Source organism: Coregonus lavaretus (genome assembly GCF_964263955.1).
Source record: "Coregonus lavaretus genome assembly, chromosome: 15".
Lineage (NCBI taxonomy): Eukaryota > Metazoa > Chordata > Actinopteri > Salmoniformes > Salmonidae > Coregonus > Coregonus lavaretus.
Genome location: NC_140002.1, coordinates 3,545,433 through 3,609,785, shown reverse-complemented (window position 1 = coordinate 3,609,785; position 64,353 = coordinate 3,545,433). Strand labels below are relative to the sequence as shown.

Here is a 64,353-nt window from a genome sequence, read left to right as displayed (position 1 = left end):
AATAATTAATGGTTGCAAAATAAATGCTCATAAAATATTAATGGTTACTTTGATACCGACATTATCGAAAGCTCTGGAGGTCACCATTTTAACACCCTTTCTCTCTCTCACACACACACACACAGCATAACTTACATAACTCATTGTGACCTTATTTGCTTGTATGTAGTAAAGATATCGGAATTAATTTGGAGGTTTTATCAGCCAGGGCCCAGCAATGGCTGCTGCCTAGCTTTATGAAAGCAGCAACTGATATAAACCGCTACACACTGTTACAGTCCACACAGAAATAAACACACAGTGGGCCTTATCTTATCACAGTTAAGTTTTATTCATTCAACATTTCACATTACAAATATTTAAAAATGATGCACACTGTTATAAATAGTTGGCTGCAAACAATTAAATAACAGAATTTTATTTTTCGTTTCACTAGCACTTCTACAGACCAACTCCTCGAAATATGGACATTTTGTATTACATAACTTAATTAGAAAGGAAAATACAAAAATAGGAACTTATAAAGTGAAATGACAATAGAAATTAAGATGATATCTTAAGTAAAAAATGCTATTAATAAATACAACCTTCCCATACACAGTTAAAAACTATTGAAATTTTGCCATTAAGTAACATCATTAACAGACAAATATTTAAATATTTATTTTCCTTCAGAAAATGTTAATCATATATTGTGGAGCACAATATAGCAATTAGTAAAAACTAGACACTTTAACATATTAAAAGCTTCACCTCAAAAATATAACAAAAATCTGATCAAAATTATAAAAATTAATTATACATTCCAATTAAAAATATACCAATAAACAGCTAAATACATTATTGACCTAATAATTACAATGCAATCACAGTAGCTTGAAATAAACAAATGAGCACAAAACCTTTAATGGTTTAAAAATAACTTCAATTATTTATATTAGTACAAATAGTTTGATTTATTTTTCTTTTCTACAAACACCAGCATGAAAAGGATTACAATAACAGTAGAAAATGACTGTGAAAAACATATTAACGTCTTCTTTAAATGTCTGCAATTAAAAATGGCATTAAAGAATTACATTGCAAAGAGTCTTTATCTGGAAAAAAGTTCAAAAAAAATGTATTGCACATAACAACTCGAAGTTAACTTGCAACATTTACCACATTCAAGTCTTAAAGTTCCCCTTCCTCCAACACGGTTGAATTATCTCAACAGACAGTGGAGAGGAGTTATCAAGTCTTTTCAACAGTGTCCTATAAGATGCTCAAGTCCTGCACTGCTAAAATTGATTTTAGAGTTAGTTTTTTTTTCTTCTTATTTTCTCATATTTTTTCTTTGCATCCTGCAGAGGTCTGAGTATGGGGAAGGTAAAGAGATTAACACATGGGAGGGGAGTGAGGTGTGGGGGTGTCCTTAACAAATTAAAGTTGAGAAACATCTGGTGCACAACCACAACAATCAAATTCAGTAGCTAATTCATGTACTTATCTTTTTTTCGTCATGCATGCTAAGGATTACAATAGGAGCTAGTTGGCAAGTTCAAGAATATATATTTTCAAATGTTAAAATATCTAAACACCAAACATCCATTCTTGTGATACGAGATTCTGCCGAAGCATGAACCATAAATTTGCATTATCCTTATAATAGTTATATTCCAGCTATGGAGAGGAAAGCAAAAAGAGAGAAGTTACCATTTTTCAACTAGGGTAGCCATTTTTTAAACAATAACATTCAATTTTAAATGACAACTTTTTCCTCGCCATGCTGTTAAGATCAGATTTTTTGTGAAACATCTAGTGAATAAGATCTAAGACCTTAAGCAATACACTGATCGTTCCTCTGTCGTTTCGAAGTCGCATCAACACACGTGCGCACTTAGTCGTGAAGATTCCTCAGCACTGAAACATATAAAAAGCATATTTGAAAATAATATAAATCGAAATCACTCAAATTTTTTCTTTAAATGAAAATTTCCATATATGCAGATCTCTCAGTAACAAAAGTACAAAAGCTACCTTTCACAATGTGAAAAATTGAGGTATTGCAAAAAGGAGTTTTCCCATTTGTGAAAAATGTGCCTAAAATGACTGTTGAAAAAAAAAATATTTAGAAAAGTAGTGCATAAATGTTTATATGTGCATGACAAAATAATTTAGCTAGAAAACACTGTACCAAAAATCAGCAGGCCATGTATAAAATAATCATTTTTTTTTTTATCTCATTAACAGCAAATTCTTCAAAAAGTGTTTTTAACTTCTAAAATGTTTATCCACCACACCCACAAGCTAAAGCCATGGTGCAGAACTGGTGCAGTAGAACACCATCAAGCCAACACAAGGATACGGTTTTCACTAGTGTGTTTAGTTCTATTTCAGCACTCACTCCCTGACATATTTAACGCTAGTAGATTCAGACACTGTACGACTATAATAACCAAACGTGAGCCTTTGTTTAGCTTTTTGTGTTCATTTCCCAAACCTGTTGCAGACCTATCCACGTTACACAACTGCCTAGCAACAAATGTCTCCATTTTGACCTTTGAAAATGAGGGGATTGACTGGTGAAAAAGCCTTGGTGTCTGTAAACTGAATAAGTCCAGTTGTTTTCACTAGTGTTTTCCTGGATTTTCACTGCACTATTATCTATTCAAGGTCAATCTTTGGTTTGCTGGAGTCCATCTGGTCTTCGTAAGGAAAATTATAAGAAAACAATAATGAAAACTCTGTGAAGAACTGAAATGAGATAGTGTTACTCACTACTGCACAGCCGTCTTTGGTTCCCTAAAGCATCTAGGTATAACCTCTTTATTGCAGTCGTTTGAGTGAGTGAACTGCATTGTGGGACGCATGTAGTAGAGCACATCGCATGGACTATCTTCATTTATGCTTAGAACACTGGCTGAGTTAGCTGGGCTGGCACAGGAAGAGAGGTCTGCAGGTCTAGTTACAGCATCTCCTCTAGATGTAAATGTGTTGATGACATGCCTGACTTTTCTAATTCATTTCTCTTTTTTGAGTGGGATTAAAAACAGGTTGAATAAAGGCTCGGGAGATTTGCACCAATGCTATAATAATAATAATAATAATAATAATAATAATAATACACGAGAAACAGGGCTTTCTGCTCACGTGCAGCCCTGATGAGAACTAGCCCCTAGCCTCTCTTCTCCTAGCTAGCAGGACCTCAGACACAGAGGGGGGTCACTTTTCATCTCTATACCGGCCAGCGCTGAGGGCCTCTGGTACCTCCAACGCCATACATTCCCCAATAAAATGCTCTGTTCATTCTTACTACAACCTTGGTCGGATTACAAAAATAAAGAAGTGACAAAGCAGCGTCTATAAAACTGTGCCTTTTTTTCTGACGCCGTTTCCCTTTGATTATGGTCTTAAGGGAAGAGGAATACCAGCTTACTTTCTTTAACTTATTCAGCACATTAGCAGCTAAGCTTGAGGTATTAGTTTTTGCATGTCAAAATGGAGATCAAACCAGAACGCCTGTTGTGAAATCGATCTTGTCAAGTAACATCAAATATTAGCATGGTCTTTAAAAATAAAATAAAATATTCAAACATCTGATCTGGGAAAGAACCCACGTTTCTGTAGTTGTTTCTTTTTTTAAACCAATTGAGATTAAGCTTTGGTTAACTACTGAGACTTTATCATCTGCACTCTAAAATAAAGAAATAAGTGCACTCTTCTTTAGCAACACCTTTTCTATTCACATCTGCTCTGGAGCCTATTGGATCAACATTTAAACTGAACATACTGCTTTGAAGTTGATGGTCAATGACAAGCCAATTGGATAGTAGGGTGACAATTGAAAGCCCAATCTTTTCAAATGTCTATGTGCTCTAATAAAATATAAAAGCAACTGGAGAAAGTCAAGAGAATGGGATTTCACATTTTCTTTTCCTTTCTTGACATTTTCTCATCTTTAAAATAAATATTAATTTAAAAATGAAACATATATTTTTTTTCCAAATTAGAGCTACAAGGAACCAGCAACAGAAAAGTGCATTTATTTGTACAATGATTTTGCGACTCCTACTCCCCCCGTCCCCACTGCCTCTCTCTCGCTCTCTCAGTTCCAGCGGAAGGAGATGTGCCTAGGCCGGTCACCTCCCTCCTTGACCAGTGGCTTGTGGAACTCCCGACCGGCGCGCGAGTGGATGGCTGCCCAGCAGTATTCACAGTAATACTGGAGACAGGTGACGTTGGCGCAGAAGAAAGGGGCAAACTTGCCACCGCACCGGGTTCCCTGACACTCATCACACAACTGGTCGTCCAGGACGTATGGCTTCACTTCCACCTGGGGGGGGGGGGGGGGGAGAGAAAGGGAGAGAGAGAGAGAGCAGACAGAGGGGGACAGAGAAAGGTAGGAAGAATACCATCTGTCAGACACCCACTAGAGAATAGTGATAGGATTAATACATCTTACATTAACGTACTGTATCTTCAAAGATTTAACACAACACATAACTGCATTGGCAATTACATTCCAGTTAGGAGAATGGTCATCTATAAACATTCTAAAGTCAGTACCAAAGTAGAGACACGTTGGGTTGGTACGTTCATTTGTGAACAATTATTCCAGTTTGACTGATTTCAGTTGAGTGAATTAGCATAATTATTCTGCAGGTGGCAGCTGGTTAAATGTACAAGGCATTGAATGTCTGCTTGACAGTAATTTGTTTTCTGTCCTCGTATGCCCCTGTCAAAATACCCCAAAATGTTTTACTTTCATCTATAAAACCATTACAATAAAGAACAAATTGTCCTTTTAAAATGTACAAGACAGGAGATAAGAGCCTTTTATCTGTTTTGTAAAACATTTCTGTATATTTGTGCAACGCTGTATTAGCAGGGCCTTCACTAACCCGTTTATCGATTTCTCCGTGCTGCAGTTGGACAAAACGAGCGCTGATAGCAGCAATGTAGCTCTGTTGATTAGAGAAGGCCACCCGCCCTGCTCCCTTGGGGTACTTGAGCTCCGGGTCTGTGTCGATACCTGCGTAGCACACCCCTCCATACAGCCTGTCCATGATCATAGCCAGCTCCACTGTGGAAGGAGGGAAACACAGGTTGCAGATGGCACAATTCCAAGGGTGCAGCCTCAGATTTCATGTAACATTCCGAGCTCGGCCGTAATGTTTCAAATAGCTTCCATTTTCATTACGAGTTGCTACAAATTCCCTTCTCCCCCATGACATACTGTGCATGCTGATGTGATAAAATGCAGCACTAATCAAACAGGTTAATACACCATAGAGGGTACATGGTTGTGTCACATATTTCCCATGGGCCCTGGTCAAAAGTAGTGCACTATATAAGGAATAGAACGCCACCTGGGACACATCCTAAGTGCCAATGGAAGCGGGGCTTTAGCTGACTAGGGTCAATAGGTTACCTGCACGAAGAGGGCGTGGCACCCCACCCACAAAGATGGTCTTCCTGGGGTCCAGAGGCTGGGAGCCGTCCATCACAAAGTCACTGTCGTTCAGGTTCCAGGGGCGGATCTGAACCTGTCACACACAGAGAGACATGTTACACGTCATGATATGTCTCTATGTTGGCCATGGCTGCCATGTTATGCCTGTGCTGATGCAAAGCCATTTCTATAGGGAGAGCGGCTGCTTGCTCATTTACTTGGTCTGCCACTAAATCGAATGGGCTCACTAAATCAAACATGAAGCAGTAAAATTCTAGGGTGTATTAATTACGGAAACAGCTTACCGTTTAAGAACCAAACGGAATCAAATGTAACGAAACGGGGACTGACCTACCTGAATTTGTCCAATAGAAACTCTCGTTTGCGTTTTCCGTTCGGAGTAAACAGTTTGTTTCAAAACTTTTTGCAACAGACAAAACGTTTTCGCAAACAGAATCGCCATAATGAATGTTACACCCCTGCTGCATCTTGAGATCTTTCATAATAGTATTAAAGAAGGGAGCAGATGGATGATGGCACAATCTGCTCACCGGCTTGTCTTTGATGGTGGGGCTGGAAACGCACAGGTAAAGCTTGCCGTCCTCTTCAATACAGGCTTCAATCAGGGCCTGTACAGAGCTCTCATCCTGGAACAGCAGGAAGGCATAACCTACAGGACAAACAGACACCACTTAAACCACTTGCACAGAACAATGTCACAGAGATCACTAGAGGACTTAACTCTGACCTCTACCATTTCATTCTCCGTCTGTTGCTGGAAATGACTGCCAATGGTATGACTGATCTGCTCACAAGTTTGTTTTAAACATTTCAAATTATTTAGGCATCAATAGTCAATCTTGAAAACCCATTTTGATGATGACAACGCTGCATGTGGCTGACGTTAAGGGCGGTAGCAGTAGGCTGACTTGTCACATGACTCACCTTTCGGGGGAAAGTAAGATTTGCTCTCTGCCTTGTGAGGCCAGTCCACAAAGAGGTGTCCGAAGCGACGGAAACTTGCAGTTATTTCATCTAAAAGTGAAAAAGAAAACAAAAACATACTTCAACAATTGCCTCACAGTGGTTGTACTGTGATATGGTGCAGGTCATCAGATGGCTGTTCTTAGTGGGCTCTACTTGAGGGAGTCCCTGGTAACATTAAACAGGGAGATTAAAGCAGAGCAGATGGTGGCATCCACAAAACAAGCAGTGCCTCAGCTGTTCTCTTGTCTTCTGCCAGCAACACTGCTCAGACCTGAGAGATGTCCTCCACTCCTTATAACAGAGAATGTACTAGAACTACACCTATTCGCGAGCCAAAGCCCTCAGGAAGCTGGTAGAAACTAAACAACACAAGACTTGCTATGCAGTGAGAAACGGTAGAGCAGCGCTGCTTGGTGAAAATCTATGGCCAAAATTGGTCACAGAGTGACTGGTCTTCAACATCAGTCATGTGACCCTATGACTACTGGCCATGAAGATAGACACTTTGTAGACCTCCACCCCATCAACCAGGTGTTCAGCCCAGTCAATGAATCATCAGTGTATTCCAGGCTCACTGCCTCCACTGTGGTCTGCAGTGTTGTAAAGGTTACCTTCATCAATATCAGGGGGAAGGCCACCGACAAAGACCTTGCGGGAGTAGCGCTCCACACGCTCCCCATTCTGGTGGGGGAAGCAGTGGGGCGAGCCAAGGCCAGGCAGGCTCTGCTCGCAACGCTCGTCGTCAGGGAAACCATCCTCCATGGGGAACAGGGAAGAGTGACCTGAGGGGGAGAGGGGAGGGGAGGGACGAGGAGAGGAGAGGAGACAACACAGTCAGTCAATGACAGATTGTGTGAAGACGTAACACAACGGATACAAAAACATGATCAATACTCATGGGGTTTATTTCCTAGGTTTATCAACATGTGTTGCGTGAATATTATTACATGGCTAGGTATTGTATTGTCAAGCAATACTAGCTACGACAATATGTGCCAATTTTCCAGGAATTCACCTGACATGATTAATTGAGTGCCAGAGACAGTGCTACAGTAAGGCCCTCTACAAGCCGCCCTGCTGAGCCGTTTGAGAGGGACTGAGCCAGGGATACCTCTCTCCCTCCCTCCTCTCTCCCTCCCTCCTCTTCCCCTCCCTCCGCTCTCCCTCCCTCCTCTTCCCTCCGCTCTCCCTCCCTCCTCTTCCCCTCCCTCCGTTCTCCCTCCCTCCTCTTCCCTCTGCTCTCCCTCCCTCCTCTTCCCTCCCCTCTCCTCCACACCAGCCATCCCCATATCAGCTCATTTGGCTACTCGCTCAGCTGCGCACAGACACACACACACACACACACGACTGCCTGCATATTGTTCCGGCCCCGTGTCCTGGAGGTTAAGCCACCCCAGACTTATTCCTAACCAAGCGACAGAAAAACAGAGATGAGCAGCTTTATGACCAATTATGTAGGAGAGTTAGCCCTGAGTCTGTTCACTGTGTGTCTCTCTCTGTAAAGAAAAGCTCTTGGGAGCTGAAAACACAAAACAACATGCCAGATCAAACACAAAGACCAACAATAAATCACAACATCTACATGCTAACACATACTGTCCCCCTTCATAAATACTGGAAATGGATGCAAAAACACAGGGGTTTTCTATGCCAGTTAAAATTACACACACACACACACACACACATATATATATACACATTTTTTTGTCCATTAAAACAACATCAAATTGATCAGAAATACAGTGTAGACATTGTTAACGTTGTAAATGGCTATTGTAGCTAGAAACGGCTGATTTCCAATGGAATATCTACATAGGCGTACAGAGGCCCATTATCAGCAACCATCAGTCCTGTGTTCCAATGGCATGTTGTATTTGCTAATCCAAGTTCATCATTTTAAAAAGGCTAATTAAATCCTTAGAAAACCCTTTTGCAATTATGTTAGCACAGCTGAAAAACTGTTGTGCTGATTAAAGAAGCAATTCTTCAGACTAGTTGAGTATCTGGAGCATCAGCAATTGTGGGTTCGATTACAGGCTCAAAATGGCCAGAAACAAAGAACTTTCTTCTGAAACTCGTCAGTCTATTCTTGTTCTGTGAAATCAAGGCTATTTCATGCGAGAGGTGGCAGGTAGCTTAGTGGTTAAGAGCGTTGTGCCAGTAACCGTAAGGTCGCTGGTTCTAATCCCAGAGCAGACTTTATGAAAAATCTGTCGATGTGCCCCTTGAGCAAGGCACTTAACTCTAATTGCTCCTGTAAGTCGCTCTGGATAAGAGCATCTGCTAAATGAGTAAAATGTAGTCTCAAGAAGGCCAGTTTTATTGCTTCTTTAATCAGCACAACAGTTTTTCAGCTGTGCTAACATAATTGCAAAAGGGTTTTCTAATGATCAATTAGCCTTTTAAAATGATAAACTTGGATTAGCAAACACAACGTGCCATTGGAACACAGGACTGATGGTTGCTGATAAATGGGCCTCTGTACGCCTATGTAGATATTCCATTAAAAATCAGCCGTTTCCAGCTACAATAGCCATTTACAACATTAACAATATCTACACTGTATTTCTGCTAAATTTAATGTTATTTTAATGGAGAAAAAAAAAAAACGTTTCTTTCGAAAACAAGGACATTTCTAAGTGACCCCAAACCTTTGAACGGTAGTGTATGTATGTACACACACATACATATATACACACATACAATAAAATGTATACACACACACACACACACATACATACACACACACACACACACACACACAATAAATAAATAAATATACACACACACACTCAAAAGTTTGGACACACCTACTCATTCAAGAGTTTCTTTATTTTTACTATTTTCTACATTGTAGAATAATAGTGAAGACATCAAAACGATGAAACAACACATATGGAATCATGTAGTAACCAAAAAGTGTTAAACAAATGAAAATATATTTTATATTTGAGATTCTTCAAATAGTCATCCTTCGCCTTGATGACAGCTTTGCACACTCTTGGCATTCTCTCAACCAGCTTCATGAGGTAGTCACCTGGAATGCATTTCAATTAACAGGTGTGCCTTCTTAAAAGTTAATTTGTGGAATCTCTTTCCTTCTTAATGCGTTTAAGCCAATCAGTTGTGTTGTGAAAGGGTAGGGGGGGTATACTGAAGATAGCCCTATTTGGTAAAAGACCAAGTCCATATTATGGCAAGAACAGCTCAAATAAGCAAAGAGAAACGACAATCCATCATTACTTTAAGACATGAAGATCAGTCAATACGGAACATTTCAAGAACTTTGAAAGTTTCTTCAAGTGCAGTCACAAAAACCAAGCGCTATGATGAAACTGGCTCTCATGAGGACCGCCACAGGAATGGAAGACCCAGAGTTACCTCTGCTGCAGAGGATAAGTTCATTAGAGTTACCAGCCTCAGAAATTGCAGCCCAAATAAATGATTCACAGAATTCAAGTCACAGACACATCTCAACATCAACTAATCAGAGGGGACTGAGTGAATCAGGCCTTCATGGTCGAATTGCTGCAAAGAAAACACTACTAAAAAGGACACCAATAAGAAGAAAAGACCTGCTTGGACCAAGAAACACGAGCAATGGACATTAGATCGGTGGAAATTTGTCCTTTGGTCTGGAGTTCAAATCAAAGATTCTGGGTTCCAACCACCATGTCTTTGTGAGACGCGGTGTGGGTGAACGGATGATATCCACATGTGTATTTCCCACCGTAAAGCATGGAGGAGGAGGTGTTATGGTGTGGGGGTGCTTTGCTAGTGGCACTGTGATTTATTTAGAATTCAAGGCACACTTAACCAGCATGGCTACCACAGCATTCTGCAGCGATACGCCATCCTATCTGGTTTGGGCTTAGTGGGACTATCATTTGTTTTTCAACAAGACAATGACCCAACACACCTCCAGGCTGTGTAAGGGCTATTTTACCAAGAAGGAGAGTGCTGCATCAGATGACCTGGCCTCCACAATCCCCCGACTTCAACCCAATTGAGATGGTTTGAGATGAGTCGGAATGCAGAGTGAAGGAAAAGCTGCCAACAAGTGCTCAGCATATGTGGGAACGCCTTCAAGAATGTTGGAAAAGCATTCCAGGTGAAGCTGGTTGAGAGAATGCCAAGAGTGTGTGTGCAGAGCTGTCATCAAGGCAAAGGGTGGCTATTTGAAGAATCTCAAATATAAAATATATTTTGATTTGTTTAACACTTGTTTGGTTACTACATGAGCCATATGTGTTATTTCATAGTATTGACGCCTTCACTTTTATTCTACAATGTAGAAAATAGTAAAAAATATAGAAAAAGCCTTGAATGAGTAGGTGTCCAAACTTTTGACTGATATATATATATACATATATACACATACACATATTCCACTTTAATAACCCAAGATAATCAGTTTACCTCGTCTCCTCCCATAATTCCTTGCTGCATGTAAAATAACATAGAACACCAACAGTGACCAGGAATGACAGTTTCACTGATATATCCATTCTTTCATTGACTACACATGCCCTCTCCATCTCAGTCACATCCTCCATGTGATTGGTACTGTGTTGCCTCCTCAGTGCTCCAAGTTACGTGGCAGACTGATGATTTAGTACTGTGTTGCCTTCTCAGTGCTCCAAGTTACGTGGCAGACTGATGATTTGGTCCTGTGTTGCCTCCTCAGTGCTCCAGGTCACGTGGCAGACAGATGATGATTTGGTACTGTGTTGCCTCCTCAGTGCTCCAGGTTATGTGGCAGACAGATGATGGAGCATGTGATTGGTACTGTGTTGCCTCCTCAGTGCTCCAGATTATATGGCAGACAGATGAGCTTGTATTGAACATTCACCCCTGATTTCTTAGTTTTTTTTGTTCTACATTGTTATTGATTACGCCATTGGTGAGCTGGCAAGAAAGGCATTTCACTGTACTTGTGCATGTGACATTAAAACTTGGTTGCCTGTGCGGTCACGTCTATACACGTCTACTGGCATACTCATGAGGATCTCAGACACACACACACACACACACACACACACACTTCCTGGGCCAGATAAAGAGAAGCTCTTTAGGCGGTCGGAGGTCAGTGGAGGGTGGATACACCCGCTCTCTGATACGTGTGTTTGTTCTACAGAGTAACTATCAGCTGGTGTGAGTGCCTCTAAGACTAGTAGTACCCTCTGAACAGCATCTATGCAGCACCACCATCTGTCCTGTTTGATCACCGTGTTTCACCAATATAACACTATGAGGCTCAAGGAGCGCGTCCATGTTGGATCACTGAGCTTTCAGTTGCATTTCGGCTTTTGCATATCAAAACTGCAGTTGAGGAAGCAGTAGCTAAAGAGATTAGCTTTAGTCTACCTCTGTAGCTACAGCTAGCCCACGGTATTCGTGTCCGCATATAGGAAAGAAGTGAATCATGCACTGATTCAATATAAAGAACTATAACAGGAAATGTCACATCATGTGGAAGGAAACATGCAACAACCTATTGAGAAATGGTTAGAGACTTTAACATCTCTAGGCAATAGGTTTTATACTAAAAAAGAACAAATTCCAATGCTTAGTTCCTTCATTGCATAAGCAAAAGAGAAGTCTGACTGAATGCAAATGGTTTAGATACACTGCCTTAGGTGAGGGATTACACAACATTAAAACGTGTTTAGTTATGCAATTTAAAATGAAATAATTAATCTATATTACTAATTCCCTATTTAACAAATCCACATCAACCATTAAAGAACTAATGGAATAGGAAAAGTGGAACACAGAGAAGGAAATCCACACTGGTGCCTCAAGAGCATGCTAAGTACAAACATGGTGCTGCTAATATTGTTGACTATGTTAACATATGGCTTGTTTCACCTTCCATCCATCCATCCATTAGCATGGGTTGAGCCATCAGAGCACTAGTGTTATAAAACCCATTTACGTACCATTTATGGGCAGAGGACTATCTCCTCCTGGATGGGTGAATCCTAGGCGACCTAGAGAGGGGAGTGTACATCATTAAGAGATTCAGTCACAACCAAACACAAAACGAGCCCTGGTTACATTAGCCCACGACGTCCATCTCTCAGCCGCCTGCTCGCTGGCACATTCCCTGTTCCTCCCCTGACCTCCTGCGGAATGTACTTGAGAGTTGAACTGTGCCATGCCGGGGTGCCTTGGTGGAAGGATAATGGGAGGGATAACTAATAGTAAACCCATTGTAACTGGTGTGGACTAGTGTAGGGTTTCCCAAACCTCTCCCCTCCCCCACAGACCTTTCACATTTTTGTTTTAAAAATAAAAATTGGCACACCCAATTCAATTAGTCAACTAATCATCAAGCCTTTGACTAATTGAATCAGGTGTACCAGTTTAGGGGGGGGGGGGGGCAGAGGAGAGGATTGGAAATCCTGGACTTGTAGAGTGTTCAGTGATTGGTGTGCTCCGTTCCGTCACGTCACACATATTCTCCAAGCCCCTCCCCTGCATCCATCTATTCAAATCAGAGAGAGCGAGCAGGCAGGCTGGTGGACCGGCTCAGTAGTCAGTGGTGACACAGAGCCAACTTTTCAGGGAACAGAGTGCTCTTTTCAGTCACAGAGGACAATGCTGGAATCGATTCAAAGCCACTTCTACAGTCGATTTCCTCCTCCTTCCTTTTAATCTGTTCTGCAGAGCAGCGGGGTCATTCTTTTCAATTAGGGGTAGGGGCGCTGCTTTGGTACCCTTGGAGCTCACCCCAGTAGGGACAGCACAGAGTGAGAGCAGTAAACCCTTCATCTGTGTGGATCCTTGTAATGTAGAAACACGTTGCCCTGGAGACAGTGGCGAGGAACTGCTGCTCACAACGAGATGGAATGATGCATCATAATTATGTTTTTCCTCTGCATCTCTAACCCTCTGTAGTTGGCACGTAGCACTGGGAGCGTCATGGCAATAATCAGCTCAAACTAGACTGAGAGCACAACAACTCATCACTTCAGGCTCGTCGCCTCTCAGATGTTCGCCAAAGTTGTTGTGTTTCACTGTGGTTTAACAGCTGAATACAGAGGTGTAAAAAGAATAAAATGCATACACAAGCTATGGGGGTAGTTAAACAGAAACCCCACCCAGGCTACTCCCTCTAATCGTGAGCCAGTCTGTCCAGTAGGAGTAGCAGTACAGTAGGTCATCCTGACTGACAACAGGAACTTTCTGGTTTGGAATGTTTGCATCACAAACCAGATGGACAACCTATAGAGACTGCTACGAGCGCTGCATTTACATGCACCATAATACCATCCAATCAACAAACCCTTCACTAACTGCAGCTATGACAACTCTAAAAAGGGACAAGCAACACCTCCCACGCCACCTCCATAAGGTAGATTTTCCTCCATCTTTGACATTTTTGAAAACCTTTGAAACACTTCTTATGAACCATAAGTCCAAATAAAACCCATATGTAGACCCAGGGTACATCTCCTAACTTAGTTTGAGTTATTGATAAATCAGAAATCAGATTTTTCGTGTCCTTTTCAAATCCACTTCACAATGGCCTATCAACTTAACTTTTTAAGGTCATCAAAGACATTACCATGATGAACCATGTTAAGTTTGGCATTGATATCTTAAAAAATAAGGAAACTATCACTTTGACTATGTACTGCTAATGCTTCAAATAATCATAAGAAATCTTCTCATGGACTAAAAGTAAGATTCACTGCAAATTTGGTCTTTGGACTAAGTAAATGCATATTAGCACATGCACTAATATGCTAAAATATGCCAAAAATACTTTTAAAATCTTCTTCTCATGAACCATAAGTCAGATTGACTCCAGATTTGGTATGCACACAATGAATTAGCCTCTAATGAATTTGACAATGATTAGTTGCTGCATTGAAAGTCGGCCACACTACCAACAGCACTACATTTTACATTTTGTCATTTAGCAGACGCTCTTATCCAGAGTGACTTACAAGAGCAATTACGGTTAAGTGCCTTGCTCAAGGGCACCTCGGCAGATTCTTCACCTAGTCGTCTCGGGGATTCAAACCAGCAATCTTTCGGTTACTGGCCCAACGCTCTTAAAATCGCTAGGCTACCCACAACCCACTAGACTAAACTCCACTTGCGTCATCCTTGTGGTATTGAGAGATAAACATGGTAATGATTTCACTGATAGTTCCTACATGACAGAGTGCTTGCTTTGTTATCCAACTGATCTTCTGTCCTTTCTGTCATCCTGTGAACCCCATTCATTGCTGCTCACAGCTATATTTCCATTTGCACACTCTGTAGAACAGCCTACATAAGCCTCCACTCTTCACTTTTGTATTTTATTTACCCCCCTTTTTTCCCTCCCAATTTAAATTACAGCCGGGAATGAACCTGGGTCTGTAGTAACGCCTCTAGCACTGCGATGCAGTGCCTTAGACCGCAGCGCCACTCGGGAGGCCCTTCACTCTTCACTTTCTAGTCTACTCTAGTGCCACTGAAAGGAAAGCTCAGATCAGCAGTCGTCTGACATGGCTGTGGGGCAGCAGACAGACACCAGTCCTAGATGACCTTGCAGCAGATTTGAAGGACAAAGGTTTTTAGATATAGCCGCTAGCATCAATATTGTGACCGGACATGTGATCCTGTGTAGCTCAGTTGGTAGAGCATGGCGTTTGCAACGCCAGGGTTGTGAGTTCGATTCCCACGGGGGGCCAGTATGAAAATGTATGCACTCACTAAAAAACTCTAAGTCGCTCTGGATAAGAGCGTCTGCTAAATGACGTAAAATGTAAATGTAAAAAAAATGGTTCTGTGATAGTTATCTTACCTTTCAGGGTATCTTGCTCGGCCCTCATGATGTCGATGAGAGAGTTCTCCAGGGAGTGCATGTTGAAGCCATCAAAGGATCTGGTGCGCTCCTGTGTAAAAGAGAGATGAGAGGTCTGCTTTAGAGGGATCGAGCACAAAATACTGTGAATGTGGAGTAAATGCAACAGCAAGGAACACAAAATACTGTGAATGTGGAGTAAATGCAACAGTAACGCTGCAGCAAAAAGTACGTTACTCTGAATAAGAGCGTCTGCTAAACGACGTAAATGTTAAAATGATGCGTTTAAATTATTTTATAGATGCATCTATTTAAATATGTAAATCTGTATCGCGCGATTCCATGCCAGCGTAGACCAAAGTATTTTAGGCATTTCAGGTTGTTCTGGCAATTCTCACAAACTTAATTGGGAGGAAGGATGTTTGACGTGCTTTTTACATTTGTAGAAAGCCTTTAAATTGTTTAACTTGGGTCAAACGTTTCAGGTAGCCTTCCACAAGCTTCCCACAATAAGTTGGGTGAATTTTGGACCATTCCTCCTGACAGAGCTGGTGTAACTGAGTCAGGTTTCTAGGCCTCCTTGCTCGCACACGCTTTTTCAGTTCTGCCCACAAATGTTCTATAGGATTGAGGTCAGGGCTTTGTGATGGCCACTCCAATACCTTGACTTTGTTGTCCTTAAGCCAATTGGCCACAACTTTGGAAGTATGCTTGGGGTCATTGTCCATTTGGAAGACCCATTTGCGACCAAGCTTTAACTTCTTGACTGATGTCTTGAGATGTTGCTTCAATATAGCCACAATTTTCCTTCCTCATGATGCCATCTATTTTGTGAAGTGCACCAGTCCCTCCTGCAGCAATGCACCCCCACAGCATGATGCTGCCACCCCAGTGCTTCACGGTTGGGATGGTGTTCTTCGGCTTGCAAGTTTCCCCCCCTTTTCCTCCAAACATAACGATGGTCATTATGTCCAAACAGTTCTATTTTTGTTTCATCAGACCAGAGGACATTTCTCAAAAAAGTACGATCTTTGTCCCCATGTGCAGTTGCAAACCGTAGTCTGGCTTTTTAATGGTGGTTTTGGAGCAGTTGCTTCTTCATTGCTGAGCGGTCTTTCAGGTTATGTCGATATAGGACTAGTATTACTGTGGATATAGATACTTTTGTACCGGTTTCCTCCAGCATCTTCACAAGGTCCTTTGCTGTTGTTCTGGGATTGATTTGCACTTTTCGCACCAAAGTACGTTCATCTCTAGGAGACAGAAAGAGTCTCTTTCCTGAGTGGTATGACGGCTACGTGGTCCCATGGTGTTTATACTTGCGTACTATTGTTTGTACAGATGAATGTGGTACCTTCAGACGTTTGGAAATTGCTCCCAAGGATGAACCAGACTTGTGGAGGTCTACAACTTGGCTGATTTCTTTTGATTTTCCCATGATGTCAAGCAAAGAGGCACTGAGTTTGAAGGTAGGCCTTGAAATACATCCACAGGTACACCTCCGATTGACTCAAACTATGTCAATTAGCCTATCAGAAGCTTCTAAAGCCATGACATCATTTTCTGGAATTTTGAAGCCGTTTAAAGGCACAGTCAACTTAGTGTATGTAAACTTCTGACCCCACTGGTGAATTATAAGTGAAATAATCTGTCTGTAAACAATTGTTGGAAAAATTACTTGTGTCATGCACAAAGTAGATGTCCTAACCGACTTGCCAAAACTATAGTTTGTTAACAAGGAATTTGTGGAGTGGTTGAAAAACGAGTTTTAATGACTCCAACCTAAGCGTATGTAAACTTCCGACTTCAACTGTAAATAATCAAAAGTACACTTCACTAAGCAAGCAGCCCTGTCCTCATCACATTCTCACTTAGTTCATGTTAGCTGGCTAGCTAGCAATGTAGTTACTAAGCTCTTTCTAGCTAGCAAGGTAGTTAACAAGCAAACAATCTGTGGTACTTCTGTGCGAACACTGGACTGGCGCCAAAGTAAACTAATCCGTTATACAAAAATAACACGATTACTGTCTGGGCCCTATTTAGTTAGTGTTTTCGAAATACGCAAAATGCAAGATGGCGCAGATCTATCATTCAGTCGATGTATTGCATGCATGATAAAATAAGATTGTTAGCTAGCTAGCTAAATTAGAACGTGTGTGACTAAAACCAGTGTGGCAATTCTTTTCCTGAACAAATGTTTTCAGTCATCAGCGCATGCCATTTTTATTTTATTTATTTAACCTTTATTCATTTGCAGGTGAAATATATTGAATACATTTTATATTGAATAACAGTGTAACATTGTCGTAATAACAAGCTCTCATTGAGAGGTTGCCATAAGGTGTTTGTTTACATGACCTTTGACAGTGGTAAAGCACTGTAGTGAATCGACCCAATACAAATGCTGACACCTAGTCGTAACATTACAAACTGCATGTTACTGTACAGGTTGTGAACTTGTGAAAAGTGCAGTTTCAGATTTACTTTGAGACTAAGTTTAATTCGTTCAGCCCTTCTTGTTTATTAGTGTGCTTGTGGTGTCTCGGCAAACACTTCTGCATTCATAGATATCTACAACAAAGATTTGTCTAAGAAGGTAAACTGAACAAGTGTTTTGTATTTTCACTGAACAAAAATATAAAACGCAACATGTAAAGTGTTGGTCCCATGTTTCATGAGCTGAAATAAAAGATCCCAGAAATTTTCCATATGCACAAAAAGCTTATTTATCTCTCTTTTGTGCACTAATTTGCTTAAGTTGCTTTTAGGGAGAATTTCTCCTTTGCCAAGATAATCCATCCACCTGACAGGTGTGGCATATCAAGAAGCAGATTAAACAGCATGATCATTACACAGGTGCACATTGTGCTGGGGACAATAAAAGCCCACTCTAAAACGTGCAGCTTTGTCATATAACACAATTCCACAGATATCTCAAGTTGAGGGAGCGTGCAATTGGCATGCTGACTGCAGGAATGTCCACCAGAGCTGTTGCCAGAGAACTGAATGTTCATTTCTCTACCATAAGCTGCCTCCAATGTCGTTTTAAAGAATTTGGCAGTACATCCAACCGGCCTCACAACCGCAGACCACGTGTTTGGTGTTGTGTGGGCGAGCGGTTTGCTGATGTCAACGTTGTGAACAGAATGCTCCATGGTGGCGGTGGGGTTATGGTATGGGCAGGCATAAGTTACGGACAACGAACAAAATTGCATTTTATCGATGGCAATTTGAATGCACAAAAATACCATGACGAGATCCTGAGGTCCATTGTGAAGCCCTTTTTTTTTTGTAAAGGTATCCATGACAAACAGATGCATATCTATATTCCCAGTCATGTGAAAACCATACAGTAGGGCCTAATGAATTTATTTCAACTGACTGATTTCCTCATACGAACTGTAACTCAGTAAAATCAATGAAATTGTTGCGTTCATATTTTTGTTCCGTATACTTTCGTACTGTATTTATAGAGGATATAGTTGCTTTTTAGTGGTTACGTAAACCACAAATAAAATGTTAATAAATAATTGTAACTTTAATATTTAGTTAAGAAATCATCATTTAGAGTATATGTTAATCCTTTGGAGCATAATGTGTAAAAAAAACTATATCGGCAGATACAGTGCATTCGGAAAATACTCAGACCCCTTGACTTTCTCCACATTTTGTTACGTTACAGCCTTATTCTAAAATGGATGAAAAGGTTTTTTTTTTTTTTTTTTTCTCTCATCAATCTACACACAATACCCATACAAAAAGTACATAAGTATTCAGACCCTTTGCTATGAGACTCGAAATTGAGCTTAGGTGCATCCCGCTTGGAGTTTGCCAAAAGGCACCTAAAGACTCTCAGACCATGAGAAACAAGATGCTCTGGTCTGATAAAACCAAGATTGAAATCTTTCGCCTGAATGCCAAGCGTCAAGTCTGGAGGAAATCTGGCACCATCCCTACAGTGAAGCATGGTTGTGGCAGCATCATGCTGTGGGGATGATTTTCAGCGGCAGGGACTGGGAGACTAGTCAGGATCGAGGGAAAGATGAACGGAGCAAAGTAGAGAGATCCTTGATGAAATCCTGCTCCAGAGCGCTCAGGACCTCAAACTGGGGCGAAGGTTCACCTTCCAACTGGACAACGACCCTAAGCAAACAGCCAAGACAACGCAGGAGTAGCTTCGAGACAAGTCTCTGAATGTCCTTGAGTGGCCCGATCGAACATCTTTGGAGAGACCTGAAAATAGCTGTGCAGCGACGCTCCCCATCCAACCTGACAGAAGCTTGAGAGGATCTGCAGAGAAGAATGGGAGAAACTCCCAAAATATAGGTGTGCCAAGCTTGTAGCATCATACCCAAGAAGACTCGAGGCTGTAATCGCTGCCAAAGGTGCTTCAACAAAGTACTGAGTAAAGGGTCTGAATACTAATGTAAATGTGATATCAGCTTTTTTTATATATATATATATATATATATATATATATATATATATATATATATATATATATATATATATATATATATATATATATATATATATATATATATATATATATATATATATACATACATTTGCAGAAATGTCTAAAAACCTGTTTTTGCTTTGACATTATGGGGTATTGTGTGTAGATTGATGAGGGGGAAAAAACAATTTAATCCATTTTAAAATAAGGCTGTAACAAAATGTGGAAAAAGTCAAGGGGTCTGAATACTTTCCAAATGCACTGTATATCAGTAATCAGTAAATTGCCTCCATAAAATCTGTATCGGACCCAAAGATCCAATATCCATCGGGCTCTAATTTGTATCATAAACCATGTTTGAGAGAATCATGATGAAAGTGGCCATTTTAGACCCTTTTTAGACCTATACACCTCCTGTAAGACCTTAATGATCCATGAACCGTACATGATACAGACATGTTGGTGTCATACTCCTTATAGTAGCATATGATGTATGTCTAGATTCTGAAATACTTATTGTTTTAACCGAAAACTGTTTAAATGTTACGAAAATGTTTCCATTTGTCACATCCCTAGTTGAAACCCTCCACAGAATGGCATACCAGAGGCCAGCCAACACACAAGACAAGTCCTACTTGGTGATAATGTGAGGCTTGTTGCACAAGACCTGGAAATAATTCACCATTGACAGTATCTTTCAGCTCAGGCCAGACAAGATCTGGCTGCCTGTCAAAGGACTGTGGAAGCACTTCAACTAGGCCAGAGTCCATGTATGACAAATTCCAAAACATATTACTGTGAAATGACTCAAATGTAAAATGTAAACGTAAGTCTCATGTGGTTGCGTCATACATCCCATCACCTCAAGGAAATGTAGAGTAACTGCTCCAGGTTAAATAAACATCATGCTAAGTAGGGCTGGGCGGTATACCGTATTTTACGATATACCGGTATTGATGCACGGACCAGTTTGGGGTTTTACTTTACCTTCTATAACGATATTCGAATGTTTGGTTTGTTAAATGTGATGCGCCGTGTGTAACGTCCATTTTTATAGTTTACTCCGCTACATGAGTCATCTCTCTCCAGACCTAGCCCCGCCCCGTCATTCACGGAGCGCATTTGTTGTTGCTCGACCACAAGACACTTGCGTTCAGTCTGCATGGTCAATGCAGCACATGCAACAATGTTGATAACTACGATGCCGTTTCCACTTTGCTTCTTAATATAATCCACAAGTGTTCTAGCTTATCTGCAAAAAGCTAGTTTGTCTTTTCTTTGCAAGTTGTGGCTAAGTCATGTTAGCCACTAATACTAACTGCTAGTTAGTTGGCTAGCTTGCTAGCTAATAAATGTACTGAGTCAGAGCAAACTTAGCTAACTATACAGCCTGATACCAGTGATGGTGTAGGCCTGAATCAGCATGTTGCTTGTGAAACAGTATCTTCTAAATCAAAGAGGAATAGGCGAAGCATATGTTAGCTACATATTTAATGTAGCCAAAGATTATAGGGTCCCCTAGGAAACACTCACCAACACTTTGGTTCCTACCCTGCCACAATAACTCCTCCCTGGCATTTTCATTTGTGGTCATGTCAAACAACACTGTATTCAAAGTGCCCACTATTATCTTCTAACTATAGAATTAGAATAATCATTATTTGTCCATGATTCCAAGAGTTCACTCAAGTGTTTTGATCTAAATCTCAAGTCAAATCACAATTGCAACATTTGGTTAAAAATAAGGCCTAGATTTTTTTGTCCATATTGTGCAGCCCTACGTGGCAGTGTGGAAATGATCTCAAATGAGATTGATGAAAATGCAGACAATTATTTTGGGTTTAAGTTTAATTGACCAGTATAAAACAATTAGAATGGAGAGAGACCCATTGAAATCACTTAGAATGTATGTGTTGTCACCCTAAGGTCACTCACTACTCATAAAGCATAGAACTGGTATTATTCAAAAACATAAAATATTCATACATTTGAAAAATACTGTGATATGATATTGTGGCCATATCGACCAGCCCTAATGCTAAGCAGTGGGAATGGAAGCAAGCGTTAAAATGGTGGCTATGGAGCAGTAAAGTAATACAATTAACAACCATGACCTTAGGAGTGACAACCACACAATCACCAGCAGGCTGGGGCTGCAGTAGCCTAAAATGTATTTTCTACAATCCACCGAGAGATCAACTACTTGAAGTCAAATAGGCTACCAGAGATTAACACAAACACTCTTAACTCATTACAAAATAAATAAATAAAATAATAGTAATAATAATAACACTGTGTGCCCTAAACCCTATCCTAAGAGGCGAAACAGGAAGGGTCCTAGTAAAGTACTAGGTAATGAGATGCCATACGGCATCATGACGCCGCACAAGTATGGCTGCGGTTGCAGTAGCTATGCATCTGAATGGATTGGCAACCGTAGCGATTAAAGGGATACTGCAAGATTATGGCAATTGTGCTGTTGTTCTACTTACCCTGAGTCAGATTCTAGCGAATGCTACTGTACCTGTAGACTTCATCATTGCGCTAACGCTAGTTAGCATTGGCTCACGAAACTACCTCTAACTTCCTTCATACTGCACGCAGACACATACAAATGGTTTCCACGAGTTCATCTGACTCTGGGTAAGTAGAACAGCACAATTGCCAGAATCTCACCTGTCACTTTAAGCATCTGACCTGCACCTCCTCCCATCTGAGGAACAGGGAGCTGCACTCATCCCTGGGAGCTTAGAAGGTCTAGGCTAGGCTACGTACGTAGGCACACACAGCCCTTAAGAGCACGGAATTGGCAAGTTGAGCCTGCCTGTCCCTCCGTCCAACTCTTTCCTTCTCACAGCCTCACAGGAGAAGTTTGGTTCACTTCCAAAGTACACAGACAGAAAGGTGGGCGGTTCAGATAAGACTCTTCCTTACCAAGCTCAACAATAACCTTTGAGGAAAATGAAAAAAAAAGTCAGGCTAAATAATAGGCAAGAGGTACATAGGAATGTAATGAAATAGTTCCCTAACTATTAGGAAAAATTGTTTTCACCTTATAAAGAGACAAAAGAATAGCGGGGAAACAGTCAAGAGACCAAACGGGAGTATTTTGTATTATAACTCTCTCCAGGCAGAGAGCCTGTGTTTGGGAGTATAGCTAGAAGGTAGCGCCAAACTATCCAACGTGAAGAACACTGCTAAAACAGGCCTTGATGAAACATGCGTTTCTGCCACAATATTAATCTACAATGTCACGGCTAAAATAATGGGAAGGGAAGGGGGGGGGGGGGCTAGGGAAGAGGGGGAGCTAGGGAAGGGGGGGAGAGCGCTAGGGAAGAGGGGGGAGAGCGCTAGGGAAGAGGGGGGAGAGCGCTAGGGAAGGGGGGGGAGAGCGCTAGGGAAGGGGGGGAGAGCGCTAGGGAAGGGGGGGAGAGCGCTAGGGAAGGGGGGGGGGGGAGAGCTGGGGAAGGGGGGGGAGGAGAGAGCTAGGGAAGGGGGGAGGAGAGAGCTAGGGAAGGGGGGGAGGAGAGAGCTAGGGAAGGGGGGGAGGAGAGAGCTAGGGAAGGGGGGGGGGGGGGGGGGGGCTAGGGAAGGGGGCCCAGCTTTGACACTATTGGTTTTTGTGTTGCTGGTCAAGGTAATTCAAAGCCTTGCACATTAAAAACACCCACAAGCCCATTAATCCAGTCCCAGAGCCTGGTTAGAGGGCAGGGGTGGGCAGGCTGGTAGCAGGGGGTGCAGACTGATTCCACAGGGGAGCCAGATCTACTTTGGTGATAAAGTAATTAAAAAACAGCAACAGATCCTAATCAGAGACGGGGAGTGAAATGCCTGTGACACTTCTGACACGTTTCTTCCATTTTTTCCCCATCTCTCGCTCGTTAAAACACAGTACGCTTCCTGTTTCATAACTACATTCAAGTGTAGAAGGATAGAGAACATAAGAACACAGTTGTGCACTTGTCACTGATGGTCAATTCTTTCATTATTCAAGGGACGTTTACCGCCATCAGGATCGTGACTAATTGGCTGAAAATTGTAATAGCTGGGAGAGTGTGCTGGCCGTAAATGAGGGGCTAAATGAGAATTAATTAATGAGGCTTGTTACTATAACAGTAGAACAAAAGATTACACCTGACAGGGCTCTACAGTGCGACCATTTTACTTGCATAAGCACCTAAATATATTGCTGTGCGACCCAGAATTTTCATTTAGGAGCACCTGTGCGCCTTGAAAAATGTAGGATTCTAGCTTTAATATGTCAAATATTTTTAATTGTGCTCCTTCTTTCTGTGCGCCTAAATCTTTCAACTTAGGAGCACATGTGATCCTAAGCACCATCAGATCCTCCTCTCCACCCTCTCCGAGCTGGGCATCTCCGGCGCGGCTCACTCCTGGATTGCGTCCTACTTGACCGGTCGCTCCTACCAAGTGGCGTGGCGAGAAGCTGTCTCCGCACCACGTGCTCTCACCACTGGTGTCCCCCAGGGCTCAGTTCTAGGCCCTCTCCTTTTCTCCCTATACACCAAGTCACTTGGCTCTGTCATATCCTCACATGGCCTCTCCTATCATTGCTACGCTGACGATACACAACTAATCTTCTCCTTTCCCCCTTCTGATAACCAGGTGGCGAATCGCATCTCTGCATGTCTGGCAGACATATCAGTATGGATGACGGATCACCACCTCAAGCTGAACCCTGGCAAGACGGAGCTGCTCTTCCTCCCGGGGAAGGACTGCCCGTTCCATGATCTCGCCATCACGGTTGACAACTCTGTTGTGTCCTCCTCCCAGAGTGCGAAGAGCCTTGGCGTGACCCTGGACAACACCCTGTCGTTCTCCGCTAACATCAAGGCGGTGACCCGATCCTGCAGGTTCATGCTCTACAACATTCGGAGAGTACGATCCTGCCCTACACAGGAAGTGGCACAGGTCCTAATCCAGGCACTTGTCATCTCCCGTCTGGATTACTGCAACTCGCTGTTGGCTGGGCTCCCTGCCCGTGCCATTAAACCCCTACAACTCATCCAGAATGCCGCAGCCCGTCTGGTGTTCAACCTTCCCAAGTTCTCTCACGTCACCCCCCTCCTCCGCACACTCCACTGGCTTCCAGTTGAAGCTCGCATCCGTTACAAGACCATGTGCTTGCCTATGGAGCAGTGAGGGAACGGCACCTCCGTACCTTCAGGCTCTGATCAGTCCCTACACCCAAACGAGGGCATTGCGTTCATCCACCTCTGGCCTGCTGGCTCCCCTTCCTCTGCGGAAGCATAGTTCCCGCTCAGCCCAGTCAAAACTGTTCGCTGCTCTGGCACCCCAATGGTGGAACAAGCTCCCTCACGACGCCAGGACAGCGGAGTCACCACCACCTTCCGGAGACATTTGAAACCCCACCTCTTTAAGGAATACCTGGGATAGGATAAAGTAATCCTCTTACCCCCCCCCCCCCCCCCCCCCCCCCCCCCCCCAAAAAATACAAAATATATATATATTGGAAAGTGGTTATCCCACTGGCTATAGGGTGAATGCACCAATTTGTAAGTCGCTCTGGATAAGAGCGTCTGCTAAATGACGTAAATGTGCCCTTGAGCAAGGCACTTAACCCTAATTGCTCCTGTAAGTCGCTCTGGATAAGAGCGTCTGCTAAATGACTAAAATGTAAATGTAATGTGCTCCTTGTAAAAAAGGTCAGAGTAGAGCCCTGTCTGATACCGACCTCAGCACAGCAGTCAGTCACACAGTCAGTCCACACATCCGAAAACATCTTCCCAATAGTACACCGTCAACTGATCCACACAACAGTGATGTGAACACGAGACCTTTGGGGTCGATATTTTCTGTTTTGATAAGACATCCTGCCATAGCATGAACCAACAGAGGTAGGCTACTTTAATGGTCTTAAAGGGATACTTCGGGATGTTGGCAATGAGGCCCTTTATTTCCTTCCCCAGAGTCAGATGAACTAGTGGATACAATTTTTGTTTCCGTGTCCAGTATGAAGGAAGTTAGAGGTAGCTTCGCGAGCAAAAAGCATGCTAGCAGATACCCATAGACTTCCAGTCATTGCGCTTACACTAGATAGCATTGGCTCGCAAAACTACCTCCAACTTCTTTCGTACTGGACACAGAGATAAAAATGGTATCCACTAGTTCATCGGACTCTGGGGAAGTAGATAAAGGGCCTCACTGCCAAAATCCCAAAGTATCCCTTTAACGCATTATAGACTAAAAACACAAGTCAACAAAGTCCAAATTAATGATTTAGGAGGGATTTTTGTCATACCTATTCAAATCAGGTTTTATGAAATTAGAAATGATTTAATGAATTCCAGATTCAAATGTTCAGCCTTTTTTTACAACGACAATGCAATTACCATGCACTGAAGTCCTTGAGCACTGCCCAATGTTTCCATAATTCCATTAGGCCATGAATGCCGCATGGTTCAATGAACAAAAGTTAATATGATGACAACTAGGGCTGGGCGATATGGCCTAAAAATCTCATCTCGATTTGTAAAACATGTATGGGCGATTCACGATATACATCTCGATTTATTAAAATGTTCTCTGAATAAGCTTTGTTGTACAACTTAAAGGTAAAATACACTGCATTTCAAACAGTCAACAATAATCTAATAAATTCAGGTCTTGAGAAATTATACCCAGGCCAAATATAAGCCTTCCACAACCATAAGACCCACTAATAATTTAATTATTTTATCAAAATAGTTTAACCTGCTGTTTTGCATCACATTGTGGTCCTCTGTAGCTCAGCTGGTAGAGCACGGCGCTTGTAACGCCAATGGTAGTGGGTTCGATCCCCGGGACCACCCATACACAAAAAAAAAAAAAAAATGTATGCACGCATGACTGTAAGTCGCTTTGGATAAAAGCGTCTGCTAAATGGCATATTATATTATTATATTATATTTCCTAGCTAACAAGGTAGAAGCGTTGAATTGTTATGAAAACACCCTTCTGTCCTTCTCCATATGTTTGAACAGCATGCTAGCCTGTCCACTTTGTTCAGTTGAAATCGAGTGGCCTGCCTTATTTCTCAGAACGAGAACGAGTTGCCAATTCCTTATATAACTGTATTTTATGCTTATTGCACATTTATAAAAAAAAACACAGACTAGACAGCTAGTATAACATTTTTTGGTTAAAATGCTGCTAGCTGTACATGGTACCGCAATGCTGCTAGTGACAAACTGTGCATCCATTTTCCAGAATCAATTTCAATTGATACTCCCGTTTTTGTAGTGACCGCTCTGTGGGAAGTTTGAGGAGTTGATACATAAAAAGGGTGGTGTTAGAAAGGTTCGTCTTTCGGTGTCCATATGACTGATTCTGTTGGACCAAACCTCAAATACAAAAAGCTCATTGAAACCGCTTGTCAGAGAGGCATTTGGAATATCGTGCTAAAACATACCATTTGAATTAATTTGATATAATCACCCAGCCCTAATGACAACACCAGTTCTGAATTGAATCAGTTATAAATGCAAGCAAATATAGGTCCTTCGTTTAAAAAAGGCAAACCAGAATATCACAACCATAGGCTACCTCTGACAATTTCCCACAGATTGCTAATGTGGCCCTTTGGGTGCCTGCCCAACCCCAGATCCACAGGCATGTCACTGAGCAGCAGGCCCTGTCCCTCCCAGTCACGGAAGGCCGTAGAGCAGCTTACACAGGGCTAAGAGGAAGGCTGGGGTTTAGAAAGTGAAAGACCGGCCCTGCCTCAGTGCAGAGAGCTTGGCCTAAGGACACAGCTCTAATACCGTACCCAAAGGCAGTAAGCCTATATTAGGGACCAGGGGCCTGTCCATGTTTTATAATATTATCATGACATCCCTTTCTGGGAGGCACAGTCACTAATCCCTGAGAGATTAAACTGGACCTAGGCCATGGGCACCTGCACCCAGTGACAAAAGCTGCTCTAATACAGAAACAAACAGCCTCCATGCAGTGCAGTAGGCTAGGTCTCCCAGTACAGTCCTGATCTGTGATCAGCAGCAGCACATCCCAAGGCCATCACAGGATGAACATCACATTTTACATTTTAGTCATTTAGCAGACGCTCTTATCCAGAGCGACTTACAGTTAATGCATACATTATTATTTTATTATTTTATTTTTTTCATACCCCCTGTGGGAATCAAACCCACAACCCTGGCGTTGCAAACGCCATGCTCTATCAACTGAGCTACATCCCTGCAGGCCATTCCCTCCCCTACCCTGGACGACGCTGGGCCAATTGCGCGCCGCCCCATTGGTCTCCCGGTCGCGTCTGACATCACATCTAAATAAAAGGAGGGGTCTTCTTTATGGCCCTATAAAATCCGTTTTATTTTTTGCCTGATTACGTTATATCCGTTTAGATTTTCTAGGTTTACGTTATTCCCATTTACGGTATATATTTTTAGCTCTGAAAAAACAACACTTTTTAAAATAGAAAAACAACAACTAAATTGGATGTACTAAGTCCACAAAAATGCTTAAACCACACCAGGAGACCACTATTGAGGTCTGGGAAAAATAGAAGAAATTTAGATTTTTGGGTGTAGTTACCCTTTAATGCATGTTCACACTAGCAAGAGACCATTGTTTGGTTTGCAATGTTTCTGTAGTGCTCATGTGATTGCAGAGTTTGAAAAACAAATGCCCACTGGATTGATGCAAATAATCCTGATATTCTGTCTGGTAGGCATAACATACTTCGTAGTTAACGTTTGAGAATGTTTTTGGGAAAGCCTTTCATTTTTTACATTTACATTTTAGTCATTTAGCAGACGCTCTTATCCAGAGCGACTTACAGTTAGTGAGTGCATACATTATTTTTTTCATACTGGCCCCCCGTGAGAAACGAACCCACAACCCTGGCGTTGCAAACGCCATGCTCTAACAATTGAGCTACATCCCTGCCGGCCATTCCCTCCCCTACCCTGGGCCAATTCTATCAATGTACATTTAATAGACCTTAATTTACAGCAACTTGAAATAGTACAGTACCTGCTACTAGTTTCATCTGGATTGTCATCTAGCACAGTACCCTCTGGCTAAAATATAAGGTTATGACTTTTTATATACTTCCAATAACTTTCCATCTCTACCAGAAGAAAGTTATCATTAGCATCCTCGCTAACGGCCACACAAAGTGTAGACACGCACGCGCCCTGCACACACACACAGAAGGGCATTCCTGTGCCGTCTTCCCAAAGTTTCAGGAAAATAAGAATCACTGATGCATTTTGTTCAAGTCTTATGATTAACTTGGTCAAATTAACGAATGTTCTAATAAATTCAATACATTTAGTGGATTTCATTTCACATTTACATTTTAGTCATTTAGCAGATGCTCTTATCCAGAGCGACTTACAGTTAGTGAGTGCATACATTTTTCATACTGGCCCCCCGTGGGAAACGAATCCACAATCCTGGCGTTGCAAGCGCCATGCTCTACCAACTGAGCTACAGGGGACCTACTAAGTTCAATACATTTTTGAATGTTGTTGAATTCCGTTTTAATGTCTGGATTCCATGATTCCGTCAGCGTTCTCCGCAACACTTGTTTTTAGCGCAATTGTCTCTTAACAAACCTGTTTTTGCTCTCCCAAGTGGCAGCAACATCTCCCTGAGCCACATGTTAATCATGAACACCTCACCTGTGTCAGCTTGCATGAGACAGTGCTCTGCTCCCCCCCCCCCCCCCCATCAGACAGCCTCTGCTTTCACACCAAATGAGATATTCTTGGCTGAGACACAGCAGGCCTATGGAAACTTCCAGCACCATTAAACTCTAAAAGCTCATTTTCACATTACTTTAACGTGTCAACTCCCCAAGGCAGACACCTAAACAGTCAGTAAAACCTCATTTAAATAAGTTACAAACAGGAATCCACTGTTGATGAACATAACCAAGACTTCTATGAAAAGGCGCTGCTACAGTATGGAGCTGAGTTATTGCAGACAGTGAGGTGTTTCTACACAACGTTACTTGAGCAATGTAAATGTTGAGCAAGCTTGATGGATGTAGGCTATGCTAAATAAGGAAAGAGTCGACTTAGCCTATAGCAGGGGTAGGCAACTACATTCAGCCGCGGGACGTTTTTTGTCGGAATGGATGGCCGGTTGCCGAAACACAATTCTAATAGTTTGCACACTGCAAATTGACCACAATTGAGCCCAAAAAGAGATTGTATTTGAAAATAATTATTTTATACCTCGATTACATTGAGACACAATCACTTTTTTTTTTTTTTTTTTCTTTATGGGAATGCTTGGGAACAGATTTCCTACAGTAAACTTATTTTTAGCTGAATTCCTGTTAATGTTGAAGTCAGGGGAGCTGAGGGGGTCTCCTGTTGCCGACCTCTGGCCTATAGGCTATTGCATTAGAACCTTAAAAACAGGTATAAGGTTAGGAATGAATAGGGAGTGAATAACTCCAAAGGGACACCACAATCCCCCCATCTGTGCTCTCTGTGATAAGATGGAAACTATGTAGAACCATTTGGACATGCCTGGCAGTCACAAGAGAAAGGCATGCGATCAATGGAAATGGGCTGGTGTTCACAATCACGGTCCACTTAGAGCTGAAAACATTGCTTGTTCAGGGACAGAGACAGACAGGGAACCTATTTATTATGTAGTAATGTAATTAGCCTACATAATAAAAGTAATCATTAGGTTATATAGATTTTTTTTTTTTTTATAGAACAAAAATAGAATACCCATGTGAGTTATCCTAGCATGACTAAACATGATTATACAGTAACAATGAAATATCTGTGTAATAATTCCACAGCAGTTGCAAACAGCTACGCCTAACCTACTATTGCATTTTGATCCACGACAGATCCCTCAGTCCAGTCACACGACAGTAGCCTTTCACAACTCAAACCTTCAATAGAGACCGATGCAGATGATTCAACCTCATTTCCAATGGATTTAAAGAGCACAACTTCATTCTGACAGTCTCTATTGAACACTCTTCTGCATCTCGAGCTGCCTGTCAGGCCAACCTTACCCGATATGCGAGAATATTCAGCATCCCTTGACAAGACAGTTGAAGTAGACTCGAAAATGCTTCTTAATTATTTAAAACCAATGTGTTTCAGTTTTACAGCCTGCATCAGGAAGCTAACACCCAATCTATCCCTCCACCCCCAATGCATTTAGAGGTCAGAGTGCCACAATCCAGCTAGCCTGAGCAACACAGGGCGATTCTAAACCAACAAGGGCACAGCACTGCTGTGTGCTTCAGTAACATAGCGGTTAGGCTATTTAGCAAGATCTAACATGGTCTATATGGCATCATGGCTGTCAGCACTTCTGGGGGGGGGGGGGGGGGGGGGGGGGTCCTCAGAGCCTTCAATCAAGCCTTCCAGCATGTATACTAGCCCAACCCCTGCACCCACCTCTACTCCCCCAGATGCAGTCACCCCTGTGCTTGATCAATAAAATAAAGTAATCTCCATGCCCTTTCCATCAATCCTATCAGTGTTATCCAACGCATAACACCGTTATCCAAGTCATCTTCATTGTGTGCTATCATTCAAATTGCATTATAAAGGATGTGTAGACCGGTAGTCTCAGGTTATTAATGGCCCTGTAATCCTCAAATCACTATTTCACGGAAAGATAGGTAATTGATGTTCCATGGTTGAAGAAAATGATCTGATATTTTCTAGGCTATGTCATAGCTTCTGTATCTCATATACGTGGCACACATCACTGCAGTGGCAGAGCTACGTTAGTCATAAGTGGCCTCTGGCAATTAAAGCATAGGACCAACATCTAATACCGTGACCAATTCATCACATAACGCAGAGTAAGGCCTTTGGGTACACACAATTCTATTACGTCTTGCTGAGTGGCTCTAATATCATTACGCAATTAAAAGACACTGTATAAAAGCAGAGGGAATTATTCACTGACCTGGAAGGGGAAGATGTTCTCACTTCTGCTCACACTCTCGTCCATCCAGGATTTGGGGTTGAAGCCGGGGCTGGTGCGGGAGTACTTCTGCAACGGCACGTGGTTGTTGGGGAAGGTTTTCTTCAGTGGGGAGATGGAGTTCAGGGGAGTCATGCCTCCGTTGAGGCCACGACGGTACTCACGTCCCTGGGAGCCTCCCCAGCCACCATAGCCCCCGCCGGGGCTCCAGGAGGTAGAGGAGGGAGAGGGGCTTTGGTAGCTACCCCAAGGTGATGGGGCTTTATTCAGATTATTGGACAAATGCGGCAACTGGCTGAAGGCAGCATTCCTATGGGGGAAGGGAGGAGGGTGGGGGCTGGCCGGGGACCTGCGGTGCTGTTGGTGCTGGTTGTGGGGGTGCTGAAAGTGTGGATGTGGGGGATGGTGCTGGGAGATGGGTCCAATCTGGGGGGAGAAGTTTCCCCCAAAGCCTGGGCTGGCGTGGTGGGAGAAATTCTGGAACAGGAGGGGCCCATTGTTAGCAGAGGCAGCTGGGTTGAAGAAGCTGACATCCTCGTTGATGATGGTGGAGGGGGTCTGGGAAATAGCAGCTGACCAGTTGTTGAAGCCGGTCAGGGACGAGGAGGTACTGGACTGGGCCGGAGTCCCAAGACCCGATGTCTCTTGGTAGTCGAAGCCTGTCAGTACCGGAGACTCGAGGCGCAGCTTCTCCTTTCCATTGCTACACTCTGAGGGGCCGCCCTCCACCTTGTTCTCCTCTGACCTCGCCTTCTCTAACTCAGATATGATTACAGACTCCTGGTGGCCAGGGGACAGTTGCTGCTTTTCTTGCGTTTCTTGCATTTCCTGTTGCTGGGCTTTGGGCTTTTCAGACCCAAGAATTTCATCTTGCATGCTGCTGTGGGCAGCTGTGGCTGAAAACAGCCAAGGCGACCCACTGTTACTGCCATTACCAGCTGTGGTATTGTTTATGAAAGCAGCAGTGCTTGGAGACGCATTCTGATGATGATGTGGAGGTTGCAGATGTGGGTGAATTCTAACTGGGAAAGCAGACTTGTTGCCAGTGTTGTTTTGCACTAAGACTCCAAACCCGTAATCCCCCATTTGTTTTCCCCCACACAATATCTGCTATCCTGTGATCTTTACGTCCTAAAGAGAACACAGAACAAACCAGTTATTATTTCAATGGTTGTAAATGAGAGTCAGGCAATCACCAGTGTAATGGACTTTGATAGCTAGCTACGTCAGATCCTTTTCTGCTGCTAACCATCTTGCGAGTCCCCGTGTCAAACTCATTCCACGGAGGGCCGAGTGTCTGCGGGTTCACACTCCTCCCTTGTAATTAGCTAATTGATTAATTAAGGTCACTGATAAACTAGGAACTCCTCTAACCTGGTGGTTAAGGTATTAATGGACACAAATTCAAAGGAGAACCAAAAACCAGCAGCCATCCAGCTATCTGTCGAGAATAGCTGCCGATATAATAACTTTGCTAACGCGACAGATGCCACATCAGTTCCACCTTGTACGTTGTAGCTAAATGGTTTCTTGCATGCTAGCTAGTTGGTTAGCTAGCACCATCTTTATGTTGGCACAGAATATGCTACACTAGTCTAACTACCTAGTTAGCTAACGTTCGCTGGCAAGCTACACACTACATGGCAAAAAGTATGTGGACACCTTCTCGTCGAACACTCCAAAACCATGGGCATTAATATGGAGTTGGTCGCCACTTGGCTGCTATAACAGCCTCCACTCTTCTGGGAAGGCTTTCCACTAGATGTTGGAACATTGCTGCGGGGACTTGCTTCCATTCATCCACAAGAGCATTAGTGAGGTCGGGCACTGATGTCGACAAACCATTTCTTTATGGACCTCGCCTTGTGAACGGGGGCATTGTCATGCTGAAACAGGAAAGGGCCTTCCCCAAACTGTTGCCACAAAGTTGGAAGCACAGAATCGTCTAGAATGTCATTGTATGCTGTAGCGTTAAGATTTCCCTTCACTGGAACTAAGGGGCCTAAACCATGAAAAACAGCCCTAGAGCATTATTCTTCCTCCAAACTTTACAGTTGGCACTATGCATTCGGGCAGGTAGCATTCTCCTGGCATCCGCCAATCCCAGATTCGTCCGTCGGACCTCCAGATGGTGAAGCGTGATTCGTCACTCCAGAGAACGCGTTTCCACTGCTCCAGAATCCAATGGCAGTGAGTTTTACATCACACCAGCCAACGCTTGGCATTGTGCGCATGGTGATCTTAGGCTTTTGTGCAGCTGCTCGGCCATGGAAACCCATTTCATGAAGAAGCTCCTGACAAATATTTATTGTGCTGACGTTGCTTCCAGAGGCAGTTTGGAACTCGGTAGTGAGTGTTGCAACTGAGGACCGACGATTTTTACGTGCTTCGGCACTAGGCGGTCCCGTTATGTGAGCTTGTGTGGCCAACCACTTCACAGCCGTTGTTGCTCCTAGAAGTTTCCACTTCACAATAACAGCACTTACAGTTGACCCGGGCCACTCTAGCAGGCGAGGTGGCATCCTATGACGGTGCACTGTTGAAAGTCACTGAGCTCTTCAGTACTGGCCATTCTACTGCCAATGTTTGTCTATGGAGATTGCATGGCTGTGTGCTCGATGTTATGTACCTGCCAGCAACGGGTGTGGCTGAAATTGCCGAATCCACTACTTTTGGCAGTGTAGTGTATGTCGGACAGTCGACAGCAGATTGCAGTGGTGACATTTCTACAGCCAATTAACTAGCTAGTATTTTGTCGATAACATCCTAAAGTTAGCTTGCTAGTTGCAATAGTCTTATGCAACAGTATTTGGGAAATGAAGCTAGCCAGCTAACGTTAGCTAAATTAGAACGAAATCATGACAGACAAGCGACCTTGCGTGCCTGACAGCTGTCAAAGCCTATCCCGTTGCTTGGATTCGACCCTTTCATTTCAGAAAATTATGATGACGTATTTATTCTTAATCTATTATAGGTACTTTCCCCTACAGTTTTTTATTGTTTTATGCAAAATCTTAAACAGATATTATCAAGTCGATAGTCACAGATGCTAGCTAGCTAACGTTAGCTAGCTAGTTTATGAATAATCTGGCTAAACCGACGTTGCACACACATCGACAATAAAATCACTTTTTCACCTTTTGGTCGCTAACGTTACCCTTGATCCAGGCGATGACTCGATCCGTCCTGTAGTCAACCGGCAATCTCGATGTGTCTGATAAAATTGTGAAAAGCAAGTTTATGACAAGCGATATGGTACTTTTATGTCTTTCGCTCATATAGTAGCTAGTTATGGCTAACCAGCTTTTCTCTCCTCTCCTGACGTGTCCTGCCTGCTCAATGACACAGCTCTCTCTCGCGAGCAGCTAACCTTGCTTGTATAAAAACAAATATGTCATTGAATTAAATGTTTAAAACGAATTCAATACTAGTTGACTGTAGTGGCTTATTCGGTCGGTTTCATTGTTTAAAGGATTTCTGTATTTTTTTTCTCTAGACTTGTTCCTGCGTTTCTTTGCCGTTGCTGTCCCTCTCCTCAGAACAGACCGTGGACAAATGACAGAGTGCTCAGCCGCGAGACACTTCCGGTTAGAGCTCTGCCCCCTTCTAAAGCCTTCCCACGGATGGCTGGGAGCCTCTCCTCAATTCGTGACACCACCCACACCTCGTGAGATAGCGGCGTATAATTGGTCATACTAACCGTAGCCTCACCCATCTTAAAGATGTGTCCGCCCTTTAAGTTCAATTAACGTAATATGCATATATCCTCTTCACGCCAAGTCTCCGCCTAGTAAGGTCGAATCATGAGAGACGAGATCAGAGAGAACCAGCTGAAATTGCGTTCCGTGCACAGTATCCTATGCAACTCCCTCGCCATCGACAGTAAATTAAGAGGTCAAGCCGCCTACCGAAAGGTACTCTGTAGCTCAGTTGGTAGAGCATGGCGCTTGTAACGCCAGTGTAGTGGGTTCGATCCCCGGGACCACCTGTACGTAAAAATGTATGCTTTGGATAAAAGCGTCTGCTAGATGCTTTTTTTTTTTTTTTTTTAAAGGTGAACGATATGGATTCTGAATAGAAATATAGCATTGAACAGGCTGTAGTTATGATATCGGTATAGTCCTACCTTACTCTTACATTAATGCACTGTTATTGTTTGTTTTTGGCTATAGATTATATATTAGCTATAGCATGAACACCCCAGTACAGCTCAATGTTCAACATGGAAAAGAGAGCTTGCTCCTTCCTCTGTTCATAGACATATTCACTATCAAACACTCAGGATCATGTGTTGTGCCTTGAATGCAGCCCCATAACTGCAGGTGATAGGCATGGGAGCTTGTGATGCAAATATCTTCTGCAACTTCCTGAAAATCTCTCATGCCTTAAGTGTTACATTCAAAATAAAAATAAATCGTAAACATGAAAAATACAGTTGAAAATGTAAAAAATTATATTTTAGATGAAAAGTGAAATTATGGATGTTGAGATCAAAAAACAAAACAATCGAAAGCAACATTTGTACAATTGTAAACAAAAAGAAAGGTATCAACATTATTATTTTTTTATAACATACAAGCAAATAATTTTTAAAGCTGGTGTACAAAACCGAAAGTTTTTGCCGTCTGTTTCTTTGCTTTCACTAACCATGTTTCCATCCACAGTTTTTTATGCGAGTAAAGTCATACCTCACAAAAAACATTCACAACAGCTGCCATGGAAACAGGATGTTTCAGTACAATTTTATAAATGCCAACAGATAATTTGTTCGTTTGACATGGGGGGAATCTTTTTGTGTCAGTAAAATTAATAATGCGAGAAATGCCGGTGGAAACGCCTTTATGTGCAAATATTTATATAATAACCATCATATCGAAGTAAACTTAGCGTCACACGATGATATGGTGTATGGTCCTCCCACTACGACTCGGGAAACCATGTCGTTTATTAGGCTAGCCTACAGATAAAATAATTATCTTCACAGGGTGGAGAAAGTGCACGATGATGAGCTTGATGCTAATTTCCAATAAATATCGAGGGTCTTTTTCTGGTGACATGATGATCAATGCTTGACTGCCGTTTGACACATTTTTTTATTGTCGCTCTTATCCATAATAATCTCATCATGTAGACTAGCCTACCCTCATAATCTACCCGCACTGTATCTGCGAGCTGTTGGCTAGAGTGCACGTGCTTTGGCTAGAGTGCACGTGCTTTGGCTAGAGTGCACGTGCTTTGGCTAGAGTGCACGTGCTTTGGCTAGAGTGCATGTGTCAAGACCAGAGTAGGCACATTTTCTATTTAACCCAACAGTTTTTGTGATAAAACTATCCGTAGGCCTAGAGTTGAAAATGCGATGGAAACACATTGATTTTTATTCTGAAAATTAAGCAAAAAATAAAATATTGTGTGCACTACGTCATCACACACTGATTTTTATGTGCATATTTTCTTTATATTTGCATGAAAATCTGTCACCAATTGAATGGAAACCTAGCCACTGCTAGTTTTTTTCGATTGTGAGTTTTGGCAATTTTTTTCAGTAAAGGTGGGGTTTAGAGGGAGGCGTAGATAATGCACCTGCATTGGTCCACTCGTTTTGGAGTGACGGTTCATCCTAACCCAATCAATGAGCAGGATTGACAGAGGGTGGTTTTTTTCTATTTCTATTTTATTTCTAGCTTAGTTGGCTGGTTTACTGTAGTTGTTTGACTAGCTAGCCAAATGGAATGAATCGCAATACTCTGCATGCCTGTAGCTAGCCCCTACCAGCCGTAGTGAAAGGTTTGTCTGTATCTTTTTAGTAAACCATAGTGCTTGTCATGGACGAATAGACCGTTGTGATTTTAATCCCATGACGAATGTCTCTAGTTAAATGTAACTAGCTAGCTACATCATTGTATTTAGACCGGGGACTCGTGTATCCACTATGACACGGCGACACTCTTACACAAGTCCTCTGGATTGCATATGTAATTTAGCTAGCTATTTATCTAGCTGGAGATATTCATTGTGAGATTGAAATCACATTACGCCCTTTACTGATAGAATAATTACTTGGCTTACGGAAAGTATACAGTCAAATCAGTCATTCATAAATGACTGTATCTTAATAACCCTTAACAAAATGTTCTGGACCAGCTGGCTATTTAAGCGAGAGACATTCATTGGGCAAGTCGGTTAATGCTTTTCCCTTGTTGCCCCTATATCCAGCTAATGTTCACTTTGTCTTCAGCAGAAAGAATATTCAGAGGTGGTTTCGGCTGCACACGGCCTCATCTCTGTGCTGACCCAGACTATTAAGTACTGTAGCCAATAGAAAAACGCCACCCTCCTCAGTCTATCCTGCTCATTGATTGGGTTAGGATGAACTGTCAATCCAAAACTAGTGGACCAATTGAGACGCATTATCAACGCCTCCCTCTAAACCCCACCTTCATGGAAAAAAATTGCCAAAACTCACAATCAAAAAAACTGTCAGTGAAAGCAAAGAAACAGATGCTGAAAGCAAAGAACAGATGAACCTAACCAAAGGTAGTAACGGCAGGCAAGAAAGAGCGTAGGAAAAATGGATACAATAGGGATGGTTGTTGGAAAAGTAAAACAAAAAAAGATTTTTGCATTCATTTTGAAATCAATTTGTTTTGCTCTCGCTTATTATTATTTTTGGTTTTGCTTTTGATATTATTTTTCGACAAAATAATTACGTTTTCGACTTTTTAGTTTTTGCTCTCAACATCCATTATTTCACTATTCCTCGAAAATTACAAATTATTTAACTTTAAAGTCAATACTTAAGGCATGAATTTGACCCCATGTGATATGGCAGATTGTGACAGCGGTGGAAAGGTCTGCTGTCAGTGGTATTGGAGGTGGCACCTGCTTGCTCTCTTCTCAACATTTTTGGGCCAGCAGGATCAATATCATTGCCGGTGCGGATGTGAAATGATGGGTCAGGGAGCACAGAGAGAGAGAGCCTCTGCTCTGAACAGCTGTGGCCACAAACAGAGATCTCATTAAACCAAGCTGCTGCCTAGCCTTCTATTCTGTCGCCCGGTAATCAAGCTCTTCCTGCCTGATCATTTTCTCTAGGCTGCTCGGGTCACGACTAACTGACAATCTCTCATTGCCTTTTCATGAAACGTGAAGTCTACAAATGTGCTCATTCAATTAAGCCTGTAATTGTATTTTCAGGTGTGTGTGTGGTATTCTGGGGGTTCTAGAGCATGTGTGACTGCATGCGTGTGGTAGCCATGGATACTAGAGCATGAGAGTCTCTCATTTCTCTTTAACCTCACACTTCACTCAGTGAGACAGGCCATATCCCTTTAACCTGCTGATAACAGCTTTGACTGAATTTAATTCAAATGCGTGTGTGATTATCTGCCTGTGTTGCCACTGCAGTGTTTGACAAGCTGGCTGAATTGAAATACAATGAGGCATTTGTTTGCAACGGATTACATTACACATCATTATAATGCAACATCAGCCACCATTTAACAGTCAAAAATCCAATCATTCTGACATGGCATTACATACAGTATGTCATGTCCCTTTAAATGGGCCTCATTCGCTTCTGCCGGCATTTCAGGATTTCTGTAGAGGAGTAAAACGTAACCATTCTCTTTCACTGGGTGCTGCTGTTCTGAGAACTGTGGCAGATCAGCTTTTTTTTTTTACAGTGAATAAATGCTTATTTATGGTCCATAGTTTTTCCAGTTCAAAGACCCAGAAACAGATAGCAGGCTAATGCTTACACGGTAATAATTACATAGTGTCAGTTAATGTAGACACCTCCATAGCTCTCTTTCCTATACCCATCGTTTTACAATTTTCTCTCCAATTTAGCAAACATGATCCCAGAGATATTCATTCATCCATTCATCATATTCATTCATTCATCTTGACAACAGTGGGAAGAGGTGAAGGAAAGGACCATTTGAAACACATATTTCTCTCTCACAGTGGGGTGGAGATGTTGAAGTGTGGGTAAATGGATTACAGAAGGATAGAATAACCGGCCTTACTGGCTTCATTTACAGAGAGAGACAACACCTCTTCTCCCCCAACTCATCTTCATTCCCATGCTAACATGCAAAGCAGGGAAATAAGTGCTAACATGCAAAGCATGGAAATAACATCCATATTTCTGGGAGAAAGCAGCATGGCAGATGATAATAGCCTTTAAACTATGTACCCTACTGTATTTCTTACCAGGAAGTGTGTTTGATTGTCCACCGTAACCAATCGCAGATCCAGCCATGTTTTGTATCTCTTTTTTACGTGTATATATTGCAACAGTGCCGGCGAGGCTATGAATAAAACATTGCATCCATTAAAACATTTATCACCACTACCTAAGGCGTAATTATGGTGCCATTTCTCCTAGAGAGCTGTGAATAGACTGCAACAAAGCCACATTATATTGTGTAATACCATTGTATTGTGCCACATTAAATATTCAATACACCAAACAAAACTATCTCAAGTTTAAAGTTTTTAATGTCACGTGCACTAGTACAGTGAAATGCCTTTCTTGCAAACTTTTTCCCAACAATGCAGTAATCAATATCAGTAGTAATAATATCAGCAGTACTATACAAATTTTTAATAAAGTAGAACATAAACGAGAAATAGAAATAAGAAGAACATGAGAAAGTAAGTAGCTATATAGAGGGTCAGGGCACGTTACAGGGCACACTACGGGGTGTTCTCAACAGTCCTCTGTCCTCGTGAGCTGCAAGGCAGGAGTATCAACAAAGGCATCGTTTCTGTTTGACGTGATGTATATAGTATAAACATACACGTTTCTTTCAGCCACCTGTGTTTACCACAACCACCACTATGTAAGTGCCAGACGCCCAACCCTAGCACGTTTCACTATACCTCCATACTGCCTCTCTGGCTTTGACTCTTGATCCATTCTGTATTGCCCTACTTTGTTTGAAAGGAATGGAATATAATAGTCATTAACTGTGTTCCAGCACAGTAGGCCAGGGCTTTTTCACATTGTTCTCTGTGTATTTGTCCTGGTGTGTTTTTCCCCAGGGATGAAATACTAATTAAGCCAAAGAGGTCTGGCCAGTGGAATATCTGAGTTTTTGAGGGAGGAATGGTGGATGTCAGAGAGGCCTTAGTGATTTCATTAGTCCTTTGGGTACTGTACTGAATACATTACAATGGACCAGCTGTGTGTGTGTGTGTGTGTGTGTGTGTGTGTGTGTGTGTGTGTGTGTGTGTAACAATTGAGATGCTACTTTCCTTCTGGGCAGCTCTCCACAGTTGATAAGCTTGGCACGTTGACAGGGGACATCTGACAGTGGCCAGATCGAGTGGCACAGCTCACTGCAATGGTGAATGATCAAAATGGCTACTTTACCATCAGCTCACTAACATTACTATCCAGAACGACCTCTCTCTCCCCTCACCCCTTTCTCTCCCCTCACTCCTCTCTCTCCACCTATCTCTCTCTTCTCTCACACATAGTGCTGACATGGCCTAAATCCTGGAGCGTTGGACGCAGAAGAGCTGAGTAAGACCGACCTGAGCCATCCTTCGCTCCAGCAGAGATGCACGGACTGTGGCCTCATCAATAATGTAAAGTCCTCCACCTTGCTGTATTTGATGGGACAGACGTGGCCTACAGTATACCGTTCCACCTCTCCTCAGCTGAGGGATGGATTTTCAACATGAACCTTATCAGTTGATGCGGTGTCAGCCCATAGACAACGTAATGTCTGTGTGTCAGCCACTCTGACACAAACTGGTCTGGGTTACTTGATACAGTGGCTGCCCATGTCAAAGAACCAGAGTATTTTACACCACAGTCTAAACAGTGTGCCACATTTCATCATTTTTCCATTTCAAAAATCACACCAAATACAAACATACACATACGAACAACAATTTACAGATGCACACAAACCACATTTCAAGGAGTGTGAAAAAATGGTTGGCCCTGTCACTGTACTCTAAACACTAAACAAGAGTGCTTGAGATCATCATCATAAAAAACATGAAAGCCTGAGGATGGAAGAGACGTATATTTTTGACTCCCTCTCTCTCACTCTCATTCCGAGATTACATTCAAATTCTGACTTAATTACTGCTCCAGATGTTAGTTTCTTGGTGTCCCCATAAACTTAATGTGTTTAAGCACCGGACAAAAAATAACTGAGGTGGATTCCCTGAGGCTTGGCATGGTCCCATTCTTTTCTTCACTGCTTTCAGCATACAGTAGCCTACTTGAGTCTGGGCAACTGGCTTTGTTCTGCATGAGCAAAACTGTACGTGACTAGTCCAGATTGGGTTTCAGCCTTCCAGGTCATACATCATCCTAAGTGTACAGTAGCATTAATATTCCAACGTGGGTCTTGCTTATAGAAGAAGTCATCAATTCACAGAGTTAATACAAACAGAAGGGCATTGATCTCTTTGTTACAGTTCAGTTTTATTTTCTGTTTTCTATATCATTTCTGGGAACATTATGATTAACCTCACCGTGTTGTTATGCTGTGAAGAGGACTGTTGACCTTTTTATCAGGACCAGAGTGAGGCTGGGCTTTGGTAAAGAGATTTCCACCCAGGGCCCCAGAGTACTGTTGTGTTTATTGACCTTTGTTTGCAGAGTTCACAATCTGCCTGACTAATAGTTAGTCCCATTGATTGAAGTATAACACATAGATTATCAATCTGTTTAAATCTCTCTCTCTGCTCCAAGCCTCCCAGCAACAACGTGACTGCTGCCTGGATAACAACAAGAGAACCAAAGGAGAGACCCTGCCGTGTGAATGTATGAGAGCTCTCCCCTCCCCACCCCCACCTACACACTGCACTGTGCAGGATCAATACTGCACAAAATCCATGAGAAACCATTTAATATATCCTTTGATCATCACTTATTCTGCCCCGTAAATAACCTCTTATTATAACGGTTCCATGGGTAGAGGAAGGGAAACACTGACTTTCAGCTTATCTTTTTCTCTCCTCCTTCTCTTTAGAACTCAAGGCTCTGCTGGGGACAGATGGCACGATGCAGCATATCAGAGCAGTAATCTGCAACCCCATCAAACATTTACACCACCATTCCACCCCCTTTACTGGGCTAGCAGGACAGACCCAGCCCTGTGCTGCCTGCCTGGGACAACACGCCCTGCTGGTCTCCTGTTACCAGTTACCGTCTCAGAAACACTAGGAACAGGACATCCCTTCATATGTCAAGTCCCGTACTGTCTGCTCTCTTAGAGACGCCATGTATCGACATGAAAGGGAAGGGAATGGAAGATACAGGTACTTGTGTGAGAGAAAAGGCTTGGTTTATATACAGTATCTGCTCTATTTTGGATAAGTTTAATACATGCCATTTAGCAGACGCTTTTATCCAAAGCGACTTATTCATGTGTGCATACATTTTACGTATGCTTTTTAGTTATACAGTTTTGATGCCTCTGTTTATGTGTGCCTCTACCCCTTTGAAGCCATACAATACACAGATCTACTGGTCATCAATACTCTGAGACCCTTCTATTCACTGAATTCAGTTCAATCAAGTCTAGCTAGCTTTGATCAATACTGCCTTCCATTGTACTCCACTGCATCCATTGAGGTCTCACGCCGCTCTCTTTTTCATGGGGATGGGAGAGTTGTTTAGGGTGGAGGGGCACGGTTTTGGGGGAAACCTGCTCTTTCAGTTTCCACTCACCAGGTCTGACTGGGTCACTGGCAGGACATTCTGCTACAACCAATATCTGAGCTTATCAGATTGTTCACTGTCATTCGCTGTCTATCGATCTTTATTGACACATACAGTGGGGAGAACAAGTATTTGATACACTGCCGATTTTGCAGGTTTTCCTACTTACAAAGCATGTAGAGGTCTGTAATTTTTATCATAGGTACACTTCAACTGTGAGAGACGGAATCTAAAACAAAAATCCAGAAAATCACATTGTATGATTTTTAAGTAATTAATTTGCATTTTATTGCATGACATAAGTATTTGATACATCAGAAAAGCAGAACTTAATATTTGGTACAGAAACCTTGGTTTGCAATTACAGAGATCATACGTTTCCTGTAGGTCTTGACCAGGTTTGCACACACTGCAGCAGGGATTTTGGCCCACTCCTCCATACAGACCTTCTCCAGATCCTTCACGTTTCGGGGCTGTCGCTGGGCAAAACGGACTGTCAGCTCCCTCCAAAGATTTTCTATTGGTTTCAGGTCTGGAGACTGGCTAGGCCACTCCAGGACCTTGAGATGTTTCTTATGGAGCCACTCCTTAGTTGCCCTGGCTGTGTGTTTCAGGTCGTTGTCATGCTGGAAGACCCAGCCACGACCATCTTCAATGCTCTTACTGAGGGAAGGAGGTTGTTGGCCAAGATCTCGTGATACATGGCCCCATCCATCCTCCCCTCAATACGGTGCAGTCGTCCTGTAGTCGTCCTGAAAAGCATCCCCAAAGAATGATGTTTCCACCTCCATGCTTCATGGTTGGGATGGTGTTCTTGGGGTTGTACTCATCCTTCTTCTTCCTCCAAACACGGCGAGTGGAGTTTAGACCAAAAAGCTCTATATTTGTCTCATCAGACCACATGACCTTCTCCCATTCCTCCTCTGGATCATCCAGATGGTCATTGACAAACTTCAGACGGGCCTGGACATGCGCTGGCTTGAGCAGGGGGACCTTGCGTGCGCTGCAGGATTTTTATCCATAACGGCGTAGTATGTTACTAATGGTTTTCTTTGAGACTGTGGTCCCAGCTCTCTTCAGGTCATTGACCAGGTCCTGCCGTGTAGTTCTGGGCTGATCCCTCACCTTCCTCATGATCATTGATGCCCCACAAGGTGAGATCTTGCATGGAGCCCCAGACCGAGGGTGATTGACCGTCATCTTAAACTTCTTCCATTTACTAATAATTGTGCCAACAGTTGTTGCCTTCTCACCAAGCTGCTTGCCTATTGTCCTGTAGCTCATCCCAGCCTTTTGCAGGTCTACAATTTTATCCCTGATGTCCTTACACAGCTCTCTGGTCTTGGCCATTGTGGAGAGGTTGGAGTCTGTTTGATTGAGTGTGTGGACAGGTGTCTTTTATACAGGTAACGAGTTCAAACAGGTGCAGTTAATACAGGTAATGAGTGGAGAACAGGAGGGCTTCTTAAAGAAAAACTAACAGGTCTGTGAGAGCCGGAATTCTTACTGGTTGGTAGGTGATCAAATACTTATGTCATGCAATAAAATGCAAATTATTACTTAAAAATCATACAATGTGATTTTCTGGATTTTTGTTTTAGATTCCGTCTCTCACAGTTGAAGTGTACCTATGATACAAATTACAGACCTCTACATGCTTTGTAAGTAGGAAAACCTGCAAAATCGGCAGTGTATCAAATACTTGTTCTCCCCACTGTATACACACTGCTATAAAATGTATAGATGCGCACACTAACACAGTAACTCACAGGGATTATCTAACAACTCTCCCACAAACATTGCAACAACGCACACATTGGCGTTTGTCCATTGAATCATGACTGTCTGCATGGAGCAGTCTTTGCAATGTTTTATATTCTGCTTTTTTCTTTCACAAACATCTATTAAGTTACTGTATTTTATATACAAATTAGGAGCAAATCAAATCAAACGTTGTTTTGTGAAAAAAACAATACATTTTCTAAGGAATCTTGGTTAGACACAGTGTTTCTTTTTCCGTGACCTGATTTTGATTCAGCCAGGCATTAAGAAGGCTTCCTCTGTCCTTCTGCTCATGGCGACTGCTTAGCCCCAGTGTGTTGCATCTCAAGCAGTGCGTGGGCGTGGGCAACTAAAGGCGCTGCACTGAGCCGCTGAGGACAGCTCACACCAGGCTCTCCTCCAGGCCATCTGTGGAAGGCCACAGCCCACTCCCTAGAGCAAGACCAACGCAGCAGCACATACAAAGAGACACAGCTATAGGGGGGTATCAGATAACACAGAGACAGACATAGACGCTGTATACCAGAGACATGTTACATTGTCTAGATCACGGTTTCTCAGTCCTGGTCCCGGGGACCCGAACGGGTGCACATTATTGTTTTTGCCCTAGCATCTAACACACCTGATTCTAATTAAAGGCTTGATGATATGTTGATTAGTTCCATCAGAGAGGAAGAGGTAAAGCGAGAGGTTTTACAAATTGCTAATTTGCTACATGAGGCTTATTTGACTAAATATGTTTTGTAATTGATAAGTTGTTACGAATGCACTGATATAACGCACGTGGCATTTCGGCAACTTTGAAAACAATCCAATTTTACTTGTCACATGCGCCGAATACAAGTGTAGACCTTACTGTGAAATTCTTACTTACAAGCCCTTAACCAACAATGCAGTTCAAGAAATAGAGTTAAGAAAATATTTACTAAATAAACTAAAGTAAAAAATAAATAAAAAAGTTACACAATAAAATAACAATAACGAGGCTATATACAGGGGGTACCGGTACCGAGTCAATGTGCGGGGTTACAGGTTAGTTGAGGTAATTTGTACATGTAGGTAGGGGTAAAGTGACTATGCATAGATAATAAACAGCGAGTAGCAGCAGTGTAAAATCTAAGTAAATAATCCGGGTGGCCATTTGATTATGTGCTGTTGTCATAGAGATAGATAGAGGACTCGTCATGGCTATAACCCGTTTTAGCATGGACATTGCTATTGAGGGCTTCCACCATTTTAAAGTAGTCCACTGGGTGGGGATTCCTATGAGCTAGTAGCAAACAGCCAATGAAGAAGAAAATGCACTACTTCAAAATGGAGAGAGCCACAATGGTGCTGCCCATGCTGTCACAGACGCCATGATGGCACAGATACAAAGATGAGTCCTCTACCTATCTCTATGGCCTGTTGTTCACACACGTATCTGCCCTCATTGGCTAGAATGGTCCCACCTGATCTCGCCTCCTCCCACCTGCCTTCCATCTTTGAGGACATGTATTTCCATTGTTAGAGCGGCCACTTGACAATCTTGTCAATATAATAGACAATCTTTGGTTCAATCAAGTGTGTAAGTGCTAGGGCAAAACCAAAAATGTGCACCCCTTTGGGTCCCCAGGACCAAGATCGAGAAACACTGATCTAGATAGCGCTGCAGATTTACACTGTATCTGTTAGACATCTCTCAAGCCCAACTTAATATGTATGTGTTTCTACGTAAACAACAGTTCTCTGTGCTGGTTGCTAAGTCAACCAGAGCCTTATTATCCTTTCAGTTATTATTTGTCTGTCTTCTTATCACATCAGATAGGAATGCTGTAACATCTCTCAATACAAAGTCTACTTGACCCTCTGTCCTGTTCTCTTTCAAGCCAAAACATTACCATTGATTACCATTGATTACGGTTGAAACCTGCTCACCCCTCTTTAGAAGAGGCCAGGTCAGTGCACCTTAGACTGTTCACCTGTCTACCCAATGGTGGAGAGAATCCAGATAGCTGTTGGATTATATGGAGTGTTTTTCTTTTCTTGGCCCACTGCCATGCTAACCTTTGTGATAGGTACCTGGCTATATTGCTGCTGTAAAACATGCTCACTTTATGTGGACTGCAAATTATGGATGGCATGTTGTCGTACAAAAGTCCTCCTGGATACGGTGAATAAATGTATTGTATTGGACACTATATTGCATAGCAATTACATTAGAACACATCGTTAAAACGTGTTATATTGGGTATGATAAAAAATACTTTCCAAGCAAAAATGTTAAGTACTGGCTTGCTTGCAGTGGAGGATTTTACTACACAAACTCTCCGTGTCCCTGTCCCCATAGGTTAAGTCATGATAGAGCAGATGTGGATCTTATCTCATGGAGCGGATGCCCGGCAAACGCACTGTAATCAAATTCCTGCTGGAAGGTAATTAGTTCAGCTCTCCACTCATCACAGAGGCAAGGAGGTGTGAGGCACTCTGCCATTGTGGATAATATAACACCCAGGCCCTGCACAAACACACACTCCCCAGCCCTGCCCCAGCCCTCGCCAGCCCTTCCCCAGCCCTGCCCCAGCCCTGCCCCAGCCCTTTCCTAGCCCTCCCTAGCCCTGCCCCAGCCCTGTCCCAGCCCTGTCCCAGCCCTTTCCCAGCCCTCCCCAACCCTGCCCCAGCCCTGTCCCAGCCCTCCCCAGCCCTGCTCCAGCCCTGTCCCAGCCCTGTCCCAGCCCTCCCCAGCCCTGCAACAGCCTTGCCCCAGCCCTCTCCAGCCCCGCCCCAGCCCTCCCCAGCACAGCCCTTTCCAGCCCTGCCACAGCCCTGCCACAGCCCTGCCCCAGCCCTCGCCAGCCCTGCCCTCTCCAGCCCAACCCTGCCCCATCCCTCGCCAGCCCTTTCCAGCCCTGCCCCAGCCCTGTCCCAGCCCTCCCCAGCCCTGCAACAGCCTTGCCCCAGCCCTCTCCAGCCCCGCCCCAGCCCTCCCCAGCACAGCCCTTTCCAGCCCTGCCACAGCCCTGCCACAGTCCTGCCCCAGCCCTCGCCAGCCCTGCCCTCTCCAGCCCAACCCTGCCCCATCCCTCGCCAGTCCTTTCCAGCCCTGCTCCAGCCCTGCCCTCCCTAGCCCTGCCCCATCCCTCCCCAGCCCTGCCCCATCCCTCCCCAGCCCCAGCCCTCCCCAGCCCTGGCCCAGCCCTGCCCCAGCCCTGCCCCAGCCCTGCCCCAGCCCTGCCTCATCCTCCTACAGTCCAGTACACTCTGTCCACCAGCCAGGCCAGACAGCACAGAGCCACAGACATAATGATGACTTTTTAAATGCCTCCCAGTGTCCATTCAAATGTCCTTTTCCAGCAGCACCACTACAATTCATTGAAATGCATGGCATGGTCCAGTGAGAGTGCTGCCAAGTGGTTTGCCATTACTGCAGAGATCCGCTTCAAAAAGAATAGCCACCACCTCCTGTTTTTGCTGTATAACCCAAAATCATTGGTATGCAATGTGTCTGTCATGTACAAAGGGAATGCACCACAGCATGCACAGTCATGTGTTTTACAGTACAATGGAACAGCCCCCTCCGCATCCTGCATTGAAAAAACTATCAAGTCAGTCAGACCAACACGGAATAGACCAACAGAATATTTTACGATACGGCTTCAGCTCAAGCTGGTGTTTCAAGGCCCAATGTGTTTGCATAGTGGACCTACTGAACCTTGCATGCCTTCAACAAGCCCTGCTACCACTACCACAGCAGCTACCATCAAAATAAACAGCACAAACTGTTTTGGCATGTGCACCATACAAGATTCTCTGAGGTTGCTCTAGTGTGCAATTAAATCCTAACGCTTGCCTGCTCTTTGGCTCAGCATCACCGGCAGGGAGGAGGAGGAGGTACGGAGACAAGAGAGCTCCTATTTTAGCTTCATGTTTTTTTTTCATATGGTGATACAGTTTACTCTGTAAGATTTACGCGACTCGATATAACTGCTATAGATGAGGAGTCTGGTTCAGATGCTATAATTGAGGCCAGGGATCATTATAAAGACAGCCCTCTCTCTCGCCTGCTTGCTTGTATCCACCAACCTGCAATCATCTTTTTATGGGTGGGGATGCCATGACTCTGCCGTTCCGCTCCACTTCGGTCACCGTCGCACCCCTCATCTCGTCTACATGAGGGTTGGACACGCCCACTCCCAGAATCCCCCACAGGAAGCTGCCCCAGTTATAGCCCAGGTGACAACACAAGACCCTATGAATCCTGATGATTAACTCTGTCACATTCAGGTCCAGGTTCACATCTCACTCTCATCCTGATGATTAACTCTGTCACATTCAGGTCCAGGTTCACATCTCACTCTCATCCTGATGATTAACTCTGTCACATTCAGGTCCAGGTTCACATCTCACTCTCATCCTGATGATTAACTCTGTCACATTCAGGTCCAAGTTCACATCTCACTCTCATCCTGATGATTAACTCTGTCACATTCAGGTCCAGGTTCACATCTCACTCTCATCCTGATGATTAACTCTGTCACATTCAGGTCCAAGTTCACATCTCACTCTCATCCTGATGATTAACTCTGTCACATTCAGGTCCAGGTTCACATCTCACTGTCAAGTCTCATTTATGGTCCACAAATGAGGAAATACATTTTAATTTCCCCATGTATAAAAATACATAGAAAACCTTGTGTCACACAGTAGTAGCCGTGCTCTGGTTCTCTCTCATTCCTTTAGTCTATTACTCTGCTCTCTCTAGAAGTGGAGTGGAGGATAAGGGATACTGGAGCTGGGGATGTTTACCCTCCAGCTCTGCTCTGACAAGGGTCTCAGTCTGCTCCTCTAGCCCCCGACAGAGCTGCTCAGGCCAGCACAGATCAGCACTCTGTCCTGGCATGGAGTGGGGCTCCTGTCTGACACCCTGACCACTGCTAACCCCACAGGCCCGGTTTCAGGGCACCGCCTCATAGACCACACTATGGAGAAGAAACTGCACAGTCTCAACAACGGGCCATTTTGTTTCAGGTGCCGAGGCCTGCCGGTGTAGTGTATCAAACCCAGGACTGAATTACCCACACAGGAAGAAGCCAGGCTTTCTCCCAGGGCTGGCTAACTGTCTAAAAGCCCCCCCCCCCCCCCCCCCTTCTCTCTCTGTCAGTGCATCAGCACAAGGTCAGACTTAAAAGGAAGGTCGAATGCAGCCCAGTAATGTGGTGTGGTGTGCTGCCTGCCATGCTGCAGCTTTAGCTGAGTGTATAACTCACTCTATAAAGCTGATTTACGGAGAAATCACAAATGCCACTGAAGCGCTCCAAACTGTCTGTCCCTATACCCATAGTCCTCTCTTGCTGTCCCTCGTCATTCCATATAAACAATGCATTATGGCTCCGCGGGTGACTAAGAAAACAATAATTACCATGACAACGTGAAGGAGTGATGTGGCAGTGCAGAGTGGTTTTTTCTGGGCAGGGCTGCTCATGGTGACTCATTGCAGAATCATAGTCAGGCAGCGTGCTGCTCCTTCGCCAAGTTATTCCTCACCAGGTCATGGTGCGTGCCGCCGCCCGTACTCCCTCTCCATGGCAACAGTGATGATTGCATTACAGAATAAGCATGAAGGCTGTGGGGTAGGAGAGATGGAGAACATGCTCACACAGAGGGAAGACAGGCATCTCCATGCACTAGTGGGATTGAGAGACATCATCTTGTGCTGTGGAGAGTATTGGGACCACAGCTGGCGAGGCGAGTGGGCTATCTACATGAAGGCACCAGACATTAATCTCTACAACAGGCCTGAAGGAGAAATGGGGGGTTTAATCAGATTAATGATTCCTTATTCTTCCAAAGTATTACAATGAGTGATGGACATCTAGACTCAGAAACAGCTGCCCGGTATTGCCCAAGAGACTGCAACACAGACACGCTCGAGACAGGAAAAGCTCACAACATAAATCCTATGCATATCATATAGTGGATAGCCTAAAATGGTTTCCAAGTTCTCTAATCTCGCCACACCCAGAGGATGAGTTCCTGTAGAGACTACAGCATCCATTTGGTGTGTGTGTGTCGGAGGTGTCCTGGACCCTGTCATAGAGCTGTCACTGTTGGTGCTCTGAGATAGATGGGGCATGTGATAGGTCACATCTGGCGGTAGCAGAGGAGAGGAGAGGAGAGGAGAGGAGAGAGAGGAGAGGAGAGGAGAGGAGAGGAGAGGAGAGGAGAGGAGAGGAGAGGAGAGGAGAGGAGAGGAGAGGAGAGGAGATGAGAGGAGAGGAGAGGAGAGGAGAGGAGAGGAGAGGAGAGGAGAGGAGAGGAGAGGAGAGGAGAGGAGAGGAGAAAGCCTTTCTAGTCATTTAGACAGTAAAGCGAAGCGGGCGGGCGGAGCAAGCAGAGCGAGGCGGGTGGGAAGGAGGGGGCAGGCAGAGCAGTGACTGTATGCTAGCTGGATAGTCCATATCTCCAATCATCTTTACTGATAGCGATGTTGTGTTTCCATAAAAAGATGAAGCCTCAACCCTTAGCCACCTCTTACAATTCAAATGAGCTTGAAGGGAAGTGAATAATGTTAACATTTCTATTGTTTTGTTTGACTACAGCGGCAGCGATAAAACGCGAAAATAAAGACATTTTCTAACTGAGCAAGGTGTCAAAGAGAACAACCCACCCACACGGCTTCGGTTGGGTCATTATAATTCAAAACAATGCATTCTAAAAGAAATCACACACACGCCTTTGGTGATTGAAGGCCATTAGAGTACTCAAGTAGAGAATCTAGGTTAAAAACTGGGATATACAAAAGACTATATAGAAAAGTATGAATACGGTCTATTCATTGGTCAGTATGTGTGATTACAGTATATTTGTTTGTGTTGGTAAATAGAATTTCCCCTAGGTAGTATCTTTGGGAGTGTGTGTGTGTGTGTGTGTGTGTGTGTGTGTGTGTGTGTGTGTGTGTGTGTGTGTGTGTGTGTGTGTGTGTGTGTGTGTGTGTGTGTGTGTGTGTGTGTGTGAGTGTGTGTGTGTGAGTGTGTGTGTGTGTGTGTGGCTGGAGAGGCAGCTCAACGTCCAGGAACAACGAGCTCCATACAGAGGCTGGGACAGGCAGCTCAACCCCCAGGAACAATGAGCTCCATACAGAGGCTGGGAGGCAGCTCAACGTCCAGGAACAACGAGCTCCATACAGAGGCTGGATAGGCAGCTCAACCCCCAGGAACAACGAGCTCCATACAGAGGCTGGGGAGGCAGCTCAACCCCCAGGAACAACGAGCTCCATACAGAGGCTGGATAGGCAGCTCAACCCCCAGGAACAATGAGCTCCATACAGAGGCTGGGGAGGCAGCTCAACCCCCAGGAACAACGAGCTCCATACAGAGGCTGGACAGGCAGCTCAACCCCCAGGAACAACGAGCTCCATACAGAGGCTGGGGAGGCAGCTCAACGTCCAGGAACAATGAGATCCAGCACCCCCAATCATCCACAGCCCAGCCCTCGCCCGCTCACACCACACCACACCACGTGTCCTCTCCTGTCCCACCGTCTCAATCCCCACCCCTCCATGTCCCCCCACACACTACCCCCTCCCTCTGTTTCCCCCTTTCACTTCTCCATGTCCCCCCACACACTACCCCCTCCCTCTGTTTCCCCCTTCCACTCCTCCATGTCCCCCCCCACACACTACCCCCTCCCTCTGTTTCCCCTTCCACTCCTCCATGTTCCCCCCACACACTACCCAATCCCTCTGTTTCCCCCTTCCACTCCTCCATGTCCCCCCACACACTACCCCCTCCCTCTGTTTCCCCTTCCACTCCTCCATGTCCCCCCACACACTACCCCCTCCCTCTGTTTCCCCCTTCCACTCCTCCATGTCCCCCCACACACTACCCAATCCCTCTGTGGACCCCCCATCCTTTCTACAATGAAGGATGGCAAGATGGCTGGCAAAGACACCCCCCATCTTGATGACAGTTTTGTGAGGAGGGACTATGACAGCACCAGCAGCGTATAACACCTTAGAGGGTGTGGTTACATGATGAGCAGGTCGGTGGTGTTAAAGGGAAATCTGGTTCACAACAAAATTTGTGACCTCAGTTCTGTGTGACTGGAGAGAGAGAGGAGTCCTGGCTGGTCTCTAGCTACTGTTACCGCGGAGACAACAGGTATCTCAAGGTTAAGCCATGACCTGCTCCTTGCCATCGACAGCTCTACCTAGGTAATACTACTGCCACCCAACTGACCCATCCTCCTCTTTTATCACCACTCCCCCTCCCCTTGCACCCCCTCCTCCTCCTCCTCCTCCTCCTCCTCCTCTCTCCTTCTCCTCCTTCTTCTTCCCCTCCTCCTCCTCCTCTCTCCTTCTTCTCCTCCTCCTCCTCCTCCTCCTCCTCCTCCTCCTCCTCCTACTCCTCCCTCTCCTCCTCCTCCTCCTCCTCCTCCCTCTCCTCCTCCTCCCTCTCCTCCTCCTCCTCCTCCTCCTCTCCTTCTCCTCCCTCTCCTCCTCCCTCCTCCCCTCCTCCTCCTCCTCCTCCTCCCTCTCCTCCTCTCTCCTCCTCCTCCTCCCTCTCCTCCTCCTTCTCCCTCTTCTCACCACCCCTTTCCTCCTCCTCCTCCTCCTCCTCCTCCTCCTCCTCCTCCTCCTCCTCCCTCTCCTCACCACCCCTTTCCTCCTCCTCCTCCTCCTCCTCCTCCTCCCTCTCCTCACCACCCCTTTCCTCCTCTTCCTCCTATATAGCACCCCTCCCTCAACACACAGACAGACATCAGAGTGTCTGTCTGTGTGTTATACCTTCAGAGAACTGCCCGTGTTACCGTGGGGACAGCTGCTGCTGTTTATGGTGCTCCTGTTGTTTGTTTTCCTCAGACTCCATACAGCACACAGACACACTATATCAGCTGGAGAGCCTGCATACAGCACACAGACACACTATATCAGCTGGGAGAGCCTGCATACAGCACACAGACACACTATGTCAGCTGGGAGAGCCTGCATACAGCACACAGACACACTATATCAGCTGGGAGAGCCTGCATACAGCACACAGAAATTAGACAGGGATTGATGCTAAACCTTGTCCCTCCCCAACAGAGAGAGAGAGAGAGAGAGAGAGAGAGAGAGAGAGAGAGAGAGAGAGAGAGAGAGAGAGAGAGAGAGAGAGAGGGGGAGAGAGAGAGAGAGAGAGAGAGAGAGAGAGAGAGCGAGAGAGAGAGAGAGAGGGAAAGAGAGAGACAAACAGGGGATTGTTGTGTGGAGCCGAGAGGCTGAGCTCCATTGCAGCCAACCCAGCAACCCAGTCCACCTACACAGAGCAGCTGCACATGGTGAGCCCATGTGACTTACTTTGGCCATGTGAGTCCCCCCCCCTCTCTCTCTCTCTCTTTCACTCACTCTCTCTCTGCAGTGTGACAAGCCAGTGCTCAGGGGAATCCACAGTGTTGCGGCTAGTGGGATTCCTTCCTGTTTGATTATGTCTCTTCAGCTATGTCTCTCTATGTTTCACCAGCTCTGCAACACAAAGTCTCTATGATGTGGCCCTGTCTGTTTGTCCTCTAACTTCGCTAGGTGCATTGTCAACCATTGTCCTGTTACATGGTGAATATACCACACAGCTATCCTCATTACATTGATAAATACACCACAGTTCTATGATTATGTAGGGACGTGCATAAAGGGTTACATGAGTGCAGGGAAACAGCTTGTTCTCTGGGAGCTGGTGACCTCCAGGAGGAACTCCATGTGTTGGTCACTGCACTCTACACTCAATGGAAATGTGGGGGTTGTGTAAGAGACAACATGTACCACCCGGCTGGGCTGGCCTATCATCCCTGCATGGCTTATAATAGCCATGTTTATCTGTTCACTTCTCATGTGACTCTATGTCATACACTCCTTACTGTGTGGACTGTATCTACCCATGCAAATACAAAACTAGCAAGCGCTGCTTCCAATTTTATCTCACTTAGCTAGCTACCATTTCTCCAACACTCATAGTTTTCACTCACAGTTCTCACTCACAGCTATCACTGACACACACATACACATACGCACATACACAACAACACACACATATAATCACACGCACAAAAACACAAACACACACGCACACACAGCTGATTACATAATACACAGTTACAAGCTGATTATAGTGGTGCTTACCGTTCCTTACACTCACCTACACAAACATACTAGCTTTCTGCTAACACACACACACACACACACACACATACAGACACACACACACAGAGACATGGTAGTCAGATAGAATAGTAGAGTTTGGACAGCTCTGCACAAACCTTGTTCTGGCAGTGAGTCAGCAAAACAGGATAGACTGGGTCATGTGACAGTGTGACACACAGACATGTCTAACCTCTCATCAGACACATGACCATGGAGGGATCTGGAGTGTCTAAATAACTAGACTGCATCAGTGTCATACTTCTTCCTGTCTATATGAGTCTATATGAATCTAAATGAATCTATATGAGTCCATATGAACCTATATGAGTCTATATGAGTCTATATTAGTCTATATGAATCTATATGAGTCTATATGAGTCTATGTCTATATGAGTCTATATGAGTCTATATGAATCTATATGAGTCTATATGAGTCTATATGAGTGTGGGTCTATATGAGTCTATATGAGTTTATATGAGTCTATATGAGTATACGAATCTATATGAGTCTATATGAATCTATATTAATCTATATCAAATAAAATAAAATATTGTTATTTGTCACGTGCGCCGAATACAACAAGTGTAGACCTTACCGTGAAATGCTAACTTACAAGCCCTTAACCAACAATGCAGTTCAAGAAATAGAGTTAAGAAAATATTTACTAAAGCAACTAAAGTAACAAAACAAAAAAAAAAGTTACACAATAAATAACAATAACGAGGCTATATACAGGGGGTACCGGTACCAAGTCAATGTGTGGGGTACAGGTTAGTCGAGGTAATTTGTACATGTAGGTAGGGGTAAAGTGACTATGCATAGATAATAAACAGCGAGTAGCAGCAGTGTAAAAACAAAGTGGGGGTGGGTCAATGTAAATAGTCCGGGTGGGCATTTGGTTAATTGTTCAGCAGTCTTATGGCTTGGGGGTAGAAGCTGTTAAGGAGCCTTTTGGACCTAGACTTGGTGCTCCGGTAACACTTGCTGTGCGGTAGCAGAGAGAACAGTCTATGACTTGGGTGACTGGAGTCTTTGACCATTTTTTGGGCCTTCCTCTGACACCACCTAGTATATAGGTCCTGGATGGCAGTAAGCTTGGCCCCAGTGATGTACTGGGCTGTACGCACTACCTTCTGTAGCGCCTTACGGTCGGATGCCGAGCAGTTGCCATACCAGGCGGTGATGCAACCGGTCAGGATGCTCTCAATGGTGCAGCTGTAAAACTTTTTGAGGATCTGGGGACTCATGCCAAATATTCTCAGTCTCCTGAAGGGGAAAAGGTGTTGTCGTGCCCTCTTCACGACTGTCTTGGTGTGTTTGGACCATGACAGTTTGTTAGTGATGTGGACACCAAGGAACTTGAAACTCTTGACCCGCTCCACTACAGCCTTGTCGATGTGAATTGGGGCATGTTCGGCCCTCCTTTTCCTGTAGTCCACGATCATCTCCTTTGTCTTGATCACGTTCAGGGAGAGGTTGTTGTCCTGGCACCACACTGCCAGGTCTCTGACCTCCTCCCTATAGGCTGTCTCATCGTTGTCGGTGAGCAGGCCTACCACCGTTGTGTCGTCAGCAAACTTAATGATCGTGCTTGGCCACGCAGTCGTGGGTGAACAGGGAGTACAGGAGGGGACTAATCATGCACCCCTGAGGGGCCCCTGTGTTGAGGATCAGCGTGGCAGACGTGTTGTTGCCTACCCTTACCACCTGGGGGCTGCCCGTCAGGAAGTCCAGGATCCAGTTGCAGAGGGAGGTGTTTAGTCCCAGGGCCCTTAGCTTAGTGATGAGCTTTGTGGGCACTATGGGGGTGGTCGGGTAAGCTTGGCTTTATACATAGCTTGGGCTTTGTCGAGTAAGGCTTAAACTATGTATTTAGATTGTAGTTAGGTATTGTAGGTAGTTATCGTGGGTTGTTGTAAGTAATTATTGTAGGTTAGTATTGTATTCGGCGGTGCCCGGTGTAGCACGAAGCTAGCTAGCTAACCCACCACCTGGACTGGCTGGCGAGTAGCTATTAGCAACGGTATAGTTGTTTCACGCCTGAGAGTGCCTGTAATTACGCCAGCTGGCTGCCTACAATAATTACATACAATAATTGCCTACCATTCAGCTGTTTTCTAACCTCATTGTCTGAACCGTTAACGTTAGGTAGCAAGTGGCTACTGTGCTTGAAATTTAGCTAGCTTGTTGCTACCTGGATAGCTACTAGTAAACAATAGCTGGAACGACCGAGCAAACAGACGCGAACTGGCTGAGTCAATTCAGTGGCTAGCTTTGCACTTGGCTAGCTAACAGTAGCTGCTAGGGGTAAGTCATAACCTACATTTGTGTTTTGTTTTTTACATATTGATAGCCCGAGTCGTTCAAGGAATTCGGGACATGGGTGACTAGTTAACGTTAGTTTGGCTCTCTCTGTGTGTTCGTGCCGTGAAAGGAGGGGTTCTTCTTTGTCTGAAAGCAATGGCTAGCTAGTTTGCTAACTATTCTAGCTAACTAACTGGCTGAATAAGTTGACGACGGACTCGCTCAAGCTGTCGGGACTAACCCACAATTTTAGACACGGACACGAACGATCTGCTTGCGTGTTGATACACTGGTGGTTTGTTGTGGCCGAGTATTGGCGCTAGACTGTGTTGTTGGAGTCCGGCATGCTGGCTGTGGCGTCTTATGACTAAGTGCCCGGACGATTTTCACAGAATAATACTGCACCTAGTTAGCTAGCTGAATAAACTAAGTTAGTCTATTCCTAGAAAACATTGAACCGCTGTAGTTTACAACAATTATAGTTTCTGAGGTGGAAGTTGGGAGAGTTATATTTGGGAGTTGTGGTGAAGGAGGCCCCGCTCTCTCCTTTCCCAGATGTTTAGTTCATTTCATTCCGATCTCCTCTGCATTATTGTAGCCATCTGCTGCAGCCTGTCAACTATGCCTCTGCCTATCCCTGTTCTCTCCTCTCCGCACAGGCTACACAAACGCCTCACACCGCGTGGCTGCTGCCTCTCTAACCTGGTGGTCCCTGCACGCACCACCCACGTGGAGTTCCAGGTCTCAGGCAGCCTCTGGAACTGCCGTTCTGCTGCCAACAAGGCAGAGTTCATCTCAGCCTATGCTACCCTCCAGTCCCTCGACTTCTTGGCGCTGACGGAAACATGGATTACCACTGAAAACACTGCTACTCCTACTGCTCTCTCCTCGTCTGACCATGTGTTCTCGCATACCCCGAGAGCATCTGGTCAGCGGGGTGGTGGCACAGGAATCCTCATCTCTCCCAAGTGGACATTCTCAATTTTTCCCCTGACCCATCTGTCTATCTCCTCATTTGAATTCCATGCTGTCACAGTCACTAGCCCATTTAAGCTTAATATCCTTGTCATCTATTGCCCTCCAGGTTCCCTTGGAGAGTTCATCAATGAGCTTGACGCCTTGATAAGTTCCTTTCCTGAGGATGGCTCACCCCTCACAGTTCTGGGGGATTTCAACCTCCCTACGTCTACATTTGACTCATTTCTCTCTGCCTCCTTCTTTCCACTCCTCTCCTCTTTTGACCTCACCCTCTCACCGTCCCCCCCTACTCACAAGGCAGGCAATACGCTTGACCTCATCTTTACTAGATGCTGTTCTTCTACTAATCTCACTGCAACTCCCCTCCATGTCTCCGACCACTACTTTGTATCCTTTTCTCTCTCGCTCTCCTCCAACACTACTCACTCTGCCCCTACACAGATGGTAATGCGCCGTCGCAACCTTCGCTCTCTCTCCCGCTACTCTCTCCTCTTCCATCCTATCATCTCTTCCCTCTGCTTAATCCTCAACCCTCCTCTCCTCCCTTTCTGCATCCTTTGACTCTCTATGTCCCCTATCCTACCGGCCGGCTCGGTCCTCCCCTCCAGCTCCATTTTGAAAAGAAGGTTGACGACATCCGATCCTCGTTTGTTAAGTCAAATGACACTGCTGGTCCTGCTCACACTGCCCTACCTTATGCTTTGACTTCTTTCTCCCCTCTCTCTCCAGATAAAATCTTGCGACTTGTGACGGCAGGCCGCCCAACAACCTGCCCGCTTGACCCTATCCCCTCCTCTCTTCTCCAGACCATCTCCGGTGACCTTCTCCCTTACCTCACCTCGCTTGACCACTGGCTATGTCCCTTCCGTCTTCAAGAGAGCGAGAGTTGCACCCCTTCTCAAAAAACCAACACTCGATCCCTCTGATGTCAACAACTACAGACCAGTATCCCTTCTTTCTTTTCTCTCCAAAACTATTGAGCGTGCCGTCTTTAGCCAACTCTCTTGCTATCTCTCTCAGAATGACCTTCTTGATCCAAACCAGTCAGGTTTCAAGACTGGTCATTCAACTGAGACTGCTCTTCTCTGTGTCACGGAGGCTCTCCGCACTGCTAAAGCTAACTCTCTCTCCTCTGCTCTTGTCCTTCTAGACCTGTCTGCTGCCTTTTATACTGTGAACCATCAGATCCTCCTCTCCGCCCTCTCTGAGTTGGGCATCTCCGGCGCTGCTCACTCTTGGATTGCGTCCTACCTGACTGGTCGCTCCTACCAAGTGGCGTGGCGAGAATCTGTCTCCGCACCACGTGCTCTCACCACTGGTGTCCCCCAGGGCTCAGTTCTAGGCCCTCTCCTATTCTCCCTATACACCAAGTCACTTGGCTCTGTCATATCCTCACATGGCCTCTCCTATCATTGCTACGCTGACGACACACAACTAATCTTCTCCTTTCCCCCTTCTGATAACCAGGTGGCGAATCGCATCTCTGCATGTCTGGCAGACATATCAGTATGGATGACGGATCACCACCTCAAGCTGAACCTTGGCAAGACGGAGCTGCTCTTCCTCCCGGGGAAGGACTGCCTGTTCCATGATCTCGCCATCACGGTTGACAACTCCGTTGTGTCCTCCTCCCAGAGTGCGAAGAGCCTTGGCGTGACCCTGGACAACACCTTGTCGTTCTCCGCTAACATCAAGGCGGTGACCCGATCCTGTAGGTTCATGCTCTACAACTTTCGGAGAATACGACCCTGCCTTACACAGGAAGCGGCACAGGTCCTAATCCAGGCACTTGTCATCTCCCGTCTGGATTACTGCAACTTGCTGTTGGCTGGGCTCCCTGCCTGTGCTATTAAACCCCTACAACTCATCCAGAATGCCGCAGCCCGTCTGGTGTTCAACCTTCCCAAGTTCTCTCACGTCACCCCGCTCCTCCGCACACTCCACTGGCTTCCAGTTGAAGCTCGCATCTGCTACAAGACCATGGTGCTTGCCTACGGAGCTGTGAGGGGAACGGCACCTCCGTACCTTCAGGCTCTGATCAGTCCCCACACCCAAACGAGGGCATTGCGTTCATCCACCTCTGGCCTGCTGGCTCCCCTACCTCTGCGGAAGCATAGTTCCCGCTCAGCCCAGTCAAAACTGTTCGCTGCTCTGGCACCCCAATGGTGGAACAAGCTCCCTCACGACGCCAGGACAGCGGAGTCACTCACCACCTTCCGGAGACATTTGAAACCCCACCTCTTTAAGGAATACCTGGGATAAGATAAAGTAATCCTTCTACCCCCCCCTTACCCCAACCCAAACCCCAACCCCCCAAAAAATTAAAAATAAAAAAAATAAAAATTAAATACAAAAAAAAAATACATTGTGAAGTGGTGATCCCACTGGCTATAAGGTGAATGCACCTATTTGTAAGTCGCTCTGGATAAGAGCGTCTGCTAAATGACGTAAATGTAAATGTGTTGAACGCTGAGCTATAGTCAATGAACAGCATTCTCACGTAGGTGTTCCTTTTGTCCAGGTGGGAAAGGGCAGTGTGGAGTATGATTGAGATTGCGTCATCTGTGGATCTGTTGGGGCAGTATGCGAATTGGAGTGGGTCTAGGGTTTCCGGGATGATGGTGTTAATGTGAGCCATGACCAGCCTTTCAAAGCACTTCATGGCTACCGACGTGAGTGCAGCGGGGCGGTAGTCATTTAGGCAGGTTACCTTCGCTTTCTTGGCCACAGGGATTATGGTGGTCTGCTTGAAACATGTAGGTATTACAGACTCGGTCAGGGAGAGGTTGAAAATGTCAGAAAAGACACTTGCCAGTTGGTCTGCACATGCTCTGAGTACACTGACTTGCCTTGTCTATATGAATCTATATGAGTTTACATGAGTCTATAGGAGTGTATGCCTATATGAGTCTATATGAATCTATATGAGTTTATATGAATCTATATGAGTCTATACTATATGAATCTATATGAGTCTCTATGAGTCTATGAGTCTATATGAATCTATATGAATCTATATGAGTCTATATGAATCTATATGAGTCTATATGAATCTATACGAGTCTATATGAATCTATATGAATCTATATGAGTCTATATGAATCTATATGAGTCTATATGAATCTATATGAGTCTATATGAGTCTATATGAGTGTATGTGTATGTCTACGAGAGGAAGTCAAGCCATTAGTTCAGCCAGTTAAACAACAAACATACATCACATACCATGAGATCCTATTTTATACTCATGAGTGTCACTAAAGTATAACTACCAATTTACTAAAGCTTATAGTCATAAAAACACTCACTCTGACAGTATATAAGCAAAGAGGTTCCATAATGATTTACAGTGCCTTCAGAAAGTATTCAAACCCCTTGACTTCTTCCACATTTAGTTACGTTACAGCCTTATTCTAAAATGGATTAAATATTTGTATTTCCTCAGCAATCTACACACAATACCCCATAATGTCAATGCGAAATCAGGCTTTTAGAAATTTTTGCAAATGTATTAAAAAGAAACAACTTAAATTCCTTATTTACATAAGTATTCAGACCCTTTGTTATGAGACTCGAAATTGAGCTCAGGTGCATCCTGTTTCCATTGATCATCCTTGAGATGTTTCTACAACTTGATTGGAGTCCACCTGTGGTAAATTAAATTGACTGGACATGACTTGAAAAGGCACACACCTGTCTATATAAGGTCCCACAGTTGACAGTGCATGTCTGAGCAAAAACCAAGCCAAGAGGTCAAAGGAATTGTCCGTAGAGCTCCGAGACAGGATTGTGTCGAGGCACAGATCTGGGGAAGGGTACCAAAAAATGTCTGCAGCATTGAAGGTCCCCAAGAACACAGTGGCCTCCATCATTCTTGAATGGAAGAAGTTTGGAACCACCAAGACTCTTCCTAGAGCTGGCCGCCCAGCTAAACTGAGCAATCTGGGGAGAAGGGCCTTGGTCAGGGAGGTGACCCGATGGTCATTCTGACAGAGCTCTACAGTTCCTCTGTGGAGATGAGAGAACCTTCCAGAAGGACAACCATCTCTGCAGCACTCCACCAATCAGGCCTTTATGGTAGAGTGGCCAGACGGAAGCCACTCCTCAGTAAAAGGCACATGACAGCCCGCTTGGAGTTTGCCAAAAGGCACCTAAAGACTCTCAGACCATGAGAAACAAGATTATCTGGTCTGATGAAACCAAGATTGAACTCTTTGGCCTGAATGCCAAGCGTCACGTCTGGAGGAAACCTGGCACCATCCCTACGGTGAAGCATGGTGGTGGCAGCATCATGCTGTGGGGATTATTTTCAATGGCATGGACTGGGAGACAAGTCAGGTTCGAGGGAAAGATGAACGGAGCAAAGTACAGAGATGTCCTTGATGAGCGCTCAGGACCTCAAACTGGGGCGAAGGTTCATCTTCCAACAGAACAACGACCCTAAGCACCGAGCCAAGACAACGCAGGAGTAGCTTCGGGACAAGTCTCTGAAAGTTTTTGAGTGGCCCTGCCAGAGCCCGGACTCTGGCAGGGCCAGAGACCTGAAAATAGCTGTGCAGTAACGCTCCCCATCCAACCTGACAGAACTTGAGAGGAGCTGCAGAGAGGAATGGGAGAAACTCCCCAAATACAGGTGTGCCAAGCTTGTAGCGTCATACCCAAGAAGACTCGAGGCTGTAATCGCTGCCAAAGGTGCTACAAAAAAGTAAAGGGTCTGAATACTAATGTAAATGTGATATTTCAGGGGGGTTTTTTTTATACATTTGGAAACCATTCTAAAAACCTGTCATTATGGGGTATTGTGTGTGGATTGATGAGGAGGAAAAAAACAATTTAATCAATTTTAGAACAAGGCTGTAACGTAACAAAATGTGGAATAAGTCAAAGGGTCTGAATACTTTCTGAATGCACTGTACATACACAATTTGGTCATGCTCATACACAATTAGAGGATGTGTCATCCTGTTTAAACTGAAGAGCCTGAAAAAGTCCATTAAATGTGATTAGGAACTTCACAGCCTCTGTCACACTAGCATGTCAAACCCAGCTAGGTAAAGGCCCTGCAGCGTGAACTGTATGGCAGCTTTGTTCACAAGCCGGCTCAGAATCCCTCACCTCTCTGTCTGGGCAGACTAAATAGATAATTAGTGGCCTATTTAGGCACTCAGAGACACTAAGCCCTGCACATACAGTTATTCACCCTAGATACAACACAAGGATAGAGGGATAGTGCTGTGCGTTGTGGAGTGGTGCAGTGTGGAGCGAGAGATAGTCATGTGACCAGATGTCTGTTGTCAGCCAGAGGAAGTAACACAAGGTAAGGGTAGAGGGGGAGAGGGGGAGAGGGGATGAGGGGAGAGGGGATGAGGGGGAGAGGGGGAGAGGGCGAGAGGGTGAGAGGGAGAGGGATGAGGAGCGAGGGGGAGAGGGGCGGAGGGGGAGAGGGGGAGAGGGGAGAGGGGAGAGGGTTGAGTTTATAGTTATGATGTGGGAGTGTCAGTCATAGTCCACTGTTAATCTAATCTGCAGAGCTGTTTTCCTTCATTCTCACCAGTGAACAATGCAGGTCTTACTCTGTTCTGTTCCAAAATTTATATAACCAACCCCTGCTAAACCCTGGGCCACATGGAACAACAACAAGTGTGATGTGGTCATGTAAAGAACTGTGTGGTAGGAAGCACTAGAAATGTAAAGAATAGTTGGTCTTGATAATAAAATATGTATTTTGCTAGTCAAACTTCCATTATCTTCCTAGAGTAAGTAATATTTATTCACTTTTTCCAGTTTGCTCCTTTA

At 44.3% G+C, this 64,353-nt stretch overlaps 1 protein-coding gene across 1 annotated transcript; it reads right to left on the bottom strand.

Moving 5' to 3' along the window:
* Positions 1 to 3,983: 3,983 nt before the first annotated feature.
* LOC311142350 (cytoplasmic polyadenylation element-binding protein 4-like) lies at positions 3,984 to 35,200 on the bottom strand. Its single transcript, XM_084177980.1, has 10 exons — positions 34,785 to 35,200; positions 31,630 to 32,778; positions 15,228 to 15,318; positions 12,364 to 12,414; positions 7,033 to 7,203; positions 6,380 to 6,469; positions 5,986 to 6,104; positions 5,414 to 5,528; positions 4,884 to 5,065; positions 3,984 to 4,315 (listed from the first exon to the last, which is right to left on the bottom strand). The coding sequence occupies exons 2-10, from the start codon at positions 32,731 to 32,733 to the stop codon at positions 4,088 to 4,090; spliced, it is 2,151 nt and encodes a 716-aa protein (XP_084034106.1). The 5' UTR covers positions 32,734 to 32,778; positions 34,785 to 35,200; the 3' UTR covers positions 3,984 to 4,087.
* Between the last annotated feature and the right edge of the window lie 29,153 nt (positions 35,201 to 64,353).

Bases quoted from the DNA above. Each gene is read 5' to 3' on its own strand.
- LOC311142350 (XM_084177980.1), bottom strand. From the start codon at position 32,733: ATGGGGGATTACGGGTTTGGAGTCTTAGTGCAAAACAACACTGGCAAC. The intron at 15,319-31,629 runs GTCAGTGAATAA...TCTTTTACACAG, and splicing joins AGAACATCTTCCCCTTCCAG to GAGCGCACCAGATCCTTTGA. The intron at 6,105-6,379 runs GTGAGTCATGTG...TTTGTCCTGTAG, and splicing joins ATCTTACTTTCCCCCGAAAG to GTTATGCCTTCCTGCTGTTC.